Here is a 72,089-nt window from a genome sequence, read left to right as displayed (position 1 = left end):
TTGTGTTTTTGTTAGATCTATTTCTCAAATTCTATACAATTTGATCTATCTCAATACCGTTGAGGGATTGACAACCCCTCTACACGCTGGGCTGCAAGCAAGGTTCGAAAAAGCGGTAGGCGTAAGCGAGGCGGTTGTCCTTCGCCTAGTGCCTAGGCGTTGCTTAAGCGCCCTAGGCGCAGCCTAGGCGGTTATATAATTTTTACTATCAGGATGTATATGTTGTTATTATATGTGTATTTTATTAATTTAGGGCATATAAGTATGTTAACTACCTGCTACTACATTTGGAATATGGCCATTTTGGCATATCAGTGCAATATGGCATGATTTCTCGCATGGGTAGAGAATTTCTTTTTTGCTCTGACTAGACTTCTGCCTATGCCCTAGGCGAGGCATTTGGCCATTGCCTAGCGCCTAGGCGTGCCTAAGCGCCTCCTAGGCACTGCCTTTTCCAACAGAGGCTGCAAGTATTTGTTGTTTGTGTGTAGGTGTTGTTTGCATAGTGTTGCTTGGTTCTCCTACTAGATTGATAACTTTGGTTTCATAACTAAGGGAAATACTTATCTCTACTATACTACATCATCCCCTCCTCTTCGGGGAAATCCCAAGGCAGCTCACAAGTAGCAGGAAGAATTCCTGGCACCATTATTGGGGAGACATTCTCAACGTCTATCAAGTACCTACACATAAACTTTCATCTCCTTGCATTTACATTATTTTCTGTTTGCCTCACGTTTTTATCTCCTCCACTTCTAAAAGTTTTAACAAAAATATTTTCCATTCGTCTTTTCTCTTGCATGTTTGTTTGTTCACATGTTTTGCCTTTATGACTCGAAAAACGGAAAAGAAACAAGAAAACTAATAGATGGATCCTCATCCTCTTGCTAATCTTTTTAAAAGATCCAATTATGATGAACCAATTGCTAGTGATTTGAGTGCACTTGATTATCTATATAAAGTTTTGCTTGAATATCATGAATCTGAAAAATTATGATTAAGTGTTAAATGAAAAACATTATAAACTAATTCATGATAGCTCCTTGAATGAAAAGCAGGATTGCAATGATTTTACTATAAATTCTATTAATGTTAATTGTGCTAACAATATGCAAAGCTACAAGCATGGGGATAATAATTTTGTTATGTCCACTACTTATTGCAATGATCAAGATTGGGGTGACAATGCTTCTTATGATCTTGAAATTTTATTTAAGCCTCATGATGAATATGATATTGGTAATAAAGTTTGCTATAATAATATTGAAAGTGGGTTTGGAAGAGCATCAACTATAGGTAAAAATAGTCCCACATATTTGGAGAGTGTTCAGTCTTATGAAATTTGTAATGGAAGTGGGTTTGGAGAGGTCATGACTTTAGTTGATGTTAATCCCACTACCTTGGAAGATTATAAAACTTTTATGCATGAGGATAATGAAGATAAAATTTTATATGATAGCTATATTATTGAATTTGATTATGATCCTGCATGTAATTATTATGAGACAGGAAAGGTTGGTTGTAGAAATTTTCATGTTACTAAATTACCTCTCATTATGTTGAGATTGTAAATGTTTTATTCCTCTCCTTTGCATATGCTAGACATTTCTTGTCTTGATATTTTGTTTCCTATAAAATGCCTTTGCATGGAAGTATGTTAGACTTAAACGTGTTTGTCACATGTTTTATGATGCTCTCTTTGTGCTTCAATTTGTGTCTTTCTTGTGAGAATCGTTAAAATTCCAAGCCTATCTTAATGGCTATAAAGAAATAGCTTATTGGGAGACAACTCAATCGTTTATTTTTCTGTTTTTCAATAAATATATAGTTATGATACTGTTATCACTACAAAAAAAGACACATCCGTGACATTTTGGGCCGAACGAAAAAATTCTGTCATACTTATGACACTTCTATGACGATAATTGTGACAAAACCCGGTATCATCATAGATGTGGCGGGCTCCTACTTCTATGAAAAAACCATGACAGAAAATGGGCTTTTCGTCCAGGGCGGGCCGGAGACGCGGCTGCATGACATTCTTTGGGCCGTCCATGACGGAAAAAACTATGGTAGAAGCGAGGGCGAGGAAAATTTCGGCGAGTTCCCCGTTACGGTGGGTGGTCGGGGGCCGAGCGATGCGTGTTTCTCTCGTACACGTACGCGCGTGTGTGCGAGGCGTTGGCTCTAACTGAACTCGAGCAAGGCATTGGGCTCTAACTAAACCCGAGCGATTGCACTGTAGGCTACGCGTTACTGAACCTGATCGAGTGATTCCTTCGCTAGTGCTGCTAACTGAAGCCGATCGATGCTGCCTCTGGATGAATAGTGAGCGTTGCAGGGGGGTGGATGAACAATGAGCGGTGGGGGTGAATGAACAGGACCCCGTGGTGTTGCCTCTGGATGAACAGGACCCCGATCGATCAAGCCGGTTGGGGCTGGATGAACAGGACCCCGTGGAGGGCTGGATGAACAGGACGACCCCGTCGAGGGCTTGATGAACAGTAGACGGTAGAAGGGTGGACGAACAGTAGCCCGTGAAGGGGTGGTCGAATAGGAGCCCGTGGAGAGGGGTGGTTGAACAGTAGTCGGTGGAGTAGCGAACGGTGGAGGCCGGATGAACATGAGCCCGTGGATGAACAGTCGCAGGTGGAGGCTGGAGGAGGTCGACGGTGGATGAACAGTAGCCCATGGAGGCTGGAGGAGGTCGACGGTGGAGATGAACAGTATCCCGTGGAGTCCCGTTTTGTGGTACGCCACACCCTTCCTGATGAACAGGACCCCCGTTTCGACCGTAGCGCTCCAATCACAAGTCCATTTCGTCCGTTTTGCGGTACGCCACACCCCTCCCGATCAACTGGACCCCGTTTTGATCATAGGAGGTCTAACACAAGTCCATTTCCTCCGTTTTGCGGTACGCCAGACCCCTCCCGATGAATAGGATCCCGTTTCGAACGTGGCCGGTTGAACAGAAGGCCGTTTCCTCCATTCTGCGATACGCCAGGCCTCGTTTCCATCGCCTGTTCTGTACAAGCCGGTTGGCTCCCACGCGTTCTATTGCCTCCCGTTGCCTCAACATGAACATGATGACGACGCTGTTTCTCCCTTCCGACCCAGCCATCTACAGGAGCCCTGTCCGTACGTATGCGCGAGTAGGCGTTCGAGACCCCGCCCGTATGTACGTACGTGGCCGTATTTACTTTCTTGCACCCTGGCCGTTATACGTACGTGTACATGCTACGTGCGCGCCTCTACTATGACACGTGCGCACCTCTACATCGACAAGTATGTACGTACACGTTCACGACCAGAATGACAATGCTACATACGCTTCCACCAGGTTGGTCCCGACTGTCAGGCACTTCCTTGCGTGTGAAGATCTAGCTGGTGGGTCCCAGCAGTCAGGGGGGCGAATCGTTTTTTTTGGACGCACTTCCTTGTGTGTGAAGGTGTAGCTGGTGGGTCCCAGCAGTCAGGGGGGAAATGTTTTTTCCCAAAATATGGTGGCCCGTTCGGTGGGTCCCTGCTGTCAGGTGGAGGAATAATTATTTTGCGCGTAATAAGGAGGCACTTCCTTGCGGCCGCTGTGGACCCAGCTGTCAGCCTCTCCATGTACAGTACTCTTCTGATGGAAGTCGTTCCTTGACCATGTTGACCACGCCGCCGCGGAGAGCACCAGGGCGGTGGATGATGGCGAGGCCTAGGAAGGGGACGACATGGAGCCGGGGAAGACGCGTCAGTGGAAGCCCGCGCGGAGAGGAGTACGAGGGTTCGCTGGTTCGGCTGCGGTGTGAGGCTGCCGTCGCTGCAGGGCCTGGCCAGCGGTGGGAATAGTAGGGGGCGGTGAGGCCTCCGTGGCAGCACAGCCAGCCACGGGAGGCAGGAGCATGCGACACGACCGGCGCTGCTTTGGGCGGCTGGAGCAAGAATACCAGAGGTTGAAGAAGCACTACGGCTATTGGATGGACGTCGTACGGTCATTGGAGCTAGAATCGTTCATATTGACTAAGTTGACAAAGCCCTCCATCCCCGTCAACTTAGTAGGCCCACAAGTCAGCCTCTCACCAAGGTGGGTCCCAGCTAGCAGGGGGAGTATTCATTTTTTTGTGCGTAATAAGGAGGCACTTCCGGTGGGTCTGAGCTGACAGTGGGGGAACGTTTTTTTGTGAAATATGGTGGGTCCACAAGCCAGCCACCAAATCTGCCGGGTCCCAGCAGTCATCGGAAGGAATAGTTTTTTTCGCATAACAAGGAGGCACTTCCTTCCGTGAAAAGATACAGCCGGTGGGTCCCAGCTGCCAGGGGAAGGAAATAGCTTAATAAGGAGGAAATTTCCTTGCGTGCGACCATGTACCTCGTGAGTCCCAGCCGTCGGGCTCACACGTACAGTCCTCTTCCGATGACTCTTGTTTGTTGAGCTTGCAGCACTGAGCACAGCAAGGTGATGGACGACGACGAGGCTCCAGACTGGAACGGCCCGGAGATGGGGAAGACGCGGCAATGGAGTCGCAGACGGAGAGGAGTGGGAAACTTGACTGGTTCAGGTGTGGGGTGAGCTTACACTCGGCAGAGAATAACAGGAGGTGCGGAGTGGAGGGATGGCCTGGTCGTCGGCGGGGTAGCGTCTCGCTGCGAGGCGCGCAAAACAACGTCGCTGGATGCCGGAGGCTGGAGCAGGCGGTCCCAGCAGCGCTGGGGGAAGAAGACGAGAGATTGAAGAAGAATGTCGGCCATTGGATGTAAATCCAACGCCTTGCTTAGGCTTCGACCTACTAGCCCACATGTCAGCCAGTCCATTTGTTTTTTAGTCCATTTCGTGGGCTGGGTGAAACAACGATGTAGCATCTATGCAGCCCGTTTATATATATGGTAGAATTTAAAGCCCATTTGTTTTTTTCTTGAAATCCGTGACTTGCTGGGCTGGGTGAAAATATCATGTTGGGCTGGACGGAGAAATGTTATAAAAACATAAATACATGATTGCACATCTATTACCGCATTGGTCAATAAAATCTTTGCAAGCTTATGTACACAATCACTAGGAGTTAACTTGCCAAGTTATATATAAACAATTATTATTATTATTTTGTAAGAACTTTCAATTTACAAAATAAAATATCTTTTTAATTTGATGAGTTAATAGGACATGGGGTATTATTATTTTTTAGGCTAGACGTGGGACAGTTGAGTTGGTTCTAGGGAAATGTACTGAGAGAAAACTCAGTTTACATCGAAAAAGAAAGAGGAAGAAAATTCAGATATAGGATTAATGAAAACAAAAAATAAAGGAAGTGGGAAGGTCTATAAAATGGTTGGACGAATGATAGGTTTAATGGAACCTTATGTAATATATATATATATATATATATATATATATATATATATTATTGAAGGGAAAACATAGGTTCAGTTTTGCATTCTTATAGAAAAAAAGAACTGAGTTGTGCGTCGTCTTGAAAAAACAAACATAACTTGGGCTACTGATGTTATAGACAAGCTAGGTTGGGAGGCCCAGAGGCTGCGAGATCCAAAAAACGTTGAAACATGTCGTGGGTTGCCCATGTTAAAAAAAATGAGACCAACCCAAGGGCTAACCCTCGTTGGCATTTTTTATAGTAGAAACTCCGCGAGCACCACACGTCCAAGTCGGGACTTGAACTCGGGTGGGCTGGCAGCAACCTCAAGCTGCCCAGCCAACGGTTCGACGGCCCGTCCTCATGGGCTGCCCATGTTAAACAACAAAACCTAGGCCATGGACCTGGTGGGCCCGGGACTGTCAGCGTCTCAACGAACAATTGTCTCCCGATTCCTCTTATTTTGCTGACCATGTTGGGAACGCCAGACGGCGGTGCCACGACGACAGCACCAAGGTGGAGGACGACGTCGAGACCGTGGACCGAACGATTCAGAGCGGGGGAAGATGCAGGCGGAGGGGAGTACGAGGGTTGACTTGTTCAGATGTAGGGTGGCCGGTGGAGCTCCTTGGTATCGTTGTCTTCTTTCATGTTGGCGTAGCAGGGGTTGATGATGGTCTCGGCGAGGTCAACCACGGAGTCCTTCTCCTGCCCGTTGCCGATGATCTTGTATTGCTTATGGATGTTGACAAGCTTGTTGCACCAGATGGCCGAATCGTCGCGTTCTTCCTTCTCTCCACCGTAGCGAAGGTGCAGTCGGCGCTGCCGATGAAACGGGCGAATGCCCCAGAACCTCTGATGGCCCTACAATAGTGGTAGACGAGAACCTCGTCCCGCATGCATACTTGGGCGACCACAATCCACTGGTCCCTGTCAGGAGACGAATGGATGGGCACAAGGTCTAGTCCTGCGACCTTGTGCTTTCTCGTCCTGTAGGTACTGCTTGAACTCGGCGAGGCAGAGCTTCACCAAGTCCAGATCATTGGTGTACATCACATTCATTTGGTGCCGCCATGGGACTGAACGGAGAACTCAAAGGTGAACTCCTGGCTGAAGTCCATATCCAGCAGGCTCACCCCTCGGATCGCCATTGGAGTCTCTTCAAGTGAATGAGTGAGTAGGCGGCAGAAGCAGTTAGTTTTTCAGCTCTTGGGGAACTGGATTCAACAGTAAACTGAGTGTGTATAGGCGACAACAGTTACGACCCCTCCCTCACCCACTACACACCCTACAGAATATGCACCCTCGGTGCATTCAAATGCCTCTATTAAGAAACCTATTCCAGCCACCCACGTCGGTTCACGAGCGAGTCTGTATTGGTACTGTAATAACAAGTGTTAGTGGTCAGTTTACTTAAATTTAATTAGCTTTATTTAAAATGTATTCCTAAAACAAGCAATGCATTGGCTCGTTCTAGCAGTGCCACAGAATCAACATGCACAACAATTAGAATTATTATTCTCGGGATGCACATGATCAGCACATTGGCCGCACTTTCACGCAGACAATACTACCAAGTTTGAACAGTTTGTTATGGTTGCTGTCCTCTGCATCATCATGCCGTGTTTCCCAGCTTGCAAGATTCAGAACCAACAAATAAGATTTAAATAATAAGTACAACAAAGATGCCTACACATCTCATTGATTCCCAGCTTCCAAGATTCAGAACCAACAAATAAGATTCAAATAATCAGTACAACAAATATGCCTACACATCTCATTGATTCCTAGCTTGCAAGATTCAGAACCAACCCATTAGAGCCTTTTGATAAAGTGAATATCGGGATTAAATCCATCTTGGCTAGCCGTGTCATACAACCCAAGAACTTGGCGAATGCTCTTGACCATCACAACATCTGTAGTAGAGTATTCCTGTTTGCACAGATAAGAAAGAGCATGGGTTTAGGACTCTAGCAGCCGTAGAGATGGTTGTACAAACATTGGCCTTTTCTTTTGGCCACCAATTCTATCTATGTTCCTGATGCGTCAATCTTTGACGCATCCCTTGAAATTACTATAGTAGTGGCACTAGTTGAAGCAAACTTTATTTCCAAAACGAGAAAAGATTGCGATAGAATAGCTTTATTTAAAAAATACAACATTGGCACAACATGACAAAGCACAATCATGTTGATAAAGGACAATACTGACCGGTGTGAGGGGCCCTATGCCGCCACGACTCGATCTGGTGAACCTGCAACTCCACTCGGATGAGGTCAACCTCCAGCTCCATGATTCAATTCATGCGCCTTTTTCTGCAGTTCACCTGAAATGAAGCAAAGATTGCATCATTCAGCTAGCAAGAAGTACTTGCTCTCGTGCGTTGGTAGGTTCTTCTTTAGTAGTTGCACTAAAATTGAGCAACATTAAGGTTGGCTATCCTGCTCATGTAAGGTGCAACTATAATTTGCTTATCCTTTTGTGCAGTTCCACTAAAATAAAGTGCCATTGTGGTGACAGTGACGACTCATCTTGCAAAGGCTAATAAAATGTTGCACGAGATTACCAACAGAATTTGACGGAGATTTTGGGAACTCCAGTCACCATTTTGTGCAGTTCCACCAAAATTGAGAGATGTTGCCCACGTGACATTTTAGTTGAACTGCACAAGACACTCATTCCAAAAAAAGTGTTTTGTGCAGTTCACCAAAAGGTCACAATAGCAACAAGGTGAAATGGATATCCCTATCTGCACAAAAAGATAGAAAGTAAACAGTTGCTGGTCAATAAGAATATACGAAACATACACGAAATGAAAAGAAGCATCTTAATTATGTTCATGGCAATCACGCAAGGACAGTAGAAATTTTAAAACGTCAGTAATGCTTCATGTTACCGGAAGCATTACGATCAACTATGACATTCGTCAAATATGGGATTACTTTAATTGTGGCATTGCTTGTTTACTAGATACAGTAAATCAACAGCAGCTAAAGAGTTGGTTTAAGGGCATGGGACCATGGGGACACCAGGTCACTCAGCAGCGTAAAGAAGCAACTTACTTATCATACTTGGGAAAACAGCAGGAGTACCATTTGTTAACACAGTTTAATTGCATCATATCACTGGAGGCATTAGATTAACAATAACACTGGTTAGACATGTCCTTAAGGTAACAGTGTGATCGCTTCATTTTACATGCGCCCTTACATTAACAACAGCAAAAGGTTGGTATAAGGACATGTGATAGTGGACGCATCAGCACAATGTACCTACAAAGAGGCATAAAGTGGTGATGCCGAGTTTGTTCATGCTCTATAAGGGCAGCAAATCTGATCATGGAGAACTTTTACTATGTGAGGGCAGCAAATCTAATCCTGGAGAACTTTTACTATGTGAGGGAAGCAAATCTAATCCTGGAGACCTTTTACTATGTGAGGGCAGCAAATCTAATCCTGGAGACCTTTTACTATGTGAGGGCAGCAAATCTAATCCTGGACATACTCTCTTGACTTGTCCACCAGCCGCCACTTTCTGTCCATTTTTCAACCAATAATAGATCTGTTCCTTATCCACTTTGTACCGAGTTTTCCCATTATTTCCCTTTTCAACCAAGAGTCTGGTTGGGTACCCGATCTCTACTACTTTCCCCTTGTTATTTCCTCTTTGAATCAAGTCCTAGGTTCATGCTATGACTTTCCCCCCTTTCTTCATTGTTTGAACCAAGTCCTATATTCGAATGCATGAAGTAGCTTTACCTCTAATAATACTAAAAATTTAGGTGGATATGGAAGAGCTGATGGAAGTAGAAAAAGATGCATATGCAGACACGTTGGGAGCTGGGGCAGTAGAGCAAGGCCACTTTTGAAGAACTTGTACCTGAGGTTCGTCGGGATGTCGGCGGCGGCAGGTCCGATCTGCACACAATACAACAGGGAGGAAGAAGGGTCGGAGGACCTCCCGAGCCGGCGAAGTGCCGAAGAGAATGGCACGCGCAAAGGATTTGGCCCCGCTGGCAGTTGTGGGTTTCCTATCTTGACGGCGATGACCACGTGAATGGTGCACCTTTTAGTCTTATACACACACCGACCGAAGGGATCCGGCCGGATCTGTGACCAGCGGTGAGCAGAGAGAAAATGTCGCTACCACTGTCTTGTTTAGATCTGGAGAGGATGAGAGAATGAAGAGAGCAACCCTAGTAAAGCAAGCGCTCAGGCCCCTGCGTGCATATATAGTGGAGTGATTATCTTTTTATCTCCACAATAAGTGTTTCAATTTGTGTACGTGGCATTAAAGAAAAGAAACTCTCTATTTAAGGTGACTACTGTACGACTCCTACTTACTACTACTAGTACTAGTATTGTTCACTTGTGCTCCTCGCCCCTCCATTCATTGAACAACCCCACGGTTGAATAAACATATAGTAAGTATTTATATAGAACGAACAAGCTCGAACTATTTTCGCGTTTTTAAAAGTTGAGGGCGGGGCTTTTCTCGGGCAGTACGCACGGCAGTTTTCGGGTAGGCGGTTTGACAGAGAGGCGGGGAGGGTGAGTGAGTGGCGGATTCTCAAACATACTGCTGGATAGGTTGGGCTGTGTGATTTGATGGTGCGTTACTGCTGGAAAGACTTGTGATATGACCACTCACTATAGTCATGAATTACTGGCGCTCCGACCAGGGTGATGCCCCCATTCCGTTCCGCGCTCTAATCTGGTGCATGACACGTCGACCCGGATGCTGGCTCTCCCACATGTAGGAGTAGTAAGAAGGAGCAAAGAATGATGCGGTATATACTACTACTAGTACTCAGGTTGGAGGAGTGCGAATCACGGCAGCCCAGTGAACCAGCAGTGTAAACCACGGTAGCCCAGTGAACCAGCAGTAGAAAACAATGTGGTGATATCGCCATAAAAAACAATATGGTCCGCACTATAGCATGTACATTACCACTCCTCTTTGTTTGGATCCCTGAGTTAGAGCTAGTTTGGGTTGTAATAGCCTCAAATTATCGAAACACGAGGGGTTAGTTTGAGCTAGTTTGCTCTAACCCAGCTAAAAAAACTAGCCCCATGGAGAGGTTCTAATTGGGTTAGTTATCCTTGGGCCCACTAAAAGAGAACTAAAAAATCTCCCCTGCCCACACTAGATCGCCCCCCCCCCCTCTCGCACGACTCCTCTCTGTTCCCCATAGGGCCACCCGCCCAAGCGCCGCTTGCCCTCTCTCTCCTCCAGCCGCTCTCGCCTTTCGGCCTCCGCCGCCCTACTCCGGCCGCCCTCTCCCTCCGGCCTTCAAAGGTCGCCCTGCTCCCCCTTCACTAGTCGTTTTTCTCCCTCTGTCGTGCGGCACGGCGGCGCATCTACCAGGGAGGTCACGATAGGGGTGAGTTTGTACGTTCCTTCTCTATCTCACAACCATATCATTGATCTTGCACGCTCTAGCACTAATTCTGTTTTGGAAAAGTAGATCCTGATCAAACTTGGTATAGATTTGTGGTGCACGCATGGAATTGTTGATGCTACTTGAGGAGGTAATAAATCTTTCTAGAGGCCCAAAGATTCAGTTCACCTTTCTAGGTATTTCAGTTTCAGGCTTGCATTATTTCTAGAGGCCCAAAGATTCAGTTCACCTTTCTAGGTATTTCAGTTTCAGGCTTGCATTATTTCTAGAGGCCCAAAGATTCAGTTCACCTTTCTAGGTATTTTAGTTTCAGGCTTGCATTATTTCTAGAGGCCCAAAGATTAAGTTCCCAGTCGGCGGCAAGCGGCCCTGCTACCCATGCCGGTGTCGACCTCAACTCGCAAGGGCCGGCGTCGGAGGGGTTCCCGGGGCTTGGGCTCTACAGAGCCTTCCTCCAGAGCGACGATGGCGAGCTCCTCCCTCGGTGCGTGAGGGGCTCCGGGCTCCCTCCCTATCGTGAATGACTTCCGTGATGAGTTAGCTCATGCTTTGTTTCATGGAGTGTTTTTTTGTGAAGCTTGATTGACGACTTGTATGTTTAAGTGGGATATCTCATTTGTATGGACAAAGTAAAAATTATCATGTTTTGCATGCTTGATTTGTAAAGATGGTTCGTTTATGTCAATTGTGAGCGGGAGGAGGCCACAGAAGAGCCGGCCACACCAAATCCGGCAGGAAATAGGGTCCAAAGTAGTCAAATGATTGAGAAAGAGCATTTATTGTCAATCTAACCCTGCCATCCATACACCTCTTTGGTTTAGAGTTAGTTCAGGGTTAGAATCTAACTCTAATCTCTAACTGAGTTAGAGTTCTCCTCGTCTCGGTTCATCGCCATCATACTTTCCCCATTCCTGTGTTTTCAGTATCCTGCGAATCAAAGAGGCCCTTTTTTGCGGGAAAAATCAAAGAGGCCCTTAGACTGGTTTAGGTTCGGTCATTTTTTATAAACGTGTTATGTCCAAAATTTAATGAACGTGCTCCGGTTTCTATGAAAATAATCCGGTTTCATGTAGTAATTCATCCATTTATTTATTCTTCTACGGTGGGTTTGCATGTAATTCATGAGGTCTGAAATGTAAAGTACCCCGGCATATGCTCCGAGTCGTGCATGCACTACGACCCAGATGCTCTATGTCCCACATGTCGGCGAATGGGAGCACGTGGAAATAGCCTAGGAGTACATATAGGAGGATAAATGCGTGAAAAAATATGTACTGTGAAGCGTAGCTGCAGTTCGAAAAGGAGACCTAAAGTGATGACAGCTATAGGGTCGCACGCACCCAACTAGCGGTACTAGACATACGACTAATTTTTCCCTCGAAAAAAAAGAGGCACGAATGCTCAGTACTCCTATTCTATCAACACGAGTCCCATCTGACAACAGCGTCCGTGCTACAGCTAGCTCTCCTCCCTCGTTTCTCTCTTCTAATTCTAAACTCGTCTGACGCCCGGTGGGCGGGGTGGGTTTGCTCAACTGCGGCCCCACCTCATAGTGAAAACGTTACGACTGGAATAAAAATGCCATATACTCCCTCCATTCCTAAATATAAGCCTTTTTAGATACTATTTCAAATGGAATACAACATACAGATGTATGTAGACATAGTTTAGAGTGTAGATTCACTCATTTTGCTCCGTATGTAGTAGTCACTTGCTGGAATATTTAGAAAGACTTATATTTGGGAATGGAGGGAGTACTATACTAATAAAACATTAAGGCCACGAGGCGATGCAGTGCTAGTTACAGGAGGCAAGAAGAGATGCATCCATCAGCGATGTCCACCTCCTCGACTCAGGGCACCGGCCCACCGAACGGCGCCTAAGTAGCAGCGGCTTTTGTGGCCAGGTCGACGTGCTTCTAAACAATGGTGTCCAAAGATTCCAGCCACTGGAAGAAGGCCAACGTCTTTCTGTCCTTGCTTACCTTGTAGTGGCCTATGTAGACGATTTCCTCATAGACGTGGATGCGCAGGTTGATGGTTTCTTGCATGGCGAGGCGCTACATGGCGAGCGCGGCCTCGAGGTGCACATTCTTCGTCGCGACCTCTGGCACATGCAGGGCCACCAGGGCTTGAAAGAGTTCATCACCATGGAGGCCGATGAGGGTGGCAGGCAGTGAGGAGCCTGGGCGCGCGGGCTGGAGCAGTACGGCAAGGTTGTCCACGCGCTTCTTGACGGCGGTGAACTTGCGGATGGAGTTTACCATCATGTCGTCCATGCGAGAGGTGAAGCCGGCGTCGGCGAGGGCTACGATGCCGGCGGTCGCCAGCACCGTCTGGAAGCGCTACGCGGTGTGGGGCCGCAGGTCGGCGCCTTGGATGATTTGGCACAGCTGACTGTCGCTCGCGTCCATCGCCTCCATAGGTGCTTGTGGCTTCTGGTCACTTGGTCTTGGATTGGAGTGAGCAGTGTTGCGCAGAGACTTGGGAGTAGATGGAGTGGAGTTGTGGGGCGCCTTTATATGAGAGTCCAAACTCTGTTGCATTCACATCGTGTTGGCTCTATTCTGCTTCTCCAATTAATTCTCTCTTCATGTAATTGAGGATGCATCATTGACCGTCCAACGTCTCGGGAACCGCTACCCTCTCCCTCCTTGGCATTCAAGCACCTATGGAGGCGACTACCACTCGCGTCTATCGCGTGTGAGGAGACGTTCCCGTCGATGACGAGGTGCCTATGGTGACTTCATAATTTCAAGATGATAGTGTCATGCGTGTGCGCGTTCATAGGGGTGAGTGTATGCGCGTGTATATGAGCGCTTGCGTCTGTACTATGTCAAAAAAACGTAAATGCGTGTCAAAAAGAGACTAGTCAGTATACTCAATATTGTGCACCTCGGAGAGGAAAACGATAGAACTACGTATTTATTTACGGTGCAGATTCACTCATATTGCTCCATATGTACTCCGTCTCGGTGTAGTCTAGTCACTTGTTGAAATATCTAGAAAGGCAAATACTCCTTTCTGGTTTAGAGAGCTATACTAGCAAGTAGTTGTACGTACTAGTACAGTAGTGGGCTCACATAGCAATTTTGTCTCATGCAAGAGCCTGGCTATATGCGTGCTCCAATGTTCGCAACTGCCACGTTCGGGTTGCGCTTGGCTCTTCGCCTCTTTGAGAAGACGAACAATGATGTTACTACTACTGCTTCTACAGTGTCGAATCCACTGCTGCATGTCTGTCCACCGCGAGCGGGAGGGATAGCTTGTTGTAGAAGTACTATAGGAAAAAGCATGTCCTCGTTTGCGAGCAACCGCACGCATGGGTGAGGGAGAAGGCGTGTAGTAGTAAAATCAAGCTTCTCCTCGTTGTACGAGTTGACGTGACACATCATAGCACTGGCCCCACATGCTTGCCTCTAAACTTGGCTGAAAGACGTGCAGTGTACAATATATTTGCTGCAACCTCTAACATTTACCCACCACAAATTAAAATATATATTCCTGTCTTGACGAGATGAGCTTGCAAACGACAATCACCAGGGTGACAGGTAGGGCCAGAAGGCTATTTTTTTTTTTTTAAACTTCAAGACGGCCACATAGCATGGAGCCGACCCCAACGATTTTAAGCTTACAGGCACGGTACACGCTATCCTAGACTACTCTACACATGAAACTGCCACACGAGCGTCCGGGCTGCGCTTGGCTCTTCGCCTCTTCGGGAAGTCGAACAATGATGGAGTACTACTGCACTGGAGGAGTACTACAGTACGCTTCTGGCCATCTGACACCGATTGAACTGCTGCATGTCCACCGCGTGCGGGAGGGAGAGCGTGTAGCGAAAGCTTCTCCTAGTCTTGCCAGCCACCACGCTCATGGGCGAGGGAGGGACGCTCCTGCCTTTGCGTGTATGACAGGTGGGCCCGACAGGTGGGTGGCCAACCTGTCATACAGCCAAAGGCAGGTGCAGTTAAGTCCGCGAGGGAGAGGATAATCAAACTTCTCGTTGATGTACGAGTTGACGCGACACATCAAAGCACTGCACTCGATATATTTCAATAATTTGCGTTTACCGATGCATTAATTACAACGCATGCATGCATGCCGTGACTCTCCTTTTGATACTTGCATGTGTTGATTTAATCACCTTCAAGTAGTATAAAATATGTGACGGTAAAGCTTTGTAGTGCCCCGGCCCAAGCGAGAGATGGTTGTGCACGAGGAGGGCGAGATCATGCAGACGGAACAAGACCCAACGATGGAGCTCTCTACGGTCTCGATGGACCACACCGTGCTCCACTGCCCCTTGTGCGTCCGCCCCTTGACGCCTCCTGGGTATGAGGTTCGAATACACCTCGTCCGTTCGGCTAATTGAGCAAGGTGCATGTTTCTTGATTGATATGTTGTTTGATTGATTTCTGAAGTGCAAGGGAGAGCACCTGGCCTGCGCAGACTGCCGCGTCGAGCGGCCCGAGAACCAGCGGTGGTGCCAGAAGTGCAAGCCTGGCGGTGGCTTCGACATGCGGAACACGGCGATGGATGCCGTCCTATCGTTGGTGAGGGTGGAGTGCCCGCACGAAGGCTGTGGGCTCTACGTCACTTACCACAAGCTCGCCGATCACGAGAGAGTGTGTCCGCTCGCGCCCTGCAAATGCCCCGTGCTCGTCTGCAGCTACGAAGGCCCGTCACCGGTGCTCTACCACCACATCAGCACTGCGCATCCCATGCCCGTGCACAGGATCTAGTACGGCAAGGTGCTCCAGCTGCAAGTGCCACTGTCGGAGCCACGACTCTTGCTGTTCACGGAGGAGGACTACCGCGCATTTTTCTTGGTCGGCAGCATGCTCGACATCGGCGTGCCTATCGCCGTGTCGGTCGTCTGCATCAGAGCGGGGGCATCCCCACTACCGCACTACGTGGCCAAGCTGTGGGCGAACGGCCCGCCGGGGGAGCCCAAAGGCACGACCGATGCCGTCAAGGTGGAAATGGAGGTGACAAGCAACAAGGATCCCTGCGACGTCGCCGTGCAGGAGCTGACCTTCTTCACAGTTCTGCCCAAGCTGCTGACCGGGGCTAAGCTGGTGTCCCTCCACATTCAGATTGATAAGCTCACGTCCTAAATGTTTCTACAGTGCCTTCTGTTTATCTTAGTAATATGATAATATAGGGATTACCTCGGTCTACTTTAGCTTAAGAAATGGTGGGTTTCGGTGGCGAAGCAGCAATTACTTCGACATCAGATTAGTAATTTCCAACAGTCGAATGGATATTTTGTGTCTATTGGATATAAAGTTCCTTTGGGTAAGAAGTACTACTTGTCATCAAAATGGATAAAAGGAGATGTATGTAGACGTATTTTAGTTCTAGATATGTCCCTTTTTATCCATTTTGATGACAAGCACTCCCTCCGTTCCACAATACATGCCTTCCATTTGTAAAAATATAGATGTATCTAGACATGTTTTAGTATATAGGTACATCCATGATAGAGCCAATCGGATGGTTGAGAACACTACAATTCGTAGCTCCAGATGTGTGTGTGACTCCCAGATGCAGAGGCCGGGGGTCATCATCCTCCTTTTTGAGTAAAAACAGACGCGTGTGTGAGAGGACGAGTGCATGCGTGCACCTCTTCTCTTCCAATATAACGTACTAAACTCAGAGTACAAGTTTTTGTGGGTGGCATGATGGTGCGTGCGAGAAGTCCCGAGAGATAGGTTTAATGCGTCTGAAAAAAGACTAGCCTATAGCTCGCCATGAGGCAATTCCTGTCGAACGCCCCATTAACCGTAAGATATGTATACGATGGTGCCAGTTATTACACATACACAGCAGTAGAAAAAGAACTACCATGGCATATGCTACACCATGGCCGAGAACACGTGCCCACGCAACGCCATCCAGGAATAGTGCCGCACTTCGAAACTAGAACTGTAAATAAATTTTGAGCTTGCGTCTCGTCACAATCCAAATTACTCCACGCTATATTGAATTGCAAACCTGTTCACACGGATAACAACCTAAATGGTTTCCCACTTAGGAGCGTATTAGTACCACGCTATATTGAATTGCAAACTTGTTCACACCGATCACAAGCTAAACGGTTTCCCACTTAGGCGCGTATTAGTACTCGGTTATAAATACTACTATGCCAAGATGACTGCACATTCCTCCTCAACTCCTGCACATTCCTCCTCAACTCCTCATCCACAAAAACAAACAAGTCATTCAGCATCCTTCCTTTGCGTCTGCCATGGCCAGCGTGAGTTCTGGTCGAGAGATGGCCACCAGGGAGAGGCGAGCATGGAAGCGGAAGCACGAGAGATGTCCCGCCTCGCTGCGAAAGCAGCCGCCATGTCCCACCGTGCAAAAGTAGCAGCATAGAGGTCATGCTACGCCGTTGAAGCAACACGGAGGTCCCGCTGCACCGTCGATGCAGCAGACTGGTCCGGCCGCGCCGCGGAAGCAGCGGAGATGTCCCGCCATGCCGCGAATGCAGCAGAGATGTCCCACCACGCCGCGGCGGCCTGGGAAAATTTCTCGCGGGCAGGCGACGACTCTTACAGGCGCATGCATGCGATTGTCCATAGCCAGATGGATTAGATCTCCAGCTGGGCGAGGTTGCAGGATGACATGAAAGCCTCATTTGAGTAGGCTACCGGCATCATCCCGCAACTAAGGGAGGGTAATGAGAGGCTCCCGGCCAAGCCCGACCTGCTGAGGGTGAAGATCGTCCGAAGTGCAGACCAGCAGGAGGAGACCAGTGCCTTGTCGAAGAGGACCGGCATCATCATCAAGAAACTTATGGACGAGAATGACATGCTCCGCATCGAGCACCAAAGGCTGGCGGAGGAATCCGTGGATGTTCTCAAGCAGCATCTTGAGGACACGAAAGAGCTCATCGCCGCTCGCCGCGGAGACTAGTTCCCGCGGCCTGCAGCAACGCATCAAGAAAGTAGAGATCAGTGAGCCAGATCCTTGTCTTCTTTCTTCTTTTGCCCTTGTGTATTTGGGGCGTAGCTGCATGTGGCTTTTTTAATTGTCTTTCTAATTATGTAAGACAATTAATCGTCCTTATATATTCATCAGTCTTGCTATAAGTCGCAGTAGATGCTATATAGGTCCGTCGGATCGATCCGTGCTTTCAGATTTTCTTTTTTCTCTCTTACATCAAAGGGCTCTCCTCCCGATAAGCACGCGCAGGGGTCTGATCACACGCCTCTCGTACTCAAATAGCTACCCTGCACGACGCCTCCTAGCTAATAAAAAATGGGGACGTCTGGTGGCATGTAAATGGTAGTAAATAGAACGCCCACGGTTTCAATAATACTTGTATTTCCGATTGTAACGTGACTACACTTGTTCCAAAATGACTTTGTTGATTGTTAATGTGTGCGCCTTCGCAAATCGGACTGCAAAATTACCACAGCATGTTGGTGCCATGTCATGGCACCAGGCCAAGTTTCGTTATTTTCATGCGTGTTTTGGATTTATAGGAATTAGAACACTAAGTTTCTCAATGTTTCCAGCCCAGCCACGACGCCGAGAATTTTCAATTTCATTCCCATTTCTTGCATGGAACCTAGAAATTTACCCGAGGACACACATGTGATTTTTCAACCAACTTTGGTGCACTGGAACATGTGCTTGTATTTAAAATTTCAATTATGCACACAAAGGTTACACGTTCCCTCTTAGAACCACGAGCCTTCTTGAGAGAAGCTCTAATTTGCAAGAAGCTTATACCAAAATTTGTTCCTATTCGGCCAATTTTTTTCCAACGGCATGGTACTACCATGACATGACACCATGCCAAGTTTCATGATTTTAAAATGAAGTTTCTCAATGTTCTCGACCGAGCCACGATGCCCAGATGTTTGAATTTTATTCTAATTTTTTGCATGGGACCTAGAAATTCACCCGAGGACACAGATGTGATTTTTCAACCAACTTTGGTGCATAGGAGCATGTGCTTGTAGTTCAAATTTGAATTATGCACATTAAATGACCAAAAACTCAATTAATGTATAAAAAAGGCCAAACGAACCCGGAATAATTCCAAAATTTAACAGGGCACTCATGTAGTTCTATGTTGCCTTTGTAAATAAACTCAAGGGGGACAGCGTATATCGTTTCGCACTCAAAGGTGGCACGTTCCCTCTCAGAACCACGAGCCTTCTTGAGAGAAGCTTCGGTTTGCAAGAAGCTTATACCAAAATCTGTTCCTATTCGGCCAATTTTTTTACCACAGCATGGTAGTACCATGACATGACACCATGCCAAGTTTCATGATTTTCAGACGTGTTTTGGATTTACAAGAATTTTAAAACCAAGTTTCTCAATGTTCTCGGCCGAGCCACGATGCCCAGATGTTTGAATTTTATTCTCATTTCTTGCATGGGACCTAGAAATTCACCCGAGGACACAGATGTGATTTTTCAACCAACTTTGGTGCACGAGAGCATGTGCTTGTAGTTCAAATATGACTTATTCACATTAAATGACCAGAAACTCAATTAATGTATAAAAAACGACAAACGAACCCGGAATAATTCCAAAATTTAACAGGGCACTCATGTAGTTCTATGTTGCCTTTGTTAAGAAACTCAAGGGGGGCAGCGTATATCGTTTCACACTCAAAGGTGGCACGTTCCCTCTTAGAACCACGAGCTTCCAAATCGGCCCAATTTTTTACCACAACATGTTAGTGCCATGACATGACACCATGCCAAGTTTCATGATTTCCAGGCGAGTTTTGGATTTACATGAATTTAAAATCTAAGTTTCTCGATGTTCTTGGCCGAGTCACGACGCCCAGATGTTTGAATTTCATTCTCATTTCTTCCATGGGACCTAGAAATTCAACCAAGGACACACATGTGATTTTTCAACCAACTTTGGTGCACCGGAGCATGTGCATGCAGTTCATATTTAGATTATGCACATTAAAGTCCAGAAACTCAATTAATGTATAAAAAGGCCAAACGAACCCGAAATAATTCCAAAATTTAACAGGGCACTCATATAGTTCTATGTTGCCTCTGTAAAGAAAATCAGGGGGAGGCAGCATATATCGTTTAGCACACAAAGGTGACACATACCATCTCGGAACCACGAGGCTTGTTGAGAGAATCTCTGGTTTTGCAAGAAGCTTATACCAAAACTTGTCCCAATTCAGCCAAAAATTATACATATGAAAACAGGGTTTAGATTATCCCGAACATCTCGCTACCTAGACCAATAATGTACTATGATTTGAATTCAACATAAAATGGATACAAATATTTGAATTGGAGATCGTATGGTACATGTAGTTCATAGTGAAATATGATTACTGCTATATGCATGTTTTTTGTTATCAAGATAATATTTAAATTATTGTATAACTTGACAACAATCGTATTCAAATAAGGAAAATTGATTCAAATTTAGTCCATATGGTAGACGACAATATATATGTTCACATGGTGGAGTAAAATGTTCATATATGATGGAAGATCAAAATGTACGACTACATCAATTATAAACCGCAAGGTCACCTAACGATATATTCGAATTCAACATAACGTGGATTCAAAAATTGAAATTCGAGATCCTGGCATTTGTAATCATATAAAAAGGGACATTACTCTTTCTTTTGGTGGGAATTGATTTGTTTTTTGTTGTTGTTGAGGGAAGTGCGAATCGATTTGGTACTGTACAGGGTAATCTTGTTCTCCCGATTTTTTTACATTTTTCTTGTAGTTTTTTCAATGGCATCTATAGCAATATAGTAAAAGGGGACATGACTCTCTTGTGTCTTGTATGAATTGTTTTTTTACACGTTAAGTTTGTTCTGCCGAACAAGGAATCCGCACCTTGTTATCCCGAAATTTTCAAGCTCGAGTATCTTTTGTCTCACCTGCTTTGAAACTCCCGCCTCTTCAACCCGCGCCGCGCCTTGTTATCCCGAAATTTCGACGCGCGCGAAAACTCCCTCCTCATCCGAAATCGGTCCCGCGGCCCAGACACGCGAAATCCCCCTTCTACCCCTCAGCCGGAAATGAAGCTCCACGTCGCGGTGTCAAAACCGGTGGGGGTACGCTGGTAACTTACCCTACATTTCGGACAAGCGCGTCCCTAAGCTTGGCTCCCCCCCTCCCCCTTCGCCCCCCATTCGTACACCGAGGCCGCCAAAACCCGCGAAACCCCACGCTCCTCCGTCGGCCTCCCGACCGCCGCCCAGCCGGAGACTCTTCCCGACTACGTCGTCCACCGCAACAGCTCGCCGTCCCTCATCCACCGCACCGGATGAGGATCCGTCGTCGATCTCGTCGTCCCGCCGGATCAGCCGCCCCGTCCTCCACCTCCAAGGAGCTGCCCCGATGTTCGCCTCGTCTATCGCGCCACCTCAATCCCCACAACACCGTCTTGACCTGCCCCACCGGAACCACAGCACCCTCACCAATTCCTCCGATGAAGCCGAGGCCAACTCGGCGCCACCAAGGAGGTTCTGCACTCACCGCTGCATTTTATCTTTTATTCGATCTCACGGGGCTGCCGGTGATCGATACCGAGCAGACATGGTGGGTCTCCATAGACGGCGTCGTCGCCGGCCACATCATCCACGGCGTCTCTCCCCATGCATTGCTTCCTCGACGGCGACTTCCACAACGGAACTAGCTGCTACTGCTCCGGTTCTCGCTCGCGTTCTGGCTCTGTTCTTGCTGTCGGTCGCGCTGCTGCACTACTCTTGCTTTTGTTCGTGTTGTTGATCTGCTCTTGCTCCCGCTTGCGCTGCTACTGCTGTTGCATGACCTCCGACAGCTACAGGAGTTGCTGCTTTAGCACTCGCTCGCGGTGCTACTGCACGACTTGCTCTCTACTAGGCTTCCCTGCTCGAGCGTCTGCTGATTTAGATCCTTGCTTCTCTGCTACTAGTGCTCGAACGCCCTAAACATCTTTGCAATACTTATGCTACTAGTTTCAAATCAGTTTCGACTGTAAAGTTCATTTTCTTCAGTTAAGTTCAAAGTGAACAATACTTACAGCATCTGTCGGAGCGGCCGTGGCGCGGCTGATGCGTTTTACATCTAGCACTTTTTGGTGATGTATTTTACATCATCTATTGCAGATGATATTAGGGTCCCACTTCAGATTAACGTTGTCTGTCTTGTCCTACTTCAGCCTCACCGCCATACACCTCACCGGAGCTGCTCCAACGACGGAACCGTCCATCACAGCGGAGCAGTACCCTCGGCACCGTTTCCAGAGGCCACGGATCTTCTTCCCCGCCTCCGACAGCCACACCAGCATCACCATCCTCCACGTCCAACCAAATGATGCTGAGGTCCACAAGGCTATGCCAAAGAGGTTGTACACTCATCGCATCACCTTGTTACTCTGCATTCATGTCGATCCCTCAGGGATCCTTTGCTATGGAACTACTATTCATGCATTTGGTTAGAAGGAGTGGAGCAAAGCAATACTGGAGGATTTTTTCCTTTGGTGTCTCTTTCGAAGAAAAAACGTAGGAATTTTAATATTCACTTGGACATCCTTTTCAAATTAATATGCATGAAGAACATAACTAATTGCATTACTGGCATAATAAGATTCTTATTTTTTTCATTTTCACGTGGTTTGACTTTAATTTGACCATGTTTCTCCATTCCTGTGTTCTTCCAATTCATGTGAACCAAACACCCAGGTTGACTGAAATCCTATGTTTCCAAATGCTCTGTTTTGCACGTGCATTCCTATCCTATTCCTGTGTTTTTCCTGTCCCTGCGTTTATAGAATCCTCCAATTCTAAGGAGCCCTTACAGATTTACTTCATTTTCAGAAAGGCATCAAAGAAAACTCTGTGTGTTATGTCCTGCTCCTGCCGTGCCGTCATCCACCCCACCTGAGGTGCACCATCGACAGAAGCGTTCACTGCAGCAGAGATCCCCCCTGCAGACTTTCTTTCGCCGCCTCAGATCATCTTCCCCGTTGCCGGCAGCCACGCCAACTGCATTACCATCATCGACTGAGCAGATGAACCTGAGGACTACACAGTTCCGGAAGAGAGGTCGCAGTCTTTCGTGTTTGCTTACGTTATACATCGGTTATTATTACCTGCTACTTTATCGTTCAAACTTGAGTTTTGAAATGCCCGTGGGTCTCATATCGAGGCAGCAACGAATAGTATTTGTCTACTATCTGGTTCATCTGGGGTCTTCTATGTGGTTCATGTTGGGTGGGCAACAAACAATAGATGATCCATTGTCTATCTTTTTAAACTGAAGCTATAATCTACCTGCTATCATTAGTTTTGGATCCATCCACTCGTTTGCTACCATCAGTCTTGATTTTTGCATGCACCCCTTAGGCCTTACAAAATCTAACTTTTTTTATTATGCATGTCAGATATTGTACACAATCATACTGAACATGTAGAGAAAAAGAGAAGACCGTTGCGTGGGAATATAATGTCATGCAGACGCCGCTCCATGGTGGGCGAAGTGGCCCCCCCTCCTGCATTTCCAGATTGTATTCCAGAGGAAGATAACTGTTCAGATGGGGATTCAGAAGGAGCCGACCACGCCTGTTTACCACCTGAGGTGTTTGCTCTAACCTGGCATGCTGATGTTGGTCATATCATGCATATGGCGCCTCGCATTGCTTACATTATACATCTTATATGTCATCAGCTTAGTTTAGATTTGCTTTGTGTGAATGCCACCTGTTTGGTTTCTATATCATACTCCCACCATTCCTAAATATTTGTCTTTTTAGAGATTTCAACAAGTGACTACATACGGAACAAAATGAGTGAATCTACACTCTAAAATATGTCTATATACATCCGTATGTGGTAGTCCATTTGAAATCTCTAAAAAGACAAATATTTAGGAACGGAGGGAGTATATGGGAATTATGCAATGCCATCTTCTTTAGCCAGGCATCATATACGTGAATCATGCAATGCCATCCTGTTTAGCCAGTCATCGTATATGTGAATTGTATCGTGCCATATTTTTTTCCATAATGTATTCCATTTGTCAACAATGTTTATACATTCATCTACTCTTCCTGTGCATCAGCCATTTGAGTCGGTCATGGGAAAATCTGGAGTGAAAACAAGGTCTTCTGAGCAGTCAGTGCTACCTGTCGATGCAGATTTCTTGCTGGTTACAGATAGCTCCTCAGAGGAGGATTCAGAGACAGATGACCAGTCGTATCCCCCCCCCCCGAGGTGCATGCTCTAACTTGGCTGGGTTATATTGCTCATATCATGCATATGGTGTCTTGCATTGCCATGCCATCTGCTTAGATTAGACATGCTTTGTGTGAATGCCTCCTGTTTGCTTTCTATATCAGATATGTGAATTATGCAATGCCATGTTTTTCAGCCAGTTATCATATATGTGAATTATGCACCGCCATGTAGCCAGGCATCATATATGTGAATTATCTCATGCCATCTTTTTTTCATTACGTATTCCATTTGTCGACAATCTGTGTATATTGAACTACTCTTCATGTGTATCAGCCATTTGAGCCGGTTATGGAAAAATCTGGAGTGAAAACAAGGTCTTCAGAGCAGGCAATGGTACCTGTTGAAGCATATATCTCGATGGTTACAGGGAGCTCCTCAGAGGAGGATTCAGAGACAGATGACCAGTCCTATATCCCACCTGAGGTGTATGCTCTAAGTTGCAATGTTTATATTTCTCATATGATGCATATGGTGTCTTGCATTGCTTAGTTTAGACATCATATGCACAATATTGAATTCCATCTGCTTAGTTTAGAGATCATACATGCGAGTGCCAGCTGCTTAGTATATGAATCAATTATGTCAATTATATCATGCCATCCTGTATACTTAGACAACATGTATGTGAATTATTTCATCCCAACCTATTTTAGAAAGACATCATATAGTTTTGTCATGTCATCCTGTTTAGATACTCATCATATGTTGAATTATGCCATTATATCCTGTTAAGTTATCCATCATATATCTGAAACTGTGTCATGCTATCCTGTTTAGTTAGGCATCATATATGTGAAATTGTGTCATGCTGTCCTGTTTGGTTAGACAACATATATGTGAATTACCACATCTGTCTATCATACAATGTCTGTACGTTCAATTTCTTTTCTTGTTTATCAGCCATTTGAATTGGAGGGGGTGATGGCAGTATCTAAGGGAGCAAAAACCCGTTCTTCACAAAAGACAGTGCTACCCGTCGATGCAGATAGAACCATGGTTGTACTGGCCCACAAACTAGCCCCACCACACATAATCGAGACTCTTCCAGATTGCACACTTACACCGTTGGGCAGAGAACCAGCTACAACCCATCTAACCGCAACCCCAGCGGATAGTAACCCACTTCTAGTTGACAAAGCACCATGTCCACCACAGAGTACCCCCACACGAGCAGTTTGTAAAGCTACTGCAGTGCCCAAAGCACGAAGACCACCACAGCTAACCCAAACTCCACGTTTAAAGCAGAAGAGCAACTGTTCTCAGGTCAGATTCCGTAGCTATGGTCCATACTCCTTTGCTGTTGCATCACTGTATTTACTCATACCAACTACTTTCGAATTTGAAGGATCCAATTGAAACTCCAATGGCGCAACAGGTATGTTTTAAACCTATTTCTTTAACTGGATTGTTGTTCTAACTTCTTGCTCTATGTTGATTTCAGTTTAAGTTGTATAAACAGTTATGTTCTCATGTGATGCACATTACAAGTGTTGCCAATGCTGTGTAGTTTCTCACACTTATATTCTGTCTATGCTGTTGTGTCTTAAAAATATATGAGTTGAACTGTGTCTCTATCTTGATTAGGCAACATAAACTAGAATGATATGGACAATACAGTGACCATAGTACATAGATATATGTTTGTTTCATGTTGTTATCCTGTCCACCTTACTACTGAACCGGTTTACCAAAATGAGTTTCGTATACTACAAGCTAAACCTGTGATGTGTCTGCTTGTTTCTCTTGTAGTATGCAAACAGAATATTGGAGAAGAGCACCCCACTATGCAATGGTAGAGAAAGTAATGCAGATAAGGTTCAAGATAGTGAGACAACCCTGTTGGTCTCCAAGAAAGGTGATAAAAACGATCTTGTAGACAGTGAGAAAACCCCACAGTCCTGCGTTGATGTAGTGTTCGAGTTACTGGCCAGTACCGCTGGCACAAGCTCTTCGAACTCGCTGCCTGAATCACTTCGGCTTCTTCAGTCTCAGCTACAAGCTGAAAGGCATCAGTCAGCTGTGCTGCAGCAAGAAGCCGAAGGACTGAGGAAGTCCCTGCAGAATTCAGATGTGTACTTTCTTGTGCAACAGCAAGCGCTGGAGGATTTAAGCGCCAAACAAGAGAAAGTTAATAAGCTTGCTAAGCATCTTGCCAGCATTATGGGTACCCAGGATATTGTTTCTTGAGCTCTTCTGAAGTGGCTTCAGTTCTGGACTTGTTTTGCTGCGGCGTTTATATGCTGCTTTGTTCCCTATATTTGCACCGGTGGCGAACTTTGATGCCCAGTGGATGTAATATGTGTAATGCCCGTGATAGCCTAGCATGAGTTGCTTGCTTATTTATTTCCTTGTTGTCTTGTTTATTTGTTTGCTTGTAGTCAGTGCAGTTCTTTTTCCGCGGTTTGCTAGTGTCCACAATAACCTATTTTTTAAAACTAGGCCACAATTACCATGGGCTACATATTTATAGTAGTGACACTGGGCCTCCTACCGGCCGTAGAAACAATGGGCCTTCTACGGGCCATAGAAACAATGGGCCTTCTACGGGCCGTAGACACAATGGGCCTTCTACGGGCCGTATCATCAATGGGCCTTATATGGGCCGATGATCGATCGGCCAAACATGGGCCAATAACAGACCGCATTATGGCCGTAAACGGGCTAGAGTTGCAATCGTCCGTTCATGGGCCGACCATAACGGGCCATCGTTAATAGGCCGTATTTGATGACGCTATGAAAACGGCCCAACGTATTAACGGGCCACAAACGGGCCGACTGTAAAAACGGGCTGAATTTGGCCCACAAGCAGAAAATGACAGTAACGGGCCGTAAGTAACCGAATGCTGGAAATGAGCCAAGAATAAATGGGCCCTGAGAAGGCCGAAAGATAACATGGGCTGGAAACGGCCCAATGGAATAATGGGCCGTTAATGGGTATAAAGTGATACACTGTTCATTACGGGCCAGTTTCAGCATGGGCCATTAATGGGCCAAGAGTTACAAAGGGCCTCATATGGGCCGAAAGACGTCATGGGCCATACATGGGCCGGAAGTTAAAACGGGCTGGAATCATATTGGACGGCCCAGATGACACTACTGGGCCTAATTCGGATAGGCCGTAATGGGCCATATGTTTGTGGGCTGTAAATGGGCTATATGCGAACACGCCGTTAACAGGCTTTCCGTGGGCCAGCCCGCCACCTTTTGACCAAGTCAAACGGGCCGACCTTTTCACAGGAATGGGCCTCTATTGGGCCAGGCCACGTGTCGACGTATCATAGGCTCCTTCGGTCCAATGAGTGGATGACATCTGTCCCAACGGTGAGATGACACGTGTTTACTCCAGACAATGATGATTTTACACGTGGAAAATCCCCATTGGTCGGGGCTGTTAACGGGTTATCGGATCCAAAATCGGACCCGATAGCTTAACATTGTTCCATTATGATGGATGCCATGTGTCGGTCACCCTTGACGAAAGCACTTCTATGATGCGAGAATTATCGTCATCGAAGTGGCCACCTCCGTGATGATAATTTTGGTAATGTCATTGAACACTTCTACGACAACACAGGTATGACTATCTTGATTCTGTCATAAAATCGTCATGGATGTACATGCATGACAGAAAACGTGGCCTACTGTGACAAACATGTATCATCACGGAAGTGTATTTTCTTGTAGTGTATGATTGTGTTTTAGTGTTTTAATAGCATTTGTGCCAAGTAAAGCCTTTGGGATGGTTTGGGTGATAGTTAATTTGATTGTGTGCATTAACAAAAACTTTTACATCCAGTAGAGGAATTGTTAAAAATCACTAAAGCGATGAAAAATTCTGTTTTTTTACACATGGTTGATATACAAATTTCCCAGGTTGTCCTAATGTTTCAGTATTTTTGGAGTTATAGAAGTATGGTGAAATTTTAGTTTACTATAGACTATTCTATTTTTGACAGATTCTATTTTCATTGCATTGTGTGCTTATTTTGATGAATCTATGGATTGTATCAGGGGGTATAAGTCATGGTAAAGTTAGAATACAGTAGGTATAATGCTCTAATAAAATATGGATGAGTTTGCAACGATACTCAAAGTGGTGATTTGCTTTATTATACTAACGGATCTCACGAAGGTTTTGTTAAGTTTTCTGTGATTGAAGTTTTTAAGTTTTGGGTGAGATCGCGATGGATGAAGGAATAAGGAGTGGTAACAGTTCTCGTGGCCACGACCGTCGTGTCAACAAGACGGAAGTGCATCTTCACACAAGCGTATGCCCCTCGAGTGCTACTTGTGAGCTGCGTTGGGATTTCGCCGAAGAGGAGAGGATGATGCAGTATAGTAGAGATAAGTATTTCCCTTAGTGATGAAACCAAGGTTATCAATCCAGTAGGAGAACCACGCAACACTATGTAAACACCACCTGCACACAAACAACAAATACTTGCAACCCAAAGCGTAGAGGGGCTGTCAATCCCTCATCAGTTACGAGCAAGATTAAACGGTATTGTTTTTGGTAGATAGATCAAACAAAAATACGAAATAAAAGAAATAAAAGAAAATACAACAAGGTATTTTTTGTTTTAAAATATGATAGAAAATAGACCCGGGGGCCATAGTTTTCACTAGAGGCTTCTCTAATAAAAATAGCATACGGTGGGTAGACAAATTACTGTTGGGCAATTGATACAAAATCAAATAATTATGGCGATATCCAAGGCAATGATCATGTATATAGGCATCACGTCCGAGACAAGTAGACTGCAACGATTCTGCATTTACTATTGTTACTCCACACATCGACCGCTATCCAGCATGCATCTAGTGTATTAAGTTCAAGGAAGAACGGAGTAACGCCTTAAGCAAGATGACATGATGTAGACAAGATAAACTCATGTATGAAATAAATCCCATCTTGTTACCCATAATAGCAATGATACATGCGTCTCATGTCCCTTTCTGTCACTGGGATTGAGCACCGCAAGGTTGAACCCATAACAAGCACCTCTTCCCATGGCAAGATAAGTCAGTCTACTTGGCCAAACCAAGCCAATAAATCGGAGAAGATATACGAGGTTATAAAAATCACGCATAAAAGAGTTCAGAGAAAACTCAAATAATATCCATGGATCGATCTGATTATAAACTCACAATTCATCGGATCCCAACAAACACACCACAAAAAGTCATTACATCAAATATATCTCCAAGAGCACCGATGAAAACGGTGTATTGAAGATCAAAAAGAGAGAAGAAGCCATCTAGCTACTAATTATGGTACATAGTGTTGGGGAATGTAGTAATTTCAAAAAAATTCCTACACACACGCAAGATCATGGTGATGCATAGCAACGAGAGGGGAGAGTGTTGTCCACTTACCCTCGTAGAACAAAGTGTTCCTCCGGTAAACGGGAGTTGCATAATCTCATAGTCATAGGAACATGTATAAGTCATGAAGAAAGCAATAGCAACATACTAAACGATCAAGTGCTAAAATGAGGGAATGGGTCAAGTCAATCACATCATTCTCCTAATGATGTGATCCGATTAATCAAATGACAACTCATGTCTATGGCTAGGAAACTTTAACCATCTTTGATTCACGAGCTAGTCAAGTAGAGGCATACTAGCGACACTATGTTTGTCTATGTATTCACACATGTATTATGTTTCTGGTTAATACAATTCTAGCATGAATAATAAACATTTATCATGAAATAAGGAAATAAATAATAACTTTATTATTGCCTGTAGGGCATATTTCCTTCAGTCTCCCATTTGCACTAGAGTCAATAATCTAGTTCACATCACCATGTGATTTAACACCAATATTCACATCTGTATGTGATTAACACCCATAGTTCACATCGTCATGTGACTAACACCCAAAGAGTTTACTAGAGTCAATAATCTCGTTCACAATGATATGTGATTAACACCCAAAGATTACTAAGGTATGATCATGTTTTGCTCGTGAGAGAAGTTTAGTCAACGAGTCTGTCACATTTTGAGCCATATGTATTTTGCAAATATTCTATGTCTACAATGCTCTGTACGAAGCTACTCTAGCTAATTGCTCCCACTTTCAATATGTATCCAGATTAAGATTTAGAGTCTTCGAGATTGGTGTAAAAGCTTGCACCGTTGGAACTTTTTACGACGAGCTCTTTTATCACTTCCATTGTCGAGAAACATTTCCTTAGTCCTCACTAAGGATATTTTTGACCGCTATCCAGTGATCTACTCTTAGATCAAAATTGTACGCCCTTGCGAAACTCAGAGCAAGGTATACAATAGGTCTGGTACACAACATAGCATACTTTATAGAACCTATGACTTAGGCATAGGGAATGACTTTTCATTCTCTTTCTATTTTCTGCCATGGTCGGGTTTTGAGTCTTACTCAACTTCACACCTTGGAACACATGCAAGAACTCCTTCTTTGACTATTCCATTTTGAACTACTTCAAAATCTTATCAAGGTATGTACTCATTGAAAAAATCTTATCAAGCGTCTTGATCTATCTCTATAGATCTTGATGCCCAGTGTGTAAGCAGCTTCACCGAGGTTTTTCTTTGAACATCTCTTATTTAAGTATCCTTTTATGCTATCCAGAATTTCTATACCATTTCCAATCAACAATATGTCATCTACATATAGTTTTTAGAAATACTACAGAGCTCCCACTCACTTTCTTGTAAATACAGACTTCTCCAAAAGTCTGTATAAAAACATATGCTTTGATCAACTCATCAAAGCGTATATTCCAACTCCGAGATGCTTGCACCAGTCCATAGATGGATCGTTGGAGCTTGCACAATTTGTTATCACCTTTAGGATTGACAAAACCTTCTGGTTGTATCATATACAACTCTTCTTTAATAAATCCATTAAGGAATGCAGTTTTGACATCCATTTGCTAGATTTCATAAAATGTGGCAATTGCTAACATGATTCGGACAGACTTAAGCATCGATATGAGTGAGAAAATCTCATTGTATTCAACACCTTGAATTTGTCGAAAAACTTTTTGCAACAAGTCGAGCTTTGTAGACAGTAACATTACCATCATCGTGAGTCTTCGTCTTGAAGATCCATATATTCTTGATTGCTTGCCGATCATCGGGCAAGTCAACCAAAGTCCATACTTTGTTCTCATACATGGATCCCATCTCAGATTTCATGGCCTCAAGCCATTTTTCAGAATCTGGGCTCATCATTGCTTCCTCATAGTTCGTAGGTTCATCATGGTCTAGTAACATGACTTCCAGAATAGGATTACCGACCACTCTGGTGCGGATCTTAATCTGGAAGATCTACAAAGTTCGGTAGTAACTTGATCTGAAGCTTCATGATCATTATCATTAGCTTCCTATCTAGTTGGTGTAGGTAACACGGGAACGATTTTCTATGATGAGCTACTTTCCAGTTCTAAAGAAGGTACAATTACCTCATCAAGTTCTACTTTCCTCCCACTCACTTCTTTCGAGAGAACCTCCTTCTCTAGAAAGGATCCATTCTTAGCAACAAAGATCTTGCCTTCGGATCTGTGATAGAAGGTATACCCGACAGTTTATTTTGGGTATCCTATGAGGACGCACTTCTCTGATTTGGGTTCGAGCGTATTAGGTTGAAGTTTTTTTTACATAAGCATCACAACCCCAAACTTTAAGAAACAACATCTTAGGTTTCTTGTCAAACCATAGTTCATACGGTGTCGTCTCAATGGATTTAGATGGTTCCCGATTTAACGTGAATGCAACTGTCTCTAATGCATAACCCCAAAACGAAAGTGGTAAATCGGTAAGAGGCATCATAGGTCGCACCATATCTAATAAAGTACGGTTACGATGTTCAGACACACCATTACGCTGTGGTCTTCCAGGTGGCGTGAGTTGTGAAACTATTCCACATTGTCTTAAATGAAGGCCAAACTCGTAACTCAAATATTCGCCTCTGCGACTAGATCGTAGAAACTTTATTTTCTTGTTACGATGATTCTCCACTTCACTCTAAAATTCTTTGAACTTTTCAAATGTTTCAGACTTGTGTTTCATTCAAGTAGATATACCCATATCTGCTCAAATCATCTGTGAAGGTCAAAAATAACGATACCCGCCGCGAGCATCAACACTCATCGGACCGCATACATCGGTATGTATTATTTCCAATAATTCAGTGGCTCGCTCCATTGTCCCGGAGAACAGAGTCTTAGTCATCTTGCTCATGAGGCATGGTTCGCAAGCATCAAATGATTGATAATCAAGTGATTCCAAAAGTCCATCCGCATGGAGTTTCTTCATGCGCTTTACACCAATATGACCTAAATGGCAGTGCCACTAATATGTTGCACTATCATTATCAACTTTGCATCTTTTGGCATCAATATTATGAATATGTGTATCACTATGATCGAGATCCAACAAACTATTTTCATTGGGTGTTTGACCATCGATGGTTTTATTCATGTAAACAGAACAACAATTTTATTCTCTGACTTTAAATGAATAAACTTATTGCAATAAACATGATCAAATCATATTCATGCTCAATTGAAACGCCAAATAACATTTATTTAGGTTTAACACTAATCCCAAAAGTATAGGGAGTGTGCGATGATGATCATATCAATCTTGGAACCACTTCCAACACACATCGTCACTTCACCCTCAACTAGTCTTTGTTTATTCTGTAACTCCTGTTTCGAGTTACTATTTTTTAGCAACTGAACAAGTATCAAATACCCAGGGGCTACTATAAACACTAGTAAGGTACACATCAATAACCTGTATATCAAATATACCCGTGTTCACTCTGCCATCCTTCTTATCCACCAAATATTCAGGGAATTTCCACTTCCAGTGACCATTTCCTTTGCAGTAGAAACACTCAGTTTCAGGTTTGATCCAGTTTTGGGCTTCTTCGCGGGAGTGACAACTTGCTTGCCATTCTACTTGAAGTTCCCTTTCTTTCCCTTTGCCTTTTTCTTGAAACTAGTGGTCTTGTCAATCATCAACACTTGATGCTCTTTCTTGATTTCAACCTTCGTTGATTTCAACATCATGAAGAGCTCGGGAATCGTTTTCGTCATCCTTTGCATACTATAGTTCATCACGAAGTTCCAGTAACTTTGCGATGGTGACTAGAGAACTTTGTCAATCACTATATTATCTGGAAGATTAACTCCCACTTGATTCAAGTGATTGTAGTACCCAGACAATCTGAGCACATGCTCACTAGTTGAGCAATTCTCCTCCATCTTTTAGCTATAGAACTTGTTGGGGACTTCATATCTCTCAACTCGGGTATTTGCTTGAAATATTAACTTCAACTCCTGGAACATCTCATATGGCCCATGACGTTCAAAACGTCTTTGAAGTCCCGATTCTAAGCCATTAAGCATGGTGCACTAAACTATCAAGTAGTCATCATATTGAGCTAGCCAAACATTCATAATGTCTGCATCTGCTCCTGCAATAGGTCTGTCACCTAGCGGTGCATCAAGGACATAATTCTTCTGTGCAGCAATGAGGACAATCCTCAGATCACGGATCCAATCTGCATCATTGCTACTAACATCTTTCAACACAGCTTTCTCTAGGAACATATCAAAATAAACATATGAAAGCAACAACGCGAGCTATTGATCTACAACATAATTTGCAAAATACTACCAGGACTAAGTTCATGATAAATTTAAGTTCAATTAATCATATTACTTAAGAACTCCCACTTAGATAGACATCCCTCTAATCATCTAAGTGATCACGTGATACAAATCAACTAAACCATGTCCGATCATCACGTAAGATGGAGTAGTTTTCAATGGTGAACATCACTATGTTGATCATATCTACTATATGATTCACGCTCGACCTTTCGGTCTCAGTGTTCCGAGGCCATATCTGTATATGTTAGGCTCGTCAAGTTTAACCTGAGTATTCGGCATGTGCAACTGTTTTGCACCCGTTGTATTTGAACGTAGAGCCTATCACACCCAATCATCATGTGGTGTCTCAGCACGAAGAACTTTCGCAACGGTGCATACTCAGGGAGAACTCTTATACCTTGAAATTTAGTGAGAGATCATCTTATAAAGCTACCGTCGAACTAAGCAAAATAAGATGTATAAAAGATAAACATCATATGCAATCAAAATATGTGACATGATATGGCCATGATCATCTTGCGCCTTTGATCTCCATCTCCAAAGTACTGTCATGATCTCCATCATCACCGGCATGACACCATGATCTCCATCATCTTGATCTGTATCAACGTGTCGTCACATGGTCGTCTCGCCAACTATTGCTCTTGCAACTATTGCTATCGCATAGCGATAAAGTAAAGCAATTATTTGGTTCTTGCATCTTATGCAATAAAGAGACAACCATAAGGTTTCTGCCAGTTGCCGATAACTTCAACAAAACATGATCATCTCATACAACAACTTATATCTCATCACGTATTGACCATATCACATCACAACATGCCCTGCAAATACAAGTTAGACGTCCTCTACTTTGTTGTTGCAAGTTTTACGTGGCTGCTACGGGCTGAGCAGGAACCGTTCTTACCTACGCATCAAAACCACAACGATAGTTCGTCAAGTTAGTGTTGTCTTAACCTTCTCAAGGACCGGGTGTAGTCACACTCGGTTCAACTAAAGTTGGAGAAACTGACACCCGCTAGTCAGCTGTGTGCAAAGCAAGGCGGTAAAACCAGTCTCGCCTAAGCGTATGCGTAATGTCGGTCTGGACCACTTCATCCAACAATACCGCCGAACCAAAGTATGACATGCTGGTAAGCAGTATGACTTGTATCGTCCACAACTCACTTGTGTTCTACTCGTGCATATAACATCTACGCATAAAATCAGGCTCGGATGCCACTGTTGGGGAACGTAGTAATTTCAAAAAAATTCCTATGCACACGCAAGATCATGGTGATGCATAGCAACGAGAGGGGAGAGTGTTGTCCACATACCCTCGTAGAACAAAAGCGGAAGCGTTAGCACAACGCGGTTGATGTAGTCGTACGTCTTCACGACGCGACCGATCAAGTACCGAACGCACGGCACCTCCGAGTTCAGCACATGTTTAGCTCGATGACGTCCGTCGAACTCTGATCCAGCCGAGCTTTGAGGGAGAGTTCGTCCGCACGACGGCGTGGTGATGATGATGATGTTCTACCGCTGCAGGGCTTCGCCTAAGCACTACTACGATATTATCGAGGTGGATTATGGTGGAGGGGGCACCACACACGGCTAAGAGATCTCAATGATCAATTGTTGTGTCTAGAGGTGCCCCCCTGCCCCCGTATATAAAGGAGCAAGGGGGGAGGCGGCCGGCCTAGGAGGAGGGCGCGCCAAGGGGGGAGTCCTACTTCCACCGGGAGTAGGACTCCTCCTTTCCTTGTTGGAGTAGAAGAAGGGAAGGGAAAAGGAGAAGGAAGGAAGGCCCCCCCTCCCTAGTCCAATTCGGACTAGTCCATGGGGAGGGGTGCGGCAACCCTTTGGGGCCTTTCTCTCCTTTCCCGAATGGCCCATTAAGGCCCAATACGAATTCCCGTAACTCTCCGGTACTCCGAAAAATACCCGAATCACTCGGAACCTTTCCGATGTCCGAATATAGTCGTCCAATATATCGATCTTTACGTCTCGACCATTTCGAGACTCCTCGTCATGTCCCCGATATCATACGGGACTCCAAACTCCTTCAGTACATCAAAACACATAAACTCATAAAATAACCGTCATCTAACTTTAAGCGTGCGGACCCTATGGGTTCGAGAACTATGTAGACATGACCGAGACACGTTTCCGGTCAATAACCAATAGCGGAACCTGGATGCTCAATTGGCTCCTACATATGCTACGAAGATCTTTATCGGTCAAACCGCATAACAACATATGTTGTTTCTTTTGTCATCGGTATGTTATTTGCCCGAGATTCGATCGTCGGTATCTCAATACCTAGTTCAATCTCGTTACTGGCAAGTCTCTTTACTCGTTTTGTAATGCATCATCCCGCAACTAACTCATTAGTCACATTGCTTGCAAGGCTTATAGTGATGCGCATTACCGAGAGGGCCCAGAGATACCTCTCCGACAATCGGAGTGACAAACCCTAATGTCGAAATACACCAACTCAACAAGTACCTTCGGAGACACCTGTAGAGCTGCTTTATAATCACCGAGTTACATTGTGACGTTTGGTAGCACACAAAGTGTTCCTCCGGTAAACGGGAGTTGCATAATCTCATAGTCATAGGAACATGTATAAGTCATGAAGAAAGCAATAGCAACATACTAAACGATCAAGTGCTAAAATGAGGGAATGGGTCAAGTCAATCACATCATTCTCCTAATGATGTGATCCCATTAATAAAATGACAAATCATGTCTATGGCTAGGAAACTTTAACCATGTTTGATTCACGAGCTAGTCAAGTAGAGGCATACTAGTGACACTATGTTTGTCTATGTATTCACACATGTATTATATTTCCGGTTAATACAATTCTAGCATGAATAATAAACATTTATCATGAAATAAGGAAATAAATAATAACTTTATTATTGCCTCTAGGGCATATTTCCTTCACATAGGTCCGTGGTAAATTACTCGCGCATCATCAGAGGGCAGCAAGGATGATGAAGAGCCCCCTCCGTGATCGAATCCCCCCTGGCAGAGTGTCGGAAAAGGCCTCTAGATGGGATATCGTGGTTCTGAAACTTGCGGCAGCGAAAAACATATTTGATGGATCTCCCTGGTAGGTTTTCTAATTTTAGAGTATTTATAGAGGCGGAGTTAGGTCAAACAGAGGCTTGAGGGCCCCACTATGTACCAGGGCGCGCCCCAGCCCCCTGGCCCTCCCTGGTGCCTAGTAGGCCACTCCTTAATCTTCTCCCCCCCCCCCGAAGCTTCCATGGTCTCTTCTTGCTAGAAAAAAATCTCCAAAAAGTTTCATTGCATTTGGACTTCGTTTGGTACTGATATTCTGCAAAGTCAAAAACAAGGAAAAAACAACACCTAACACTGGGGACTAAGTTAGTAGGTTAGTCCCAAAAATGATATAAAGTTGCTTGTAAATGTATATAAAACATCCAAGATTGATAATGTAATAGCATGGAATAATCAAAACTTATAGATATGTTGGAGACGTATCAAGCATCCCCAAGCTTAATTCCTTCTTGTCCTTGAGTATGTAAATGATAAAAACAGAATTTTTGTTGTGGATGCTACCTAACATATTCATCATATATTTCTTTTCTTTTTAGAATGGACATTTGGACTTGGATGATTCAAAGCAATAGTCTATAGTTTCACATAAAAACATCAATACTCAAGCATATCTATAGGCAACCATGTCTTTCAAAATATCAATGCTAAAGAATGTTATCCCTAGCCCATTATGCCCTATCATTGATCCATTCGTGAAACACACTCAAATATTAGCTACATCCAGTACACAATATGACAATAGTGCTCCCTAGTCGGTGCTTTGTAAGAGAAGATGGAGACTGATACGTCTCCATCGTATCTACTTTTCCAAACTCTTTCGCCCTTGTTTTGGACTCTAATTTGCATGATTTGAATGGAACTAACGCGAACTGAGGTTGTTTTCAGCAGAATTGCCATGGTGTTATTTTTGTGCAGAAATAAAAGTTCTGGGAACAACCTGAAACTTCACGGAGAACAGTTTTTGAATAAATAAAACATATTGGTGAAAGAATCAACCGAAGGGGGCCCACACCCTATCCACGAGGGTGGAGGGAGCACCCTCTAACCTTGTCGGGCGCCTGGACCTCCACCGACCTCAACTCCAATTGCATATATTCACGTTCAGGGAGAAAAAAATCGGAGAGAAAGATTCATCACGTTTTACGATATGGAGCCGCAGCCACCTCCTGTTCTTCCTCGGGAGGGCAGATCTGGAGTCTGTTTTGGGCTCCGGAGAGGGGAAATTGTCGCCATCGTCATCATCAACCATCCTCCATCACCAATTTCATGATGCTCACCGCTGTGTGTGAGTAATCCCATCATAGGCTTGTTGGACGGTAATCGAGTTAGTTTTGTTAGGGTTTGATCCCTAGTATCAACTATGTTCTAAGATTGATGTTGCTATGACTTCGCTATGCTTAATGCTTGTCACTAGGGCCCGAGTGCCCGTGATTTCAGATCTGAACCTATTTTGTTTTCATGAATATATTTGAGTTCTTGATCCTATCTTGCAAGTTATAGTCACCTACTACATGCTATGATCCGGCAACCCCGGAGTGACAATAGTCGGGACACTTCCCGATGATGACCATAGTTTGAGGAGTTGATGTGTTCACTAACTGCTAATGCTTTGGTCTGGTACTCTATTAAAAGGAGGCCTTAATATCCCTTTGCTTCCAATAGGATCTCGCTGCCACGGGAGGGTAGGACTAAAGATGTCATGCAAGTTCTTTTCCATAAGCATGTATGTCTATATTCCGAATACATGCCTACATTATATTGATGAATTGGAGCTAGTTCTGTGTCACCCTATGTTATAACTGTTGCATGATGAATGCCATCTGACATAATTATCCATCATTGATACATTGCCTACGAGCTTGTTTCATATTGGTTTTTGCTTCGTTATCTCTCCTTTGCCACTATTACGATTGCTATAAAACTGCTACTTTTACTTTTGCCCCTATTACCGTTACTTCCATACTACTTTTCTACTAAATAATTTGCTGTGGATACTAAGACTTCCAAGTGTGGTTGAATTGACAACTTAGCTGCTAATACTTGAGAATATTCCTTGGCTCCCCTTGTGTCGAATCAATAAATTTGGGTTGAATACTCTACCCTTGAAGACTGTTGTGATCCCCTATACTTGTGGGTTATCAAGACCTTTTTCTGGCGCCGTTGCCGGGGAGCATATCACTATTCTCTGAGTCACTTAGGATTTATATCTGTTGATCACTATGAGGAATTTGAAAGATCAAAGAACCAAGATTTTTCCCTCAACTACGAGGGGAGGTAAGGAACTGCCATCTAGCTCTGCACTTGATTCTCCTTCTGTTTTGAGTAAACTTGCGACACCTACACCCGCTATTGATTCTGATATGTCCCATGTTATTAATGATGCCACTTCTGCTATGCATGATGCTTATGATGATACTACTTCTATGCTTGATAATACTGTGCCACTAGGTGAATTTCTTGATGAACAACTTGCTAGGGTTAGAGGGAATGAAATTACTGAAACTGAAGATATTATTAAAACTGAACATTACGATTCTCCCCCTAGATATGAATTGCCTGTTGTACCTCAGGGTTATATTATGGATGAGGAAACTGCTAGAGACTTTCTTGCTTGTAATGATAGAGATGATATTAAGAAACTGTTAGCTAAGCTAAAAGAAAAGTCTTTGAATGCTAGAATGCAATATAACCCTATGTTTGCTACTTCACCTATCTTTTTCACTGATAAGGATTATGAATTCTCTGTCGATCATGAGTTAATTATTTTGGTTGAATCTGAACCTTTCTATGGTTATGAATCTAAAACTGTTGTGGCGCATCTTACTAAATTGAATGATATAGCCACCCTATTTGCTCATGAGGACAAAATTCGCTATTACTATATTCTTAAGTTGTTTCCTTTCTCATTAAAGGGTGATGCTAAGTTATGGTTAAATTCTCTTGCTCCTGGTTGTGTGCGTAGTCCCCAGTGTCGGATTACCGGTTCTGCAAACCCTTGAAAGGTTTGAAAACTCTGGGGTGCGTGCGGAGATCTCAACCTACACAGCCTGTCTACTCGCGATTCTCCTAAGCCTAGCACGACGAGCTCGAATTGACAAAGAGACATCACTACAAAAAAATACACTTCCGTGATGATACGTGTTTGTCACAGTAGGTCGCGTTTTTTGTCATGCATGTACATCCATGACAAATTTATGACAGAATCAAGATAGTCATACCTGTGCTGTCGTAGAAGTGTTCCATGACATTACCAAAATTATCATCATGAAAGTGTCCACTTTCATGACGATAAATCGCGCGTCACAGAACTGCTTTCGTCAAGGGTGACCGACACGTGGCATCCACCGTAATAGAACGCCGTTAAGCTATCGGGTCTGGTTTTGGATCCGATAACCCGTTAACAGCCCCGACCAATGGGGATTTTCCATGTGTAAAATCATCATTAGCTAGAGCAAACATGTGTCAGCTCACCATTGGGACAGATGTTATCCGCTCATTGGACCGAAGGCGCCTATGATATGGCGACACGTGGCACGGCCCAACAGAGGCCCATTCCTGTGAAAAGGCCGGCCCGTTTGACTTGGTCAAAAGGTGGTGGGCCGGCCCACGGAAAGCCTGTTAACGGCCTGTTTGCATATAGCCCATTTACAGCCCGCTAACCCAGGGCCCGTTACACCCTATCCGAATTAGGCCCAGTAGCGTCATCTGGGCCGTCCAATATGATTCAGCCCATTTTAACTTCCGGCCCATGTGTGGCCCATGACTTCTTTGGGCCCATATGAGGACCTTTGTAACTCTTGCCCATTAACAGCCCGTGGTGAAACTGGCCCGTAATGAACAGTGTATCACTTTATACCCATTAATGGCCCGTTATTCCATTGGGTCGTTTCCAGCCCATGTTATCTTTCGGCCTTCTCAGGGCCCATTGATTCTTGGGCTCATTTGCAGCATTCGGTTACATACGACGTGTTACTGTCATTTTCTGCTTGTGGGCCAAATTCAGCCCGTCGTTACAGTCGGCCCGTTTGCGGACCGTTAGTACGTTGGGTCGTTTTCATGTCAAAAAAACCCGTTGGGTTGTTTTCATAGAGTTATCAAATACGGCCTATTAACGGCCCTTATGGTCCATGAATAGTATGTCCCATGATTGGTGAAATGATGATACACCCCATAAAAGTCCCATGGATCCTACGGCCCATATGAGGCCCATGGATAGTACGGCCCATAGAAGGCCCATGTGTTGGGGAACGTAGCAGAAATCAAAAAAATTCTACGCATCACCAAGATCAATCTATGGAGTAATCTAGCAATGAGGGGAAGGAGGGTGCATCTACATACCCTTGTAGATCGCTAAGCGGTAGTGTTCAAGTGAACGGGGTTGCTGGAGTCGTACTCGTCGTGATCCAAATCACCGATGATCCTAGTGCCGAATGGACGGCACCTCCGCGTTCAACACACATGCAGCCCGGTGACGTCTCCCATGCCTTGATCCAACAAGGAGAGAGGGAGAGGTTGGGGAAGACTCCATCCAGCGGCAGCACAACGGCGTGGTGGTGATGGAGGAGCGTGGCACTCCAGCAGGGCTTTGCCAAGCACTGCGAGAGACGAGGAGGAAGAGAGGTAGGGTTGCGTCAGGGAGAGGTGAAAACTCATATGTTGGCAGCCCCAAGGACCTCAACTATATATAGGGGAGAGGGAGGGGGCTGCGCCCCCTCTAGAGTTCCCACCCCAAGGGGTGCGGCAGCCCCAAAACCCATCTAGGGTGGCGGCCAAGGGGGGAGAGGGGGAAACTTGCCCCCCAAGTAAGGTGGAGGCGCCCCCTCCCCAAACCCTAGGTGCCTTGGGCCCTGGTGGGGGGGAGCACCATCCCACCTGGGGCTGGTCCCCTCCCACACTTGGCCCATGCTACCCTATGGGGCTGGTGGCCCCACTTGGTGGACCCCTCGGACCCTCCCGGTGGTCCCGGTACATTACCGATAGCACCCGAAACCTTTCCGGTGACCAAAACAGGACTTCCCATATATAAATCTTTACCTTCGGACCATTCCGGAACTCCTCGTGATGTCCGGGATCTCATCCGGGACTCCGAACAACATTCGGTAACCACGTACATCTGTTCCCTATAACCCTAGCATCATCGAACCTTAAGTGTGTAGACCCTACGGGTTCAGGAGACACGTAGACATGTCCGAGACAACTCTCCGGCCAATAACCAATAGTGGGATCTGGATACCCATGTTGGTTCCCACATGTTCCACGATGATCTCATCGGATGAACCACGATGTCGAGGATTCAATCAATCCTGTATTCAATTCCCTTTGTCTAGCGGCATTGTACTTGCCCGAGATTCGGTCGTGGTATCCCGATACCTTGTTCAATCTTGTTACCGGCAAGTCTCTTTACTCGTTCCATAACACATCATCCCGTGATCAACCCCTTGATCACATTGTGCACATTATGATGATGTCCTACCGAGTGGGCCCAGAGATACCTCTCCGTCACACGGAGTGACAAATCCCAGTCTCGATTCGTGCCAACCCAACAGACACTTTCGGAGATGCCCGTAGTGCACCTTTATAGCCACCCAGTTACGTTGTGACGTTTGGTACACCCAAAGAATTCCTACGGTATCTGGGAGTTGCACAATCTCATGGTCTAAGGAAATGATACTTGACATTAGAAAAGCTTTAGCATACGAACTACACGATCTTTGTGCTAGGCTTAGGATTGGGTCTTGTCCATCACATCATTCTCCTAGTGATGTGATCCCGTTATCAATGACATCCAATGTCCATGGTCAGGAAATCGTAACCATCTATTGATCAACGAGCTAGTCAACTAGAGGCTTACTAGGGACATGGTGTTGTCTATGTACCCACACATGTATCTGAGTTTCCTATCAATACAATTATAGCATGGATAATAAACAATTATCATGAACAAGGAAATATAATAATAATAACTAATTTATTATTGCCTCTAGGGCATATTTCCAATAGTCTCCCACTTGTACTAGAGTCAATAATCTAGTTCACATCGCCATGTGATTAACACTCACTGGTCACATCGCCATGCGACCAACATCCAAAGAGTTTACTAGTGTCACTAAACTAGTTCACATCATCATGTGATTAAGACTCAATGAGTTCTGGGGTTTGATCATGTTTTGCTTGTGAGAGAGGTTTTAGTCAATGGGTCTGCAACATTCAGATCCGTATGTACTTTGCAAATCTCTAGGTCATATTATAAATTCTGCTTCCATGCTCCACTTGGAGCTATTCCAAATGGTTTCTCCACTATACGTATCTAGTTTGCCACTCAGAGTCATTCGGATAGGTGTTAAAGCTTGCATCGACGTAACCCTTTACGCCGAACTCTTTATCACCTCCATAATCGAGAACCATATCCTTATTCCTCTAAGGATAATTTTGACCGCTATCTGGTGATCCACTCCTTGATCACCTTTGTACCCTCTTTCTAGATATGTAGCAAGGCACACATCAAGTGCGGTACACAACATAGCATACTATAGAGCCTACGTCTAAAGCATAGGGGACGACCTTCGTCCTTTCTCTCTTTTCTGCCGTGGTCGAGCTTTAAGTCTTAACTTCATACCTTACATCTCAGGCAAGAACTCCTTCTTTGACTGATCCATCTTGAACACCTTCAAGATCATGTCAAGGTATATGCTCATTTGAAAGTACCATTAAGCTCAATGTTCAAGTAGCTTAATCGAGGTTTTCTATTGAAAAACACCTTTCAAATAACCCTATATCCTTTCCAGAAATTCTACATCATTTCTGATCAACAATATGTCAACAACATATACTCATCAGAAATTCTATAGTGCTCCCACTCACTTCTTTGGAAATACAAGTTTCTCATAAACTTTGTATAAACCCAAAATCTTTGACCATCTCATCAAAGCGTACATTCCAACTCTGAGATGCTTACTCCAGTCCATGGAAGGATCGCTGGAGCTAGCATACCTTTTAGCATCCTTAGGATCGACAAAACCTTTCTGATTGTATCGCATAAAACCTTTCCTTATGAAAACTGGTAAGGAAACTCGTTTTGACATCCATCTGCCAGATTTCATAAATGCAGCTAATGCTAACATGATTCCGACGGACTTAAGCATCGGTACGGATGAGAAAATCTCATTGTAGTCAACTTCCTTGAACTTGTGAAAAACTCTTCGCCACAAGTCGAGCTTCATAGACGGTGATATTACCATCCACGTCCGTCTTCTTCTTAAAGATCCATTTATCTCTATGGCTTGCCGATCATCGGGCAAGTCCACCAAAATCCATGCTTTGTTTTGATACATGGATCCTATCTCAGATTTCATGGCTTCTAACCATTTGTCGGAATTCAATCCCACCATCGCTTCTCCATAGCTCGTAGGTTCATTGTTGCCTAGCAACATGACCTTCAAGACATGATTACTATACCACTCTGAAGTACTACGCATCCTTGTCACCCTACGAGGTACGGTAGTGACTTGATTCGAAACTTCATGATCACTATCATAAGCTTCTACATCAATTGGTGTAGGCGCCACAGGAACAACTTCCTGTGCCCTGCTACACACTAGTTGAAGTGACGGTTCAATAACCTCATCAAGTCTCCACCATCCTCCCACTCAATTCTTTCGAGAGAAACCTTTCCTCGAGAAAGGACCCGATTTTAGAAACAATCCCTATTGCTGTCGGATCTGAATTAGGAGGTACACCCAACTGTTTTGGGTGTCCTACGAATATGCATTTTATCCACTTTGGGTTCGAGCTTATCAACCTGTAACTTTTTCACATAAGCATCGCAGCCCCAATTTTTTTAAGAAACGACAACTTAGGTTTCTCCAAACCATAGTTCAAATGGTGTCGTCTCAACGGAATTGCGTGGTGCCCTATTTAAAGTGAATGCGGTTGTCTCTAATGCCTAACCCATAAACGATAGTGGTAATTCAATAAGAGACATCATGGTATGCACCATATCCAATAGGGTGCAACTATGATGTTCGGACACACCATCACACTATGGTGTTCCAGGCGGTATTAATTGTGAAACAATTTCCACAATGTCTTAATTGCGTGCCAAAGCTCGTAACTCAGATACTCATCTCTATGATCATATCATAGACATTTTATCCTCTTGTCATGATGATCTTCAACTTCACTTTGAAATTATTTGAACCATTCAATAATTCAGACTTGTGTTTCATCAAGTAAACATACTCAGTATCTAGTCAAATCATCTGTGAAGTAAGAACATAACGATATCCACTGCATGCCTCAGCACTCATTGGACTGCACACATCAAAATGTATTACTTCCAACAAGTTATTTTCTTGTTCCATTTTACTGAAAACGAGGCTTTCAGTCATCTTTCCCATGTGGTATGATTTGCATGTCTCAAGTGATTCAAAATCAAGTGAGTCCAAACGGTCCATTTGCATGGAGTTTCTTCATGCATATACACCAATAGACATGGTTCGCATGTCTCAAACTTTTGAAAAACGAGTGAGTCCAAAGATCTATCAACATGGAGCTTCTTCATGCGTTTTATACCAATATGACTTACATGGCAGTGCCACAAGTAGGTGGTACTATCATTACTATCTTATATCTTTTGGCATGAACATGTTTATCACTACGATCGAGATTCAATAAACCATTCATTTTAGGTGCAAGACTATTGAAGGTATTATTCAAATAAACAGAGTAACCATTATTCTCCTTAAATGAATAACCATATTGCGATAGACATAATCCAATCATGTCTATGCTCAACGCAAACACCAAATAACAATTATTTAGGTTTAACACCAATCTCGATGGTAGAGAGAGCGTGCGATGCTTGATCACATTAATCTTGGAATTACTTCCAACACACATCGTCACCGCACCTTTAGCTAGTCTCCATTTATTCTGTAGCCTTTTATTTCGAGTTACTAACACTTAGCAACCGAACAGATTGTCTCATACCTCTTGACGGAGGTCTCATACCTCTTGACGTGGGCACGAGCCTGAAATCCCAATTTCAGCCCTTGAAACATCTCACATATTCCGCGACGTTTCGAAATCGTCTTCGGTGCCTCAATTCTAAACCGTTAAACATTACTGAACTATTATGTAGTCATCAAAACGTGTATGTCAAATGTTCGCAACATCCACAGACGACGTTCGAGGTTCAGCACACCGAGTGGTGCATTAAGGACATAAGCTTTCTACCTAGCAACGAGGACAATCCTCAGTTTACGGACCCAGTCCGCATAATTGCTACTATCAACTTTCAACTATATTTTCTCTAGGAACATATCTAAACAGTAGAACTAAAGCGCGAGCTACGACATAATTTGCAATGACCTTTTGACTATGTTCAGGATAATTGAGTTCATCTTATGAACTCCCACTCAGATAGACATCCCTCTAGTCATCTAAGTGATTGCATGATCCGAGTCAACTAGGCCGTGTCCGATCATCACGTGAGACGGACTAGTCATCGTCGGTGAACATCTTCATGTTGATTGTATCTACCATACGACTCATGATCGACCTTTCGGTCTCTTGTGTTCCGAGGCCATGTCTGTACATGCTAGGCTCTTCAATTTAACCTAAGTGTTTCGCGTGTGTAAATCTGGCTTACACCCGTTGTATGTGAACGTTAGAATCTATCACACCCGATCATCACGTGGTGCTTCGAAACAACGAACTTTTGCAACGGTGCACAGTTAGGGGGAACACTTTCTTGAAATTTTAATGAGGGATCATCTTATTTACTACCGTCATTCTAAGCAAATAAGATGCATAAACATGATAAACATCACATGCAATCAAAAGTGACATGATATGGCCAATATCATTTTGCTCCTTTTGATCTCCATCTTCGGGGCTCCATGATCATCATCGTCACCGGCATGACACCATGATCTCCATCATCATGATCTCCATCATCGTGTCTTCATGAAGTTGTCTCGCCAACTATTACTTCTACTACTATGGCTAACGGTTTAGCAATAAAGTAAAGTAATTACATGGCGTTATTCAATGACACGCAGGTCATACAATAAATTAAGACAACTCCTATGGCTCCTGCCGGTTGTCATACTCATCGACATGCAAGTCGTGATTCCTATTACAAGAACATGATCAATCTCATACATCACATATCATTCATCACATTCTTTTGGCCATATCACATCACATAGCATACCCTGCAAAAACAAGTTAGACGTCCTCTAATTGTTGTTTGCATGTTTTACGTGTCTGCTATGGGTTTCTAGCAAGAACGTTTCTTATCTACGCAAAACCACACCGTGATATGTCAATTGCTATTTACCCTTCATAAGGACCCTTTTCATTGAATCTGATCCGAATAAAGTGGGAGAGACTGGCACCCGTTAGCCACCTTATGCAACAAGTGCATGTCAGTCGGTGGAACCTGTCTCACGTAAGTGTACGTGTAAGGTCAGTCCGGGCCACTTCATCCCACAATACCATCGAAACAAGATTGGACTAGTAACAGTAAGCATATTGAACAAAATCAACACCCACAACAACTTGTGTTCTACTCGTGCATAGAAACTACGCATAGACCTAGCTCATGATGCCACTGTTGGGGAACGTAGCAGAAATCAAAAAAATTCTACGCATCACCAAGATCAATCTATGGAGTAATCTAGCAACAAGGGGAAGAAGAGTGCATCTATATACCCTTGTAGATCGCTAAGCGGAAGCGTTCAAGTGAATGGGGTTGATGGAGTCGTACTCATCGTGATCCAAATCACCGATGATCCTAGTGCCGAATGGACGACACCTCCGCGTTCAACACACATGCAGCCCGGTGATGTCTCCAATGCCTTGATCCAGCAAGGAGAGAGGGAGAGGTGGGGAAGACTCCATCCAGCAGCAGCACAACAGCGTGGTGGTGATGAGGAGCGTGGCACTCCAGCAGGGCTTCGCCAAGCACTGCGAGAGACGAGGAGGAAGAGAGGTAGGGCTGCGCCAGGGAGAGGTGAATACTCATATGTTGGCAGCCCCAAAGACCTCAACTATATATAGGGGAGAGGGAGGGGGCTGCGCCCCCACTAGGGTTCCCACCCCAAGGGGTGCGGCAGCCCCAAAACCCATCTAGGGTGGCGGCCAAGGGGGGGAGAGGGGGAAACTTGCCCCCCAAGTAAGGTGGAGGCGCCCCCTCCCCAAACCCTAGGAGCCTTGGGCCCTGGTGGGGGGCGCACCAGCCCACCTGGGGCTGATCCCCTCCCACACTTGGCCCATGCTGCCCTCTGGGGCCGGTGGCCCCACTTGGTGGACTCCCGGGACCGTCCCGGTGGTCCCGGTACATTACCGATAGCACCCGAAACCTTTCCGGTGACCAAAACAAGACTTCCCATATATAAATCTTTACCTCCGGACCTTTCCGGAACTCCTCGTGACATCCGGGATCTCATCAGGGACTCCGAACAACATTCAGTAACCACGTACATCTATTCCCTATAACCCTAGCGTCATCAAACCTTAAGTGTGTAGACCCTACGGGTTCGGGAGACACGTAGACATGACCGAGACAACTCTCCGGCCAATAACCAACAGCGGGATATGGATACCCATGTTGGTTCCCACATGTTCCATGATGATCTCATCGGATGAACCACGATGTCGAGGATTCAATCAATCCCGTATTCAATTCCCTTTGTCTAGCGGCATTGTACTTGCCCGAGATTCGATCGTCGGTATCCCGATACCTTGTTCAATCTCGTTACCGTCAAGTCTCTTTACTCGTTCCGTAACACATCATCCCATGTAACCCCTTGGTCACATTGTGCACATTATGATGATGTCCTATCGAGTGGGCCCAGAGATACCTCTCCGTCACATGGAGTGACAAATCCCAGTCTCGATTCGTGCCAACCCAACAGACACTTTCGGAGATGCCCGTAGTGCACCTTTATAGCCACCCAGTTATGTTGTGACGTTTGGTACACCCAAAGCATTCCTACGGTATCCAGGAGTTGCACAATCTCATGGTGTAAGGAAATGATACTTGACATTAGAAAAGCTTTAGCATACGAACTACACGATCTTTGTGCTAGGCTTAGGATTGGGTCTTGTCCATCACATCATTCTCCTAATGATGTGATCCCGTTATCAACGACATCCAATGTCCATGGTTAGGAAACCGTAACCATCTATTGATCAACGAGCTAGTCAACTAGAGGCTTACTAGGGACATGGTGTTGTCTATGTACCCACACATGTATCTGAGTTTCCTATCAATACAATTATAGCATGGATAATAAACGATTATCATGAACAAGGAAATATAATAATAATAACTAATTTATTATTGCCTCTAGGGCATATTTCCAACACCATGGACCCTACGGCCCGTAGAAGGCCCATTGATCCCTAAGGCCCATATAGAAGGCCGATGGATCCTACGGCCCGTATAGAAGGCCAATGGTCCTACGGCCGAATGAAGGCCCATGGATCATACGGCCTGCAGGAGGCCCATGGTTACAACAGTCCATGTGTTGCCATGATTATTTTGGCCTAGTTACCAAAAATAGGCTATTGTGGCCACTAGAAAAACACAGAAAAAGAACTGAAGTGACTACAAGCAAACAACTAAATAAGACAATAAGGAAATAAATAAGCAAGCAATTAAGGCTAGCCTATTACCGCTATTACACATATTACATCCACTGGGCATCAAAGTTCACCACCAGTGCAAATATAGGGAACAAAGCAGCATATTACATACACTTGTCCATCAAAATTGGCCACCAGTGCAAATAAACGCGGCAGCAAAACAAGAGCATAACTGAAACAACTTCAGAAGAGCTCAAGAAACGCTATCTTGGGTATCCACCATGTTGGCAATAAGCTTAGCAAGCTGATTAGCTTTGTCCTGTTTGGCGCTAAAATCCGCCAACGCTTGCTATTGCACCAGAAAGTATGCATCTGAATGCTCCAAGGACTTTCACAGTCCTTCCGCTTCTTGTCGCAGCATAGCTGATCGATGTCTTTCAGCTTGTAGTTGAGACTCAAGAAACCGAACTGATTCAGATAGTGAGTTTGAATAGCTTGTGCATGCGGTAGTGGCCAGTAACTCGAACACTAAACCAAGACAGGACTTTGGGGTTGTCTCGCTGCCTTGAATATAGTCTTCCTTAGTTGTTTTATAAGCTTTGTTGGAGACCAACAAGGATGTGTCACTATCCTGAACCTTATCTGCATTACTTCCTTTACCATTGCTTAATAAGGCACTCTTCCCCAATATTCTGTCAGCATTCTAAAAGAAGAAACAAGCAGACACATAACAAGTTTAGCATGTACTAGTATATGAAACTCATTTCGGTGAACCAGTTCATTAGTAAGGTGGACAGGATTAAACTACCAAGTCTTCTATTGCCAAGTACTAGTACATAATAAAAGCATCAAACAAACATATATCTATGTCCTATGGTCACTGCATTGTCTTGCCAAATCAAAACAGAGACACGGTCCAAATCATATCAGGTCAAGACAAAGCAGCAGTGAAAGAATCATTGTTGAGAAAATCGTTAACTGGTAGCTGCTCGGTTGGCTGGTGAGTAGGGGATTAATCGGCTAATCGGCAAGTTAATCGGCCATTTAATCAATTAATTGGACGATTTAACGGTTTATAGGCTACGCGGTGACCTTACAAGTAGGGATTAATCGGCAAGTTAACTGGTTAATCAGATGAATTCTTGAACAGGGGAATGAATACAAAGCGTGGGAAACTACACGGCACAACAAGATTTCAGATGGGTACCACGGGTCTACATGTACAACAACACTATTGGCTCTGTTGTGATGCTAGTAATGTGCATGATATGAAAGTCAACTGTATACACAATTGAAATTGAAATCAATAGAGCTATTCATAAGAGCAAACCTGTTAAAGAAACATGCGTGAACATACCTGCTATGCCATTGGAGTTTCGATTGGATCCTTCAATTTAAAAATAAGTTCGTATCAGTAAATACATTGATAGAAGAGCAAAGCAATCATAGTTAAAAAAGGCGCGCCTAAGCGAGCGCTTAAGCGCGCCTAGGCTCTAGGCGTTGGCAAAATGCATTGCGCATAACTATGCATAATCTGTGATAACTGTGCATAAGCATGCGCTTTGGTCAATAAAGCGCAAGGCGGTGGCAAAACGCACAATTAATGCCTAGCGCTTTTTTGAAATATGATAGCAATGGAATCCTAAATTAGAACAGTTGTTCTTCAGGTTTAGGCACTTGTTCTACATGAACAGAGTACAGTAAGACGCAAGAACAAAAATACTTAAAAAATAGAAAATGAGCTCATAGACCTTACCACATTCTTGGTTCGAGACCAGTACAGAACAAGGCGTTCCTAGTCATCGTCCAGTAATTGTGTCTCAGGAGAACGTAAGGGAATTTGATGAGTTTCTTTGCCGGTGAAGTACGTTTTCTTCAGGTAATTCCGATACTGCCACCAAGCATTCTTGAAGATAGCAGAGGTATTAGCACAGGTTACCTCATCTTGAGTTTCCAAATCAGTCCTTCTCTATAGAGAAAAATGGGAAAATTTGTTGTATTATAACCATCATGGAGGTAGGATGTATGGGACGAAGCAAAGTAATTGCCATGAATAACATTACTTACACATAACTCCTGGACAAACACCTGCAACTGGCATTTTCCTTCATCTTCAGTATAATATTTCCAAGATGGGGAGATACGCACATACGATTTAACAACATCAAATGCGATAGATGCTAAACTACGACTGGTTGGTTGTGCTTCCTCCACAGGAATAGGCGTACTAACTGGTGGAGTTGGGGTTCGCCGTGATAGTATTGGCCCTTTGGGCACTGGAGCTGCCTTACTAACTGCTGTTGTTTGGGAGCTCTGTGGTGGAGATGGTGCTGTGTCAACAGGAACTAGGTTACTATCGGCTGGGGTTGGGGTTAGATTGGGTGAAGCTGGTTCTCTTTCCATCGCAGTAGGGGTACAATCTGCGAGAGTTTGGGTTATGTGTGGTAGGGCTGCTTCTTGTGCATGTACAACTGGGGTGCTATCTCCACCAAGAGGTAGCACTGTTTTATTTGAAGACCGTGTTTTTATTCCGCTAGATACTGGCATCACCCGCTCCAATTCAAATGGCTGATAAACAGGAAACATAGTTGAATGTACAGACATTGTATGAGAGACAGATGCAATAGATAGTGTGGAAAAAAGAGGGCATGGAATAGTTGACATGTATATTGTTTAACTAAAATGGATAGCATGACATAATTTCACATATATGATGTCTATCTAAACTAGATAGCATAGCATAACATAATTCAAAGATATGATGAATAACTAAACAGGATCACATGGCATAATTCACCTACATGTTATCTAAGTAATCAGGATCGCATCATTTAATTCACATATATGATTTATATGCTAAACAGAGGGCATTCGATATGATGTCTGAACTAAGAACATGGTGTTGAATATTGTGTATATGATGTCTAAACTATGCAATGCAAGACACCGTATGCATGATATGAGCAGTATAACAGTGCCAAGTTAGAGCATACACCTTAGTGGGGGAATAGGACTGGTCATCTGTCTCTGAATCCATCTCTGAGGAGCTATCGGGACCCAACAAGAGATCTGCTTCGAGAGGTAGCACTGTTTGCTGTGAAGGCCTTGTTTTCATTCCAGATTTCCCATCTCCCACCCAAATGGCTGATTCACGGGAAGAGCAGTTTAATGTACAAACATTGTCGACAAATGGAAATGTAATGAAGAAAAGGATGGGCAAGATATCATTCAAATATATGATGCCTGGTTAAACAGGATGGCATTGCACATTTCACATATATTATGGCTGGCTAAAAGACATGAGACTGCATAATTCCCATATATAATATAGAAACTAAACAGGTGGCATTACAGAACATGTCTAAACTAAGCAGATGATATATATGATGTCAAAAGTAGGCACTGCAAGGCAACATATGCATGATATGACTAACATCATCATGCCAAGGTAGAGCAAACACCTTGGGGGTAAATAGGAGTGCTCAGCGGCGTCTGAATACGCCTTAGAACAGATATCTTCCTCTGGATTACAATCTGGAGAGGGGTGGGGAGGGTTTGCCATTGAACCCACCATGGAGCAATGTCTGCATGACATTGTATTGCCGCGCAAAACTCTTCTCTTTTTTCTACATGTTTAGCATGACTGTGTACAATATCTGACATGCATACGAAAAAATATGGTGAGATTATGTAAGGAGAGCATGCAGAAATTTAGAGTGATGGTAACAACCAGTGGATCGATGTTTTTCCGTTGAACCAAAATAGCCCTAATGGATCGATGTGAATGTATAGTAATAAGTGATGCAACAAGTGTACAACCTCTTTGCCATAGCCGTGTCGACCTCAGCATCATTGGGTTGGTCGCTGAAGCAGTTGAGGCAGAGGTGGCTGTCAGAGGTGTGGAGGAAGATCTGAGGAATCTGTAGACGGCGTCCAGGGCACTGCTCTGTTGTGATGGATCGTTCTGTCGTTGGAGCAGCTCCGGTGAGCCGTAAGACATCAAGGCTGAAGCAGCACAAGACAGACATCATCAATCTCAAGTGGGATTCTAATAGCATCTCCAATAGATGATGAAAATGGATGTAAAATTAACATCACCAAAAACCACCTGACTACAACAGATGAGGTAAAAACTGTTGACTCTGAACTTAACTATTGAAACTGAAATTTACTGTGGAATCTGAATACTACTGTCGAAACTGAACGCAATGGTAGCAGAGAGGCACTTGACATGTAGTTTAGGGAGGGCCTGCAGTTCATCATCAACCTGCCACCACCGGCCGAACCGCAGGCCCCAGCGCCGCCTCGCCACCCCGAAACAACGCGCCACCGCCGCCCCGGCCAGCCCTCTAGGCCCCCCGCCCCCACCCTGAACCCTAAGATAGATAGTGGGGTACCTCTCTCGCGAGCCCCCGTCCCCGCTGCGGGTGGTTCTTCCTTAACTCCGGCGAGCCCCCCCAACCCCTGAAATCGACTGACCCAAAAGTCCATTCAGTCGACTGAAGTGTGGCTTAATTGGAGCAGAGCAGCAGCACGAGCGAGGGGGAGAGCAGCAGCAGCAGCTGGGTAAGCGAGCGATCGAGTGAGAGCCGGAGCAGCAGTAGAAGATCCGGCTGGTATGGACGCTGCCGCCGAAGGGGCCTCGCACTGGGGGAGAGCCGCCATGGAGATGTCGCCCGTGGCGCCGACTTCAAGGTAGCCGCTCCATGGGGGTGCGGGATGGAGCACCGTTGGCGCTGGGAGGTCGAGTTAAGGAGAAGGTGCAATGCGATGAGTGTACAACCTCTTTGGTGGCGCCGAGTAGGCCTCGGCTTTGTCCGAGGAGTCAGTGAGGATGCTGCGGTTCCGGTGCAGCAGGTTAAGGCGGCACTTTGGGGATGGAGCAGCCGCGATAGACGAGGCGATCATCGGAGCAGCTCCTTGGAGGCGGAGGACGGGGCGGCTGAACCGGTGGGACGGCGAGATGGACGACGGATCCTCATCCGGGGAGGTGGACGAGGGACGTCGAGCTGTTGCGGTGAACGACGTCGTTGGGGAAGAGGCTCCGGCTGGGCAGTGGTGACGTGGCGGATGGAGGAGGGTGGGGTTTCGCGGCTGGAGCGGAGAGGTTATGGCGGCCTGGGATTTCGAATGGCGAAAAGGGGGCGATGGGAGGTGGTGAAGCATGACTTAGGGACGCGCTTGTCCAAAATGTAGGGTGTGTTACAAAAGTACCCCCCACCGATTTGAACTATCGACCCTTTCGGCTTAGGGTTAGAAAGGGGATTTCGCGTGTCGGGATTTGGCAGCGGGAGGGAGTTTTCGCGCGCGTTGTAATTTCGGGATAGCAAGGCACGGGTTGTGAAGGCGCCAGTTTTGGGAGCATGATATCTGAATTTTCGGGATATAACAAGACGCGGGTTGAATTTTAGGAACAAGCCTAACGTGTAGTAATATTGTACTTGTACGTACCAAATCAATTCACACTTCCCTCAACCAAAAAGAAAACGAAAAAAATAAAACTATTCACACCACACAAAGAGAGAGTCTTGCCCCGTTTTACTATACAAATGTTATTCAAAGCTACGCCCTCCTTCCATCTATATAGGGCCTAATGCGTTTTTCGATGCTAACTTTGACCAAATATTAGAGCAATGATATATGACATGCAACTTACACAAAGCACACCGTTAACTTCGTCTGTGAAAGGTTCTTTCAATGATATAATTTTCACATTGTGCATGTCATGTACTATTAATCTTGTCAATAGTCAAAGGCGGTCTTAAAAATCTCATTACGCCCTCTATAGATGGAAGGAGTGAGTATGAATCCATGTTATGTCTGATTAATTTTTTTCGCTTTGCTGTATAATGCATGTAACCTACTCATACCAACATTTTAGTGCATTCCAAATGTCTATACTACCGCTACAATTCGAACTAAATTTGAATTCGTTTCTCTATTTCAATAAGAATCTACAATCATGATTGTTGCCAACTTCAACCATCATAGTTTCCTTGCTATCCGCCAGATATAAATCGGACGGCCTATAATGCAGGATGGCAGGCACACCATCATCAACAACTCCGTTTTTTATAAGAGTAGAGATAAAATATATTAAATGTAGTATAACATGTTCATAAACACACCATGTGTATCACCGTTATATATATTCACACATACGTCGGTTTAAAACACTATGATAAATTCTTCAAATATACGAATTCGCTTTTCATATTGAAGTATATTTGATCTCTATTCGTCTTTTACACCCACACAACCCTTTTATCTTTGTAGCTAGCGCTAACTTTCTCTTGTGCATGCACATGCCCGCATCCCTCTCACCCTCCCTCAACATTCTCTAGCTCCATCGCGCAAATTCATCTTTTCACTTTAGCTCGTTCACCCACGGTGTGTGTAGGCCCCCAGCTCCTTCTTTACAGCACACATCGATCGATATGCCTCTCTAGCCAGGTGTGCCTAGCACAAACACAAGCTTCCCCTCTTCTCTTGTCACCGTCCATGCCTCACTCCCACCACTCTTTTCATCGTTCTCGTACTCGCACACTCCTCCCCGCTTGATATAGGATGCCTCTCGTACCACCTCCTACATGCATCCCTCTATCTCTATCCTTCTCCTCGTGCCTCGTTTGCTTCTAACAAACACATGCATGTATACCGATCGATCTCCCAACATATACCTGGAACGACTTTAACTACCCCCCCATCGATCGACGTACCTCACAAGTTATGTCTCTCCTTTCTCTAACAAAGGGCAATTGATCTTCCTATGTAGTTATCTCTTCTTACCACAGCCACATCGTCCCCCCTCATCATTCGTGCATGCCTCCTGGCCCATCTCTCACACGCACGTGCACAGACAACAAGCAGCCATCTCCTCTCTTATTGATATTCCGGGCGTGTCCTCCGTTTGTCTAGCAAGCCTATCCCACCATTTGTTAGAAGCAACTCCACTACCACCCCCTCCAACACTCTAGCTCTGTCTCTCTCCCAACCTTATTCCTCTCATGCACATATGCCTGGATGTCAATCGATCTCCCTTAATACATGAGGCAGATCGATCTCCTTAATACATGAGGTAGGCCTCTCTCCTCCTCCACACATATACCAGCCATTGTACCTCTATAGTTAATTGGGCCTCCCTCTTCCCCCACCACACATCGATAGTCGAGCGCTGCAGGTAGGTATCCATGCCACAGAGACAAACTGCACATGTCCCCTCTCACGTTCCAGTAGGCCAGCCACTCTATATCTTTGACGTGGGCACACACAAATTCGATGGCACTCTTTATCGATCGCGCGCGCGCACACACACACATCATCCCTCTTTTCGATTCTATGGATACCTCAAACCGGTGATACCTCCACTCTCTTCTCATGGATCGCCCCCTCTCTATATATGTTATATCCAGGACTCTATTTCAAACACATTGCATATGTTACATTTTTTGATTGGACCCCCCCCCCCAAAAAAACTCTCAAGAACCCACACACTATATCTTTCTCACACAACCCCACGTAGGTGGTGTACGTATACAAGAAGAGAATAGGTGCACCGTGCATGTACTCACGCTTCGTGCCCAGCCACACCCGCGCGGGTACACGGTGGAGCTCATTTCTTTCTGAAATGGCAGCCCACGTGCTAATTTGAACGCCTGTAGCGGTTGTTTACCTAGGGAGGTCGTGTACCATGCCTACACGAAACAAAGTTCGACTTGACGCGTTGCCGCGTTATTTTTAAATAAAGTTATAGCGCTCAATGGCACATACAAGAATATAAAACAATTTTTATGGAGAAAAAGGTAGTCCGCTCACTATATACAATGGGGCCTTGCGTGCCTGGTTTGTCGCTCTTCAGAGTATCTCACACAAGGCTGCGGTGGCCTCTCTCTCTCACCGTTGGTCACTGATCCGGCCGCATCCCGTCCGCCGGGGGAAAGGGAGTGCGGTGGCCTCTCTCTCTCTCTCACCGTTGGTCACTGATCCGGCCGCATCCCGTCTGCCGGTGGAAAGGGAGTGCGGTGGCCTCTCTCTCTCTCACCGTTGGTCACTGATCTGGCCGCATCTCGTCCGCCGGGGGAAAGGGAGGAAGTGCATCATTTCTCTGTTCGACGGCACCGTGGTAGCACGTCCCGATCTGTGGTACACGCCATTCTCTCTGACCAAGCTCCGGTGCGGCAGGGCCTACGCCACCTGCTCGCAGATTCCGCCCGCCGCCGCTCACCTAGTTACATCCCGATGACCTCCAGGTATCCCCTCTGGCCTTGCTCCACTGCCCGTCTTCCCACGTCGCTGCATGTGGATCTTCCATAGTTCTTTGCCCAAAACGTAGCTTGTCCAACGTACTTTCCATATTGCATTCTCGTCCTCACACCGTTTTAGACAAACATAACCGTTTTGTTTTCTTCCCTTAGGGCAAGGAATATGCTTCTTTTTTGTCGTCGCATGTGTCATCAACTGTTATTAGCCAGTAATTGTTTCCTTTCTACCTCTTTTTTGCAAACAGGGCTATCCATTTCACCTTGTTGCTATTGCGACCTTTTGGTGAACTGCACAAATCGCTTTTTTCTTAAGAGTGTTTTGTGCAGTTGTACTAAAATGTCACATGGGCAACGTCTCTACATTTCAGTGCGACTGCACAAAGGGAGATTGGTTTTCCTCTATCCTCCTCATCCAACTCCGAGCCTAGTCTTCTCCAACTAGTTAGTCTTAAAAGAGACTGCAAATGTGACCGACTTCTATTTATGTGTTTATTGTTTCATCAGCAGTCCTCTATTATCGTAATAACACTTAATATCTTTGGAACAGGGACGCTCAGCTCTATTTTAGTGGAACTGCACAAAATGATCGGAATGTTGCATGCTCCAGACAGCTACTTTTTTCCCAACATGCCTTGTTGATTTAGACAGAGCTGGGGGGGACGTTGCTGCCAATGAAAGCATGGATCAATTTTAATTTAACACCTTCTCATAACTCTGTCTTCAGTTGTGATGTAATTATTAGCTCTGATCTGCTAATAATGGACATGCATTAGCAAGGAAGTTAGTTTTTTATTGTTTCCAAAAGAGCATCGATGGCAAGACACGCGAAACAGAAGCTGAAAGCTCACACCATTGTACAATTTCATGTCTCGCTGGAAAATTATTTGTATAGTACGTCAATTATGTAACCAAATGATGGAAGCTTGATAGCATTGCCAGAAGCCTCTTCATCATCCGGGTCCATGTGCCATGCACAAAATTATACTCCTTCGTTCCTAAATATTTATCTTTTTACAAATTTGAAATGGGCATATTTTAGAGTGTAGATTCACTCATTTTGCTTCATACGTGTACTCCCTTCGTTCCTAAATATTCTATTCGTCTTTCTAGAGATTTCAACAAGTGACTACATATGGAGCAAAATGAGAGAATCTACACTCTAAAATATGTATATACATACGTATGTGCCAGTCCATTTGAAATCTCTAAAAAGACAAATATTTGAGTAGTCACTCGTTGAAATCTCTAGAAAGTCAAATGTACTCCGGAGTATATTTAAGAACCGAGGGGGTAGTGCACAACCGCATGGGAGACTCAGCCCGGTCGTTGCGCCGCATTAATAGTGAGTAATGAGCAGTCAAATCGTAAGCCCCATCTTTCCCACTGTAAGTTGCTCTGAAGAAGCAACCATCAATATGCTCTTCTTTGAATCCGCTCATACTACTCCATCTGTCACTATTTATACAACACGCTTCAGAAAAAAGAAAAAAGATCTGTGGGACCAAGGCGACTAGCGATCGGCCTGAAAAATAGCATTGGTAGTTATAGCACGGCGTCTATTAATAGTAGAGGGAATAATGTGTACACACATGCATGCAGTGCTTCCACCCCGGGTACACACATGCATGCACTTACTCCACTCCGTAGTTTCATGGAGAGAAAATTGTGGACTTGATTGCGGTTACCACGCCCTAATTAACTGAGCATTAAACCAAACGCGTCTAAAGTCTCTCTGGTGGTGGAAATGCATTGAGAGAAATGCATCATAATGAAGCGCGCCCTATAAACTATGACGGAGGGAGGAGTAGTATGAAGGTTCAAAACCAAGTACGCGTATGGCCAGTCAGTCAATGCACCTCCTCTTGGCATATCACTGACATGTGGGACAGGAGTGTGAGCAAACCGATCTCAATTGACGGCAAAGAGCCAACCCGCCGTTCCTTGAGGGAGACGAGGAGCAAGAACACACAGACGGGTTCGCATGGAGGCCAAGATATATTCGAGCATGGTTGGTTGATCGATATCATTCATTACATGTTGGGCTGCCGTTTTCCGCCCTTCTCCGGAATAAACGTGTACTTTATCAGAGATAAAAAGAAATAAGAGTACAAACGCTCCACCATGCGGTTCTAGTAGTAGTACTACTCGTACTACTGCGCTTGGCTCTTCGCCTCTTCGTGAAGTCAAACAATGATGGTACTCCGCATGTTGGGTACTACAGTGTATGCCTCTGATAATCTGACACCAAATGGACTGATGCATGTCCATCGAGGGTAGGTTGCATTAGTCAAAAGACGTAAGCGAGCTTCACCTTGTCCTGCAAGCTTCTCCTCGTTCTACGAGTTAACGGGACACACCAAAAAGTAGTGCTAGTCCATACTCCCTCCTTTCCAGTTAATATGGCTCAATCTTTTTTGCGGGTAAATGAGAGAGCTTTATTCATATATAAGCATTCTTAGGACGATCAGCCAAGACACTGGTCACTAGGAAGCGAGGTACCCCACAAAAAAAGAAGTAGGAAGCGAGGTGTTTCATCAAGCCAGCTCTCGGCCACATTCAAAGTGCAGCAAGCACGGTTCGCACGAAGATGCGCCGCAAGGTTTGCTGACCTGTTTACATGCTGAATAACAAAAAAAGAGGAAATATTACCGAGCGCTACTATTTGTAACAGGATATGAGCCAGAATTAAGCGAGAATTGTGGCGAGTGTTCCATGCAATCAACTTCCATTATCACATGCGAGAACCCTCGAAGAGAACCAAATGTGTTGAAGATTGCTTTATCACATTTTAAAATTATAATAAGAGTGCAGACGCTCCTCCATCCGGTTCCTAGTACTAGTATAGTACGTACCTTTATAGACTATATTAGTAAACTTTGCGCTTGGATGTTCGCCTATTCGGGAAGTCGAACAATAGTAGCACTAGTAGTATAGTGTATGCTTCTGGCAATCTGACACCGAATTAACTGTTGCACGTCCACCGCCTAAGCGAGGGAGAGCTTGCATTAGTCAAAAGTTTCTCCTTGTCCTGCGAGCCACCGCGCGCAAGTAATGCTAGTCCATACTGCCTCCTCTCCGGTTAATATGGATTGATTTGAAACGAGATAAATACACTGTTTGTCACTGTATATTTGTAAAAATACGGTCAGTGGACTTCATAATATGCTCATTGCGCTCAATATATATATTTTCCGGTGTTTATACAGTCACTAGCTCACCCTGACTGAGTATGTGTGTGCATGCACGTGTAGGTTGAGCACTTAGCGTGACCGTGTGTGTTCCGTCGTGTGCTCGGACATGCATGCATTAGGGCGTCGCGCGCGTTTTTGCGTCCATGTGTACGTGTGACTGTTGCATACACGTAGGGGGAGTACGTGTAGGGGCCACTAAGGAGCAGTCAAATCACACAGTAAGTTAGTCGGAAGAAGCAACCATCATTTCACTCTTGAATGACACGTACGCAATATAAAATGGTTGATATGGAGAGAAAAAGAAAACCACTATATATACACTAGCAGGAGCCTAAGCTACAAGCCTGCTTGCTAAGGTTGCTCTCTTCACAAGCATAGAACGACGGGCCTGATCCCGCAGCTGGGGGAAGGGAACAATGTTCTGCGTAGACGCGGTCGACATCGGCGAGGGAGAAAACCCACAGTCGGTGCGTCCCAATCGGGGGTCACCGCGGTTTGGGCCGATGCCGCGTCCCAACCGCCCTTCTAGCTACAGCCCGACGTCCCAGGTAGTCCATCTTCCTTTTGGAGCCGGCTTGCTCCACTGCCGTAGCTCCATCTCCATGTCGATCTTTCTCTACTTCTACCGGCTTCTACTTGTGATGAGTTTATGTCTCATGAACTAGTGCCAGTACTATTATTCTAATCACACTTCTTCAATATCTTTGCCATCAGGGATGCTCAGGTCGATTTTAGTGGAACTGCACAAAAGCATCGTATGATCGAGGGTGCCAGCCGTCTTTCCTTCGACAGGTTCTACCTGGCCAGGGAATTAAATCATGTTTAGGGTTTAGGGTTTAAGTCGTAGTGACCCCATCAGCAGTTTTTCTTTCGTACACGCTCTCACAACTTTTTTCTTTAGTTGTGAAGTAAATATTGGCTATGATCTGTGAATCATTGAGATGCATCAGCATGCGTGTTAGTTTTCCTTTGTATTTGATGGAATGTTGTAACGGGGCAACCTTGGAATTGGAATGAAAATGGAGTGGAAAGTTTCCGTTTTTCCGGAGAAAAAATGGAAATGGGGAGAAACCAACTTTTTGTTTCGTTGGATTGCGCCATCGAGCAAAACCAACATTTAAATCACGTCTGTCGTGTTCGTGTCTCACCCTCCTCCACGGCTCGACCCTACACGGTCGCTCGGCATGCCACTCACCGCAAACCGAGTATACGATAACTTTCCCGCCTACTTGTCGATGGATCGCGCCATGGAGTACTACTAGCACTACTGGAAGAGATTGACGAGTTGGGGGAGGACAGCTAGTTGTAGCACGGACTCCCAAAAACTTTTTACATGCATGTTGTAGCTGGCTATTATGACCTTTGAACATGGAGCAGTCGCGTGCACCCGGAAGCGGCGCGGGCGATGCTCTCTCGGCCGGCGCGTCGCTTCAATGCCGGCGCCAGTGAGAGGTCGCGTCCGCTTTGGCCGGGCATGAATGCGGCACTGACCGTTTCAGGCGGGAAGCACGCACAGTGATGAAGAGGGTTCGGGTTGGTCAGGACCGGCCGTGGCAGCGGTCCGGACATGCGGAAACAAGAGATGTTGTACGTTAATATTGCTGTGTATATAATTAACAACGTAAATAATGTGCCGGTTGGAAAAATATGATTGGAGATGGAGATGGAAATGGAATTTTACTTAACACGGATATGCATGTCTATGTCTATGTGTGTGTGCGCGACGACTCTCGCGACCTGGAAGCGGGGGCGTGTTTTTGATCGAGTTTTCTTTCTTGGTACATTAGAAAATCAGTTTGTCCAATTCACACCTAGATGTTATTTAAGGATATCACATCTAAGCTCCCACAAGTATATAATGTAGCAACAAGAAACAAAAAAAATAGGACAAAAAAAATAGACCACAAACAGAGTGGACATCAACTTAGATGTGACATAACTATGTCACATCTAGATGTGTCCTAGACAGACCCTTAAAAAATTGTCCGCCAGTTTTCGTTTCTTTTTTCCGGGAACGCGCGTATTCTATTTAAAACCACTGCTATGGAGAGATTTTTTTACTCCATTATAGCCTTTTGTTTGATAGATTTTCTCGCGTCTCACTCTCTCACCCTCTCCATATCAAAACAAGATGACAGTGTCTAGTCTATCTCTCTCCTCACCGTGGTCACAGATCCGGCTGAATCCCGTCCGCTGCGGGAGGTGAGGAGGTGCAGCGTTGACGTTGTCGCCGTCAGCAACGGGGGGGGGGGGGGGCGATGCGCACCGTCCTCTCAGAGCCGGCGCTGGCGCGGACGAAGATCCTCCGCGCCCTTGTTCGCTGCCGTCGTGTGGGCAGATCCCGCCCGCTCTCCTAAACGACATCTCGCCCACCTGAGGTATAACTTCTGGTCCAGCTCTCCAGGTCGCTGCGTGCGGGTTTTCGTCTATGCGACTACTCCCCAGCTCCCCATGCATAGTAGCTAGGGTTCGTCGGCTGGTCCAACATCACCTACTAGTACTATTATAGAGGAAATGCCACTCGAAAAGTTGTCCTGATTTATGCCTCGGTGGAGGTATACATGTTATTTCGACAAAAAGTACATGGTGGTTGTGTGGTCATTGTCCATATGGTGGTAGTACTATCACTGGTTAAATGAAGAAATGTTTTTTTCTCAGGTATCCTGGTTTAGTTTCCATGAAGATATAATTATGATGCTTCTGTTTGTTGGTGTACTTTTCATTAACCCTTTTCTATATTTTTGGAAACAGCGATGCGTGTCTCCATACCCGGGCATGTCTTCCTCAATTTTAGTGGAACTGCACAAAATTGGATGGCCATTGTTGTTCCGCCTCACTGTCCTCTGCCACGTGGTTCTTCCTTCATTGAGCTTGATTGCTGAGAAGAAACAGACCACAGTGAGGATTTGTCGAACTTCATAGGTGCCTCACCCAAACTTGATGCCAAATGGAGGATGCATCACCATGATGACCTATCGATGCTCATGGTCGCGCCTCATGGTTGCGTCGGCTGGTGAAGCTGATCGATTTTCAATGAAAAACAAGCTGTCTTCCATCAGTGCTCTTTGCTTGTTACGCACAAAGATGATATCCTTCGTCAGTTCACCTTGGTTGCGTTGGAGACGCAGTCGTCTTTCACGTTGGTGCAATTTTATCACACAATTGGCTATGAACCAAATGTTTCCTCGAAGAAGGATCGACGTTGGTACTAAGAGCATAAGTTTTGTATTGATTTCTAAGCCTTCTCACAACTTTGTCTCCAGCTCCCCTGTAATTTTATTTGTCCAGCTATTAACTTTGATTTAAAAAATGGTCTGGACTAAAAACCCGGATGGACGTAGTAGCCCTCCATTTTTATTTACTCCGCATATTAGATTTGACTGAAGTCAAACTTTGTAATACTCTCAAACCTTTCCAATAATTGAAATTAAAATTCTTTATTTGTACACACTCTCACATGTTTCTGATAATTTGGCGCATGTGTGGTTGTTCACTTAAGGGAGGGTAGTGTACCACACGTGAAGGACAGGAAGTGCGACCAGGACGCGTGGGCGTGGATCGTTAGTTCATCGGAAGTAGTACTCCCTCTGTACATTAAATAAAGAGTTTCTTTCGTACTTACACAATTTAAAACGATTGTTATGGAGAGAATAAGAAAACCACTCCACTATATATTAGTCATATACACACGAGAGTACTATATGGACGCAACTTCATTGACTTAGTGCACCTGCCTTTGGGTTTATGACAGGTGGGCCCAAAATGTGGCTGGCTCACCTGTCATACAGCCAAAAGCAGATGGAGTGAAGGCACCAGAGCTCAGTCCGTACTACATTAGTATATATATAAGCGGGAGCCTCAGTGCTTGTTCGCTAGGGTTTGCACTCTCCACACGCTCGCCGCAATACATATATGTTACACGCTGGAGGCTCAGCGTTCATTTGGTAGGATTTGCTATATTCATAGTCTCTCACCCTCTCTTCACCAGATCTAATCAAGATTGCGTTGGCCTCTTGTCTCTCTCCCCCCTCACAGCTGGTGAAGGAGGCGTCCGTATCCCGTCGCACCGGGAAGGGAAGGAGGTGCAACGTTAACTCTATCGGCTTCGGCGAGGGAGGCAATCCACTGCCGGCTGCGTTGTTCTCTTTCACCCAGCGCCTGTGCGGGAGGGCCACCGACCCCTTCTTCCTCGCTATCGTACATAGTGTGGGCAGATCCGGCCTCCCGCCACACGCCTTGCCACATCCCGACGACCCTAAGATATAAGTTTCTTTGAAACCGTCGTTGCTCTAGCTGCATGTGAATCTTTTTCGATCTGTAGTCGAATCTAGGTCTTGGTTCAAAGAGGAAAGAAAGGTGCGATGGGGTGGAGCATGAATCTAGGACGTGGTTCAACGAGGAAAGGAGGGAGGAAAAGTAGTATAGACTGGCTATCCAGCCGCTTTGTTGGTCGAAAAGGGAAAAAGGGGATAACCCAGTACACACATCTATAAGGAACCAATCTCTTTGTTGAAAAGGGAAAGAAACTGGAGGGGGGGGTCGGGTAGTTTGTGCAGGACTAGATTTGCTGCCCTCACATAAGAAAAAAGTTCAAAGGGAACAAATATGGGACCAACACAGATATCTTCTTGGCTACATACTCTGCATCACCCATTTATACGTGTGGACGCACATGGTGCTAGCATGTCCCATACAACTATTTTGCTGTTGTTAATCTAAGAATGCCGCTGGAAAATTGAAGCAATGCCACTGTTAAAAGTAAATTACATTTTTTAACGAATGTTGTTTCAAGAGAGTGTCTCTGTTAATATGAATCAATGCTACCATTTTAGAAATGCTACTATCCTACTTTGTTTTCCATCCAAGATAAATTAGATGCTTCTTTCTGTCACCGTTTGTTTCATCCTCCTTTATCGGCAAGTAATTGTTTCCTTTTTTGCCTCTGTTAAAATAGGGGTATCGATTCAACTTGTTGCTATTGCGACATTTTGCTTCGCTACTCGAAACACTTATGTTTTAAGAGTGTTTTGTGCAGTTCAACTTGAATGTCACACCGGTGACTTTGCTTAATTTTGGTGGAACTGCACAAAAGGAGATCGAGATTTGTTTCCAGTGTTCCTGTCGAGTTGTTTCAAATCTTGGTCTCAACCACATGATATCTATTCAACTTGTTGCTATTGCAACATTTTGCTTCGCTACGCGAAACACTTTGCTCGATTTCTGTGCAACTGCACAAAATGAGATTGGATTTCCTATTCGTGTTAGCAGATTCGTATTTTATCCTGGTGTTCTCATGAAAGGTCAGTACAGGCCTTCATCCACATGATTGTGCAGTGTGCTTTGAGATGTTGTGCTACTTGTATTGGTACTATTTTAAATAAATGTTGAATTGAAGCTATTGTATTGTTGTCTTTTCCCATTAAGTAGTGAACAAAAATGGGACCAACCCAGACATGATGCTTGTTGCTTTGTTACAACAAACTCTGCATCACCCCCTTTATAAGTAGATGGAAGCACATATTGTTGTTGCGCCCACTCTCCCCTGGAACTGTTTATGCTTTTCGTTAATCTAATGCCGCTGGTAAAATTAAGCAATGCCACTCTCAGAATTAATTAACTACTGAATCTTAGTTCAAAACTGCAACACTTGTTAGGAATGGTACTATCCTGCTTTGTAGTTCTTTCTACATGTTTAACCAAGGTATTGTTAAGATAATGTCTCTTTAAAAATGAATCAGTTGCATTGTTTTAGGAATGGTACTTTTCTGCTTTGTCGTTCTTTATACATGTTGAACCAAGGCATTGTTAAGATAATGTCTCAGTCAATATGAATGAATCAGACTGATGGAGAATTGCTCCTCTCCTGCTTTGTTTCCCATTAAGACAAGTCATCAACCGTTATTTCTCAGTAATTGTTTCCCTTATACCTATTGTTGCTTATAGGGATATCAAAATTAAAGCTCGGTTTTATTCCGACTTCGATTTTAGTTGAACTGCACAAAAGGTGCCAATGTGTCCAAGGCAAACTGCTGCGTTACTGGGTCCAGTTGGTCGTTCCACTTTGTAGAAAGAAGCAGTCACTGGATGCGGTACATTACAGAAGGAATGACCGAGAAGCTTTACAGAGTATTATTAGACACCGATGACATGACTAGTCTGCAGAGACCATTGGCAATTTAACAACACGTGGAGTGCCCTGGGCAAAAAGTTCCCAAACAAGTACAAGAAGCTAAGACATGACACAATCATAGGCATTACATATTTTGAATGGGAAAAACTTGTCAAAGTTTAATCATTGATGTTAGCAAGAAGACGTTAGTTTAATATATTGGAATTGGAAAACCTTGTCATAATTTTCTCATTGATGTTAGCAAGAAGACGTTAGTTTAATATATTGGAATTGGAAAACCTTGTCAAAATTTGCTCATTGATGTTAGCCATAAGATATGCATTTGATATTTTTGAGTGGGACGCCCTTGCTGTGAGCAGCGTCGAGTGTTTTTTCCTATTCCTATGTTCAGTTTAGAAGTAAATAGTTACTCTGCTGAGATATTCCTGTGTTAAGAGTTTGTTTTGAATATTGTCTATGCCTTGTGTTTGATTGCAAAGTTGAGCTTGGAATGTTGTGGCATGCGGCATCACGAGCTGTTCACCGTGCCTCCTGAGAATAATGCTTCGTATTGTTTTGCATGTCGATCTAATGCCAGTGATTTGCTTGTTAAGAAGATCATCCTCTTTTGTTGTTTCCATGCGTAAGAAGTTCATCGTCTGATGTTTCATTCATAGCCTATACGACACGTCGGGTAGGTTAGACGTGAAACCATATGATCTTCCGACCAACTCATGATATTAGGCCGTGATTGGATCATCGTTTTCCAACAAAAAACCGCTTGTAAAACTGACGCTTGTAAATTAAAGCAGATGGTTTCGGGCGAAGGCGCTTGGTTGGTCGATTTCGACTAGTAAAATATCGGAAGTACTTCACACACGATAAAAACACTGAACGACACTCGGACGATTGCTAATCCAGTTGTTAGCTGTTGTTTCAGCCTTGCCCATGGATGGCATGATACACACGTCGTGCATGTATCGTCTGGTAATGTTGTCCATATAGCAATGCTCATAAAATATACACTGGTCTCTCAAATTACACGCGTAACCCGCCGGTTTTACTTACAGACCTCGGGACTTCCGATGACGAGTAAATTACACTTGTATGTTAATACTGGTTTGAAATAAACCAGAGCTCCCAAGCGCGGCCTTACCGTTTCATGCTGTCTCAGTTTCTCGAAGGTGCTCATAGGTGTCCGATGCTCTTGGCTTCCTGAATGAGCAGCGGGCGCTATATCAGACCTCCGTAGGGCCTGTGAGGCCTTCTCTGTTGTCCTTCGAGTTGTTGCGCTCCCCGTGGCGTCGAGCATTGTTAACATGGTCAACGAACATGAGGATTCAGGAGATGACTTTATTTTGACTGGATGACACTAGGGACCCACTAGGGCCATAGTCGTACGTACGCAAGTGCCTCCCTATTATATACAACTATATTTTTTTTCCTTTCTCCTGGTTTCCTGACATTACGGTCCCACACCATTGTCAACCTATGTAGTCAATATAAACGAGAGAATTGCACAAGGTGCGGCCGACAGCTGGGACCAAGCAGCTCGAGCAGTATTTGTGTTTTTGAGGCGTGAGCACTGCAGAGTTTTTCTTGGCGATGATTTCGTTGTTGTTCAGAGGAGAGCAGGGTATTAAGTGGGCGGGCTATGGCCCGTCTAGCCCAGGCCAGATATCCAGCCCAGATACTACTTTTTTTCAAGATGAAAATGGCTAGCCCAGCTATACGTCTTTTTGAGGAATACCCAGGCAAGGTCAACTTATTATTCTCCGCCCCGCTGTGCTGCAAATCTTCCCTAGGAGGGATGCATTAGGCTTAACAGGAAAATGGGCTTTAAAAATAATAAATGGGATGTAATTATAAAACTGGGCAGTAACTATAAAAAAATGCACCAAACACGAAATTAGTTTATAAAATATTATTTATGGATTTTGAAAATCTTAAATTTTCATTGTTGCGCGCGCAATGTTTCGTTGGATTTTTACGTAATACAAATTTATATTTAATCTGAATAGATATTTCGGGATAAAAATATTTTGGATCCCATCAAAATGTGGGGAAATTTTATTGAATTCTGTCTTCAACGGTTGGTTGAAATTATTAATCGTTGTCCTAGCTAGAAAATGGGTTGTACTTTTAACAAACTATAAATGGATTGTTGTAAATTCCATAAGAATTCAAAAATGGGTTGTACATTCTTACAAAACGCAAATGGGCTATAAGTTCTCTGCCACACACTTGTGGGCCTACTAAGTGACGCGTCCCCTAAAAAAATAAGTTGACGCGTATGCAAGGCTTTGTCAACTTATTATAGTCAACACACGGTTCTAGCAGCAGTGGCCATTGGATGTCTATCCAACGGATGTCGTGCTTCTTCTTCAATCTCGGATATTCTTAGCTTCGGCCGCCCAAAAAATGATTCCTCCCCCTGACATCTGGGGCGCACCGTTTCGGAGGCTGACCTGTGGGCCTACTAAGTTGGTGCGTACCAGGGGCTTTGTCAACTTAGTAAATATAAACGATTCTAGCTTGAGTGACCGTACGATGCCCATCCAATGGCTGTAGTGCTTCTTCAACCTCTGGTCTTCTTGGTCCAGCCGCCCAAAGCCGCGCCGGTCGTGCTGCCTGCTACTGTCACCCGTGGCTGGCTGTGGTGCCGCAAAGGCCTCACCGCCCCCATACTACTCCCACCGCTAGCCAGGCCATCCCTCCACTCACCCACACCCCATGTTATTCTGCGGCGACGGCAGCCTCACACCGCAGTCGAACCAGTGAACCCTCGTACTCCTCTCCGCGCGGGCTTCAACTTCTGCGACTTCCCCGGCTCCACGTCGTCCCCTTCCTAGGCGTCGCCGTCGTCCACCGCCCTGGTGCTCTCAGCGCGGCGTGGTCAACATGGTCAACGACCGACTTCCATCGGAAGAGTACTGTATGTGGAGAGGCTGATAACTGGGTCCACGGCGGCCGCAAGGAAGTGCCTCCTTATTACGCGCAAAATAATTATTCCTCCACCTGACAGCAGGGACCCACCGGACGGGCCACCTTATTTCGCGAAAAAAAATGTTTCCCCCTGATTGCTGGTACCCACTGGACGGGCCACCGTATTTTGCGAAAAAAACGTCCCCCCCCCCCGCTATCAGCTCAGACCCACCGGAAGTGCCTCTTTATTATGCACAAAAAATGAATACTCCCCCTGCTAGCTGGGACTCACCTTGGTGGGAAGCTGACTTGTGGGCCTACTAAGTTGACGGGGACGGAGGGCTTTGTCAACTTAGTCAATATGAACGATTCTAGCTCCAGTGACCGTACCATGTCCATCCAACGGCTGTAGTGCTTCTTCAACCTCTGGTCTTCTTGCTCCAGCCGCCCAAAGCAGCGCCGGTCGTGCCGCCTCCTCCTGCCTCCCGTGGCCAGCTGTGCTGCCGCGGAGGCCTCACCGCCTCCATACTACTCCCACCGCTGGCCAGGCCATCCATCCACTCCACTCACCCACATCCCCTGTTATTCTGCGGTGACGGCAGCGCAGCCGAACCAGTGAACCTACGTACTCCTCTCTGCGTGGGCATCCACTGCCGCGTCTTCCCCGGCTCCGCGTCGTCCCCTTCCTAGGCCTCGCCATCGCCCACTACCGTGGTGCTCCCAGTGCAGTGTGATCAATGTGGTCAACGACCGAATTCCATCGGAAGAATACTGTACATGAAGAGGCTGACAACTGGGTCCACTGCAGCCGCAAGGAAGTGCCTCCTTATTATGCGGAAAATAATTATTCCTCCACCTGACAGCAGGGACCCACCGGACGGGCCACCAGTATTTTGCGAAAAAAAATGTTTGCCCCTGACTGCTGGGACCCACCCGACGGGCCACCGTATTTCGCGAAAAAAACGTTCTCCCTGCTGTCAGCTTGGACCCACTGGAAGTGTCTCCTTATTATGCACAAAAAAATGAATACCCCCTGCTAGCTGGGACCCACCTTGGTGGGAGGCTGACTTGTGGGCCTACTAAGTTGACGGGGACGAAGGGCTTTGTCAACTTAGTCAATATAAGCGATTCTAGCTCCAGTGACCGTACGATGTCCATCCAACGGCCGTAGTGCTTCTTCAACCACTGGTCTTCTTGCTCCAACCGCCCAAAGCAGCGCCGGTCGTGCCGCATGCTCCTGCTTCCTGTGGCCGGATGTGCTGCCGCGGAGGCCTCACCGCCCCCCACTATTCCCACCACTGGCCAGGCCCTGCGGCGACGGCAGCCTCACACCACAGCCGATCCAGTGAACCCTCGTACTCCTCTCCGCGCGGGCTTCCACTGTTGCATCTTCCCCGGCTCCCCGTCGTCCCCTTCCTAGGCCTCGTCGTCGTCCACAGCCCTGGTGCTCTCGGTGCGGCGTGGTCAACGTGGTCAAGGAACGACTTCCATCGGACGTGGACTGTATGTGGAGAGGCTGATAGCTGGGTCCACGGCCGCAGCAAGGAAGTGCCTCCTTATTACGCGGAAAATAATTATTCCTCCACCTGACAGCAGGGACCCACCAGACGAGCCACAATATTTCTCGAAAAAAATGTTTCCCCTTGACTGCTGGGACCCACCAGCTGCACCTTCACACGCAAGGAAGTGCGTCCGGGCAAAAAAATGATTCGCCCCCTGACTGCTGGGACCCACCAGCTACATCTTCGCACCCAAGGAAGTGCGTCCCGGCAAAAAAAACAAAATGATTCGCCCCCCTGACTATTGGGACCCACCAGCTACATCTTCGCAGGCAAGAAAGTTCCTAACAGTCGGGACCCACCTGGTCGAAGCGTACGTACCGTTGTCATTCTGGTCGCGAACGTGTACATACATATATACTGGTGGATGTAGAGGCGCGCATGTGTCGTAGTAGAGGCGCGCACGTAGCATGTACACGTACGTACAACGGCGAGGGTGCAAGACAGAAAATACGGCCACGTACGTACATACGGGCAGGGTCTCTAACGCCTATCGCGCATACGTACATGGCTGGGTCGGAACGGAGAAACAGCGTCGTCGTCGTGTTCATGGGGAGCCAACCGGCTGGGTCAAAACGGAATGCGTGGTCGTGTTCATCGGGAGGGCTTGGACGGAACAGGCGATGGAAACGAGGCCTGGCGTACCATACAACGGAGGAAACGACCTTGTGTTCGACTGGCCACGTTCGAAACGGGGTCTTGTTGATCGG

Source organism: Triticum aestivum, chromosome 2B (assembly GCF_018294505.1).
Source record: "Triticum aestivum cultivar Chinese Spring chromosome 2B, IWGSC CS RefSeq v2.1, whole genome shotgun sequence".
Taxonomy (NCBI): domain Eukaryota; kingdom Viridiplantae; phylum Streptophyta; class Magnoliopsida; order Poales; family Poaceae; genus Triticum; species Triticum aestivum.
The sequence above is the reverse complement of the archived record's forward strand: the minus strand, read 5'-3'. Positions refer to the sequence as shown.